The 63,410-nt window shown below is 43.2% G+C and overlaps 2 protein-coding genes and 2 long non-coding RNA genes across 14 annotated transcripts; 1 reads left to right on the top strand and 3 right to left on the bottom strand.

The window, feature by feature from the left end:
• Nucleotides 1–3,274: 3,274 nt before the first annotated feature.
• Nucleotides 3,275–8,027, bottom strand: LOC124033519 (deoxyuridine 5'-triphosphate nucleotidohydrolase, mitochondrial-like). 2 transcript variants are annotated; one of them, XM_046345538.1, is made up of 8 exons: nucleotides 7,578–8,027; nucleotides 6,335–6,520; nucleotides 5,704–5,854; nucleotides 5,205–5,296; nucleotides 4,506–4,549; nucleotides 4,230–4,305; nucleotides 3,841–3,910; nucleotides 3,275–3,424 (listed from the first exon to the last, which is right to left on the bottom strand). In XM_046345538.1, exons 1-7 carry the CDS (start codon nucleotides 7,636–7,638, stop codon nucleotides 3,843–3,845), a joined length of 678 nt encoding a protein of 225 aa, XP_046201494.1. In that variant the 5' UTR covers nucleotides 7,639–8,027; the 3' UTR covers nucleotides 3,275–3,424; nucleotides 3,841–3,842. The 2 variants fall into 2 exon arrangements, with proteins under 2 accessions (XP_046201494.1, XP_046201496.1); XM_046345540.1 differs by lacking the exon at nucleotides 6,335–6,520 and having other exon boundaries at nucleotides 7,578–8,019.
• On the top strand, nucleotides 5,639–11,033 carry LOC124033521. The gene is made up of 3 exons (XR_006838403.1): nucleotides 5,639–6,190; nucleotides 6,366–6,529; nucleotides 10,986–11,033. It is a non-coding gene; the product is annotated as an uncharacterized LOC124033521 (long non-coding RNA).
• A 5,357-nt stretch (nucleotides 11,034–16,390) lies between these two features.
• On the bottom strand, nucleotides 16,391–56,509 carry slc12a1 (solute carrier family 12 member 1). The gene is made up of 25 exons (XM_046345485.1): nucleotides 56,110–56,509; nucleotides 50,732–50,869; nucleotides 47,335–47,410; nucleotides 42,928–43,023; nucleotides 41,681–41,820; nucleotides 41,338–41,448; nucleotides 34,800–34,911; nucleotides 34,416–34,543; nucleotides 33,902–33,986; nucleotides 33,645–33,808; nucleotides 33,409–33,516; nucleotides 32,998–33,121; nucleotides 32,582–32,683; nucleotides 32,074–32,229; nucleotides 31,743–31,842; nucleotides 31,466–31,577; nucleotides 31,217–31,357; nucleotides 24,446–24,552; nucleotides 23,762–23,844; nucleotides 21,965–22,014; nucleotides 19,893–20,128; nucleotides 19,536–19,622; nucleotides 18,875–19,010; nucleotides 18,390–18,457; nucleotides 16,391–17,868 (listed from the first exon to the last, which is right to left on the bottom strand). Exons 1-25 carry the CDS (start codon nucleotides 56,368–56,370, stop codon nucleotides 17,733–17,735), a joined length of 3,057 nt encoding a protein of 1,018 aa, XP_046201441.1. The 5' UTR covers nucleotides 56,371–56,509; the 3' UTR covers nucleotides 16,391–17,732.
• LOC124033520 lies at nucleotides 43,030–46,500 on the bottom strand. 10 transcript variants are annotated; one of them, XR_006838397.1, is made up of 6 exons: nucleotides 45,633–46,500; nucleotides 45,461–45,558; nucleotides 45,302–45,399; nucleotides 45,097–45,242; nucleotides 43,552–44,836; nucleotides 43,030–43,508 (listed from the first exon to the last, which is right to left on the bottom strand). It is a non-coding gene; the product is annotated as an uncharacterized LOC124033520 (long non-coding RNA). The 10 variants fall into 10 exon arrangements; XR_006838398.1 differs by having other exon boundaries at nucleotides 43,030–43,813; nucleotides 44,011–44,836; XR_006838402.1 differs by having other exon boundaries at nucleotides 43,030–43,852; nucleotides 44,224–44,836.
• Nucleotides 56,510–63,410: the final 6,901 nt, after the last annotated feature.

Genomic DNA, 63,410 nt, shown 5'->3' with positions numbered 1-63,410 from the left:
CCTCAGCATCAGGAGACAGTGAGTCTGGACAGTGTTCCACATCATATGTCTGTATAATACTGTATATCTATATGTAACCTGTCCTGTGTCAGCATCAGGAGTGAGTCTGGACTCAACTGTATATCTGTGTACTGTCACATGTCCTCAGATCCCAGGGAGTCTGGACAGTGTTCCACATCATATGTCTGTATAATACTGTATATCTATATGTAACCTGTCCTGTGTCCTCAGCATCAGGAGACAGTGAGTCTGGAGAGTGTGGACATTGAGGACACCCTGCTGTTCAACCTAAACATGTCCGGCCTGTCCAGCCGAGACCACATCCTGGAGTTCACCCCGGCCCTGTCCACACTCAACAACCACGTGCGCTACTCCATCGACTACGGCAACGAACTGGGCTACTTCAAGATCAGCCAGAGGGAGGGCTTAGCTACCTGCACCTGTCCAAGAGAAGTCCCTCCCCCCTGGAGCCTACTTCCTGCAGATCAGTAGCGTGGCCGTGTACAGGAAGAAGGAGCTGGCAGCGCTGGAGGACAGCAACGATAAAGACTACCTCACAGGCCAGCTGGGAGACACACTCACCATGAGGGTGCAGATAGTCCTGCATTAACCTACACTACAGGACTGACTGGGGTGGCTGGTCTGGGCTGGGTGGGGAGTGTCTGCCTGTAAACACTGGTCTAGGAACAGATTCATTTACCCTTGATCCATATCTCAACCATTAGGATGGGGAGAGAAGATCTGACACTGGGTCAGTGGTTATGGGCAACTTCTACCTACTCTGAGAGAGAGCTTGGGACAATCTCAACGCCAAAGAGACTAATGGGTGGGTGGGGGGAGGGGGGATTGCGTTGTTTGATTCCCAAAGATGATTCTACATATCATAGATACAACCTTTAGTGCTACAGTGTAGGCCTAACCCACTGGCTACAGTATGGCTGTCTGAAGAAAGGCTTAGAGAATGAGAATGACATGGAGGGAAGACATGACAATGACACAACAATAACCACTCTAAACTGCTCTGTGCAGGAAGCTCTGGTTTGAATGTTTTTTTTGTTTTTTTTTAATGAAAAAGGTTTATATGAAATAGGTTTTGTATGATGATATGTGGAATCTGCCACTCTTTTTGTGGGACATGTAAGGCAAATGCCATATCCACCCATAGCCCCTACCCCAAGACCATGAGGGTAGCTAGGAGTATGGGGTAGGAGGTAGGGGCTAGCGGTGGATTTGGACTGAGTAGCAGAGTGCAGAAGTCACTGATGCTGAGTGTTCACAGCTTGGCAGAGGTGGAAGTGAAAGGCAGCGTTCAGATTCTCCACCCTTCTCCCTGAAGTGTGCACTTGCTCACTCCCTTCATGGTTCACAAAGCATTGGCTGCTAAGGAGAGTTTCCACCATATTAGGTAAACCAGTCCATTCCTTTCAAATCCCTGAGGGGAGAAGGGTAGGGAATCGAACCGTAGCTAAAGTCTTTAGCTAGAAGGACCCTCTTCCTCATAACTATGCTTCTTCATCTTCCCCATTGACTAGACTTCAGCATTACACATATTTACTGGTGCTAGTAACAAATCCACATAGACTTATAAATGCACTGTAATACTCAACACACAGTAGCTGTCTGTCTACTGTCCTTTTAATAAGATGTCAGACATCTTCTTTTCAACCAAAACCAAAGTAACAGCCTGTCTGCTCTCTATACCACATGTAAATGAAGTGTGTTTATACTGTAATCAATGCCATGTTTAGAATGTTAATCTATGAAGCATTTTGTAAACTAGAGAACGCCCCTGAGAGGAGGGGGTGTAATGGTGCTTATAATGACCTACTACTTCCTTTGATAAACTGTATACACACAACACAAATACATACACACGCCCTCAAACACACTCAAAACATACACCGTTCTGATGATGCCAAACCTGTGCCTTCATGATTATGCACTGAGGTCGTCACGGCCACACTTTTCGCTCGTACAATCAGTGCTCCGTAGCGAAGTCAATCAGACCAGCCCCAGACTCAACCGTCTGTCGCTCTGTCACATCAGTGCTCCGTAGCGAAGTCAATCAGACCAGCCGCAGACTCATCCGTCTGTCGCTCTGTCACATCAGTGAGGGTTTAGTTGTAAAGTCACAATAAAAACTTGTTTTTTTGTTTAAAAGGTTTCGTTGTTGTCCCTGTCTCCCAACTTCACTTCCTCTCGTTGCAGATTATGCTATTTATGGGATGTATTTTAACCACTAAGGGCCAAATTCCCAGACACAGATTAAGCCTAATCCTGGGCTAAAAAGCACTTAATGCACATTCATTAACCATGGTTTTTAGTGTATGCTTAAATTACATTTCTCATTTAGCAGAAGCAGATTTTTTTTCACCTAGTCCACTCAAGAGATTTGAACCGTTGATTAACCTTTCGTTTACTGGCCCAATGCTCTAAACCGCTAGGGCTACCTGCTGCCTAAATCTACCCTTCCTTGGTTCCTTGCTTTCATTACTGACAGCTGAAAGGACTGGTGACATCTCTCCACAATGCTTCCTGCTTCTACCTAGCATCTCGGCCTAATGAAAGGATGAGGGAAGGAAGCTATTGTAATTCCAGAGACTATATAAAAACGGAAGACTACTGAACCACAGCCACCATATCCAGTTCAATACAACCCAATGACTGCATCTAGAAGGCAAGGGTCACATTCCCCTTCTCAGACGTTGCATGCATCAACCAATGGTTGCGTGCCACGTCACCGAGTGCTATCGACAGATTGCTATAACGTGGTTAGCTGAGACATAAAATACCTAACCAGGCGTTGTAAGATCTGGCATGCATCTGCAAGTTAGTCAGCCTGGAACTCTGTACCTATTTCTCAGTGAACCTCCTCCCTGGTGTGGTTCACATTAGCCTTCTGATTCTACAGTTAACAGATCTAACATGTAACGGTACAGTGGAATGTTTTGGTTGCCAACATGCTGCCCAAATATGAGCCTGTGTGAAGGGTTTGTCCCTAAGACAGGGAAACTCCCTCGAACTATGAAAAGAAATGGTTTAACAGCACCACTTAGTGGTCATTCAGGGTACAGACTTACATAGAATTCTATCCAAAGCCGATATACATAAGTGGGCATAGCCGACATTTTCATATAGGTTTCCCCAATTGGAATTGAACCTGCAACACTGGCATCTCTAGAACCATGCTCTTGCAAACCGAGCCACACAGACAAGAAAATCAGTGATGTTTCATTGCCATTAATGGCCAAATCAGCAGGCATAGACAGTGAAGCAAAGGGATAATAACAATCTTTATTAAACAATGTAATTATTGTACAATGACATAACAGAACTAATAAGCTGGTTTATTTACAATGTTGATGTATCAGTTGCTGCCTGTGGAGCCAAATCCTCCAGCCCCACGCTCAGTCTCATCCAGAGTCTGAAACAGAGGGAAGACACAGTTAATACTACAACACTGGAGCGAAGGGTATTTTAGTGACTTTATGCGAACGAGCCCAGTTTTCCCAAACACAGATTTAGCCTAGTCCAGGACGAAAAGTATGTTCAATGGAAATTGTTAAAGTGAAGAGGTTAAGTCCAGGACGATGCTCGACCAGAGTCGAGAAAAACAGCCCTAAGGGCTCAAGGCTCATTCTCACAGAAATAAGATGCACTTTAAAAATCGACATTTCAGTCTCAAGTTTAAATGAAATGAGACAGCTTGACAAGGTGTGTCCATTTAAGGTTTGTGTGAATTGGATCGTAAAGCTGTGATCAGCAATTCACCACTAGGTCTGAGCATGTATGGTAACACTATAAATGGTCATATTCAGTCTATAGAGAAGTGTGAAGTACCTTTAGCTCCTGTAGGTCTGGGTAGCAGATCCTCTCGCACACCAGCTGAGCCACACGGTCCCTTTTTTCACTGGGACACAGAAAGAAACACCATCACTCTATAGGTCACCCAGTTTCCCCAACACCTTCACTACAATGTTTCACTGGAAAACAGATCTCAATGTGAAATGCATTTGGATTGAGAAATCAGTAAAACAAGTGTTCAGTTTCTGATGAGGCATTTAAGTTTTTTTTTTTTCAAAGAGCAAAGGTATATAATTAACGTAAAAGTAATAAAAAAATAAATGGATGTACCAACTGCAGATGGTCCCTTTTAATCATGGATACAAAGTGCTTTCAATGCTTTGAGTTTGGAAAGGTGTACGTGAATGATTATTTGTAAAGCTCACCTTCAAAGGTTACCTTGCTGAAGTTGAACAGCACCACCCCCACATTACCTCTATAGTCCTCATCCACTACTCCAGCTGGGGGGGGAGACAGGCACTCCAGTTAGCCTAGCTGTCATGTCAGTTCTATGTTCTAGACTCTGGTTAGAACAGCCAAAGAGTGACTTGGGTTCATGAAATCTCCATCAGAACTATGGTTACCACTTTCCTGCCATTTTTATAACCCATCTCTTAGGAAAAATGTTATATTAATATCTTAAGGTCAAAAAGTAAACTCACCCCAACATCGATGAAGTGTTTTGCAGCCAGGCCAGACCGTGGTGCTGTGAAAAAAAAAATACATCAAATGACTAAACTCCATAATGTTTTATGCTGGAGAAAAGTGAAGGAGATGAGAAAGAGGGGTTGAACGAGATGAGTGTGAAAGTAGTCTCCATTGACGTGTTGCATTGTGGGTAAATTGTGACTGACTGATCTACCAATAACAATGAGTAGTTATTTATGTTGCAAGGTGATTTGTCGGTAGGCAGTCAGTCATCTGCACTTTCAGTTGTAATGAGGGGGTTTGATTAATCTTCCCGGATGCCTGTGTAGGCATGTATTGCACCAGCTGAAAGTTGATTGCATTAGATTTGAAACTGGGCTTGCCTCCCAGGCATCCTGCTCTGGCTGACTGCAATGTTTGCTCAAAACAAAAGTGACATAATTAAGCATGTAGTAATTAGTAGGATTCTGTGTTGCCATGCAAAATTGATCGCTTTCTGCCTTCCCAATGAAAAGTAGTTAGAAAATTCAAACATTTATTTTATGTAAAAGAGATGTAGGTTTCTGGTTCAACCCAGGTCAAAGTAAAATAACTCCCTCACTGTCAAGTCAAACAATACCCAGAGAGACCCACCCCCACATACCCGTAGACCAGGGTGCAATTACATGTATTCTTTAAAAACATTTAAGTTTGTGTCCTGGTACCCTACTCACCCACTCTGCCATAGCAGCCTGACGGAACTGCTATCTGGAGGTCAGTCTTCACGATAGCCTTGTCCATAGGACCAATACTGTAGTCATAGGCACTGTTAGAAAAAACATCAACAGGTGGCTTACAGTCACTAATTTACAAAGGCAGTGACCTACATCTAACTCCCATCCCATCGTTAGTAGGAGGAGCAGGCTAGCACTACCGTTTGCCAACTTTTCTCCTGTTAAAGTTGGTCATATAAACATGAAGCAAGACTAGGCTACCTAGTTAGGTAACTTGAGATGAAGACATTATGCATAGTCGTTTGCTAACTACAGTTTTACTTTTGATTGATAGCTGAAAAATAAACAGACACGTGCAGTATACACCCACTGAAACGTATTGAATTCAAGTAACGTTATCTTGCTTATGTGAATAGCAAGCTAGCGAAGTAAATACAAGCCAGTAAAATGTACAGCGTTCAAATCACTTCCAGTGACCATGTCCCGGACTCTGACCCACCTGAACAGGTCGTAGCCTGCAGCTTTAGCAGAGCCCCGGGTAGGAGCAGTGGCATGTTCAGACAACTTGGAGAACTTCAGCACGGATATCACATTCTCTGCATGTGGCTTTGTCCTCTTCAGTGGAGAAACTTCTGCGGCGTCTATCACTTCTGAGCAAGGCATGTTCACAAAGTTTGTGGTAAGAAAGTTGAGTTAATTCCGAAATAATAAAATTGCTATGGTTAGTTTACTAACGTTAGCTAAATAGTTCAAATATGGCGAGTTGTTGCTCCTTCTCTGAATCTTATTCGGAAGCACACATTCCCGCCAATTTCAATTGAATCTGCCTCCCCGTAGTTGAAAAAAAGAAAATCTCGCGAGAGTTCTGACATCTTGACCAGCTGTGAGCTGAATGACAGGAAAGCTTTAGTTTACTAATCCTTGAATGATGCATCTTGATTTCGGTAAAACACTCGACTACAAATCTGACAACAGTACAATTACCGGTACCTACACATTTATTAACTACACATCATGTTAATACTAAAGTTGATAATACAACAACCAGTTAGCATAGCAAAGTAGCTAGCTGCTAGTGCTAGCAAACATGAGCTATTACTGAAAAGCAATGTAGCTAGCCAACGAGCTACCTTCATTCTCGCATCCTTTTCTCCTGGCCAGAGTGGGAGAATGCAGATAAAATGTTCTGTGTGAGAGTACTGAAGACTGGGCAGCGATAATCGAAGAACACCGCCAGTAGAGCCTCTGCTTTGCAAAGAAGTGGTCCATCTTGTTAAAGATACAGTCCTCCCCGGCTGCGGCATCCGCTACAGCGCCTTCAGAAAGTATTCATACCCCTTGACTTATTCCACATGTTGTGTTACAGACCGAATTCCAAATTGATTACATCTTTTTTTCCTCTCACCCATCTATACACAATATCCCATAACTACAAAGTGAAAATATGTTTATACATTTTTGCTAATGTATTGACAATTAAATACAGGCAGAGTGAGTATTGGTTAAGTGGGACATTTAAGCTTTGTAATGAATATCTTAAAATGTGTACAATAACATAACCAACAATCAATGGTTGTGTGTTAGTCATTTTAATTCGGAACTGGAATAAACTGATTGATCACATCACACAGGTGTATAACAGAACACACACACAGGCTCAGTTTGATAGTGCACCCCTAAGTAACAGTGCAAATGAAAAATGATCAGGCCTACTGTACAAAGTATTGTTGAAAAAAAGGTCTAGGTTGTAACTGTTGCTGTTAACATACAATACATATATTTTATTCTAAACTGGATTAAACATACAGTCCTAATGAGAGGTGTGTGGGTGGTTGAAGTTTTCAACATGCATGTCTCAGCATTGAGCCTGTTTTTGAACTCTGTTTTTTAGTTTTTAAGTATGCCAGGGTTGAGAACCCTGACTCGCATAGGTATGTTGTGCCAAACTAGCTTAGAACATTACTGCTTTTTCAGTCTAGACAGGAGACTGCTTCCTGCTGTAGATGAGCAACCCAGAACTGAGTGTTTGCCTCAAAAAGCATCTTGCTTCAATTAGTTTATTCAGAATAAAATATGTAGTATTTAGTATTTTACTAGCAACAGTTCCAACCTAAACTCATTTAACAATATTTCTAGAGTAATATGTACAGTATAGTAGGCCTGATAATGTTTAATCTTCACCTGTACTGTTTCTTAGGGTTGCACTATCAGTAGCTAGCTAGCTTGCTTTGGCTAATGTTAGCTAGCTATTAGCTGAGTACAAGGGGATTGTTTGAGAGAAACTCTACTACAATGACAGATAGCACTCCCTTATTTCTGCTTATCATCATCCCCTGTTATAAAATGACAACAATGCCGTGCTAATTGACTTACTTTCCCACTGTCGAAGCACGGTTTCCTGATGCATTCTGCCCTGTTCTGAGTTTACCGTCATGCTGTGGGTGTTTGGTCAAGACCTGTCGTTTTAATTTGTTCGTTTTGAACATTACTAAGCACTTCCCTGCACAAAACACATTTTGGGCGCTCCTCGTTATTTATCAAAGTTTGAATTAAACCAAGCTAGAGAAACGCATCACTGTATTTTCGTTTCATGACGATTGAGTTCGTCAGAATTTGTGGCTAGTTTGAGTCCATTTGATGATGGCGAGTGGGAATTACATGTTGACAGGCTTGTCAGGTTAGGTTGGCTAAGAGTTTCAAAACACTTGCAAGTGAAAATTTGTAATTACTTTTTTCAAGTGTCAAATGTCATTTTGTCCAGTGTGTGATTTGGTTTGATTTGATCGCCTGTTATGGGCATTTTTACACGCGTTCTTTACACCTGTCCAGAGGGCATTTACAGGTGATTAGGTTTGAATATTGTAATTTCAGACGCGTGAAATTGTGCCAAGGATTTGGAACGAACGAAGCCAGGCGGAAATGGAGTCCCTAGAGAAAGAACGAGATGGGTGTCAGGAGTGGGGCAGCAGTATTATCATAAGGAGACGTATACTTGTAAACTGGAGGAGGAATGGAGGGAAGAAGGATGTAAGCTTGAGTCGGATAAAAATGGTCGGAAAAAGGGAGATGGTTTGTTAAAGTAAAATGGTAGAAAGTGTAAGCAGATGGAGCTGGAGAAATTTAAGTGAATGAGGGTGAAGTTACCCAGAGACCGAGGTATGCTCCCAGAATCAGGAAAAACACAAGTCTGTGACACAGTATTGCCAACTCCTCAGTAAGGAAAGTAGCTATTGGCTGTCCTAATGTAGCTAGAAGTCGCAAAATGGCGTCATCACCAAATTTGCATAATTGGTCATGTAATTGTGATGGATGCTGTAGGAGAGAGGAATAATGTGTGGGGGAGACAAAAAGTGAGTAAAAAAAACTAAATATGTTTAGAACTACAAATGAACTTTCTTCTGTCGATTCTTGTTTTTTGTAATGTCCCAATTCCAACCCTCCTCCTTTATCCGGGCTTGGGACCGGCAAAAGCGACCTAAAAGAGACACTGGCAGAGTTACTTCGTTTTTTCTTAATTTGGTTTGGTTTTTAACCTTATGGTCCACTTAGGAGCCTACAACAAGTCACAGTAAAACATGAACATCTTTAACCATTACTTAAAAAATATTTAAAAAATGGTATACAATCAACATTAACAATCTAAATGGACAAAAAAGAGACAATAGAAAAAACTGTCAAAGGCAATGTGAGAAAATTATGGTAACTAGTCTGGCCCAAATTCAGGTTTTTAATTTTTAAAAAAATGTAACCCAGTGCGGGATCAGTCAGCGGCAGCTTCCAGCATGCGCGATTCATTTGCAGTCTGGATGCAGAGGGTGAACATCTCCTGCTCTGACTGTGGGTGCTTTGTGGGGGGGTGGGGCCACGGCATCACGCGCTCCTCGTTGAGAAGAGTAAGAACGATATGTGGCTTTCACGTCAGAGTCTCCAAAAGTCTCAAATAACACCAGAAAAAGTTGCTAGATTTGTTGCTAGTCGCTTTTTCAAAATGTGTCGCTAGAGGGGTCTGAATACTCGCTAAATATAGCTACAAAGTCGCTAAGTTGGCAACACTGCTGTGACAGTAGGAGTGAAGTTTATTGAGAAAGTGGACTCTTGCCCTTTGGCTGATCCATTTGTGGTTGCACGGTGTGTGAAAAAAAGAGTTGGGTCATGTGGAATCAGTGAGGGAAACCAGAAGTGGTCTAGTGATAAGTGTGTTTCTGTTGGGTAGAGGGAGAATGCGCTCGGAGTAAAACGAATGGTGGCAAGAAAAGTTCATTGTTTTGTTCTCAAAAGGGCACCAATGAAAGGAGTGATAACTGGGGTAGCAGTAAATATAACAGTTGACCAGCTGAGGGATAAGATTTCCAGTGTATCAGATGTTAGTCGTTTGATGCGGAAAGAGTGGGGAAACAGAGGATACATTGTGTCTGTTTTGAGTTTTGATGTTTAGTCTTTGCCCGACAAAGTGAAGTTAGGATATGTTATCCTGTATGTTCCGAATACATTACGATGTTACGGGTGTCAAGCTTATGGGCATGTGGCAGCAGTGTGTAGGAGGAAGGGTTCAAGGTGTGAGAAATGTTCAGAAGGGCATGAGACAAAGGAATGTGTACTATTGGGGAATGTGTTAATTGTAGGGGTGCCCATGGAGCTGGGGATCAGAAATGTCCCGAGCGAGAGAGGCAGGTTGAGGTTTCAGGTTAGAGTAGAGCCATACCAGTACAGAGTAAGATTGGATTTTTAGCATTTATAAAAATGGTTACCAATTGTATTGCAGGGATGGATCGGAAGTCACGTAAAATTGAGTTTGTGGTGGCAGCTGCAGAGAGGTATTTGGGTGTGCGACATTTGACATCAGAAGAGTTACAAGATGTGTTAGGTGGCGATGTCCCATTCTTTCAAGATAATGGCATGAGGTAGGAATAAATACATTTAATTAGTGGAGTAGGGTAGTGTTCATTTTTATTTTATATGATTTTGAAATTAGTGAGTAGTGTTAGATGGTAGGGTATTTATTTAGTACATATTTTTTTTCAAGCAAAGAATAAGGGTGTTGTACTACAGTCTAGTAGGTGGCGGTAATGCAACAAATTGGATGCAAACCGCCGTTAAACCTCAGAAGAAGAAGAAGAAATTGTGCCCTTTCACACGTTCTGAACGTCTGTGTAGTAACAGGTACATTTCATGTGTCGGAAAGTACCAGATTGTAGCACATTGACTTTGACTTCCGGCCTGTTGCGATGAATCGCTTTCCCAGGTAGGGAGGAGATGTTTCTAAATATGGATCAAATTGTTACAATTAGTAATTTACAGAATGCAAGGCGTTGGTGAGAAAAATTTAGGGAGAAATTAAAACGACTTTTTCCACATAGCGTTACAACTACAAAGCTGACGCTGGCTAGCTAGCTTATTTTCATTGAAATAGCATGGCTAGTTAGCTAGCAATAGTATTTAGTCTAGCCTGGTATATGGACAATATACCACGGATAAGGGCTGTTATGCTCAATGCGGGGTGCCTGGATACAGCCCTTAGCCGTGGTATATTGGCCATATACCACAAACCCCCAAGGTGCCTTATTGCTATATAACTGGTTACCAACGTAATTACAACAGTAAACAAGTAATATTGACTCACCCGTAGTATACGGTCTGATATACCATATCTTGCTATCTGTCTCATGTTGTACCGATCATCAACATGAACAAGATTGAATTCTGTTGAATTGGCAACTGATTAAATTCTTGTTAAGATGTTGCTGTTCAGAATGACATGTTTATGACTGTTGATGTTCACAGGAATCTCCAAATACTATGTTGAATGAGCACCGCGGATGAGAGGGGAGGAAAACAGACAGCTTCTTTCTACCACACCTTCACGAAGTCACATACAATGTTTGCTTCATGAACAATTGTTACATCAGAAATAAATACAAAATTATTTTAGTTTGTTCTGTTTCAGTTTTTTTTTTTATGCTGGATGTGAGTAATTTAGCAGGTCCATAGTATAATGTATTGTTTTGAAACTTTTATTTAAATATATATTCAGTCAAAACTCACTTTTTGCTAAAATAATGTGTTTTCTGTTACTTTTTACATACTGATACAGTCTCATTAGTTTTGAGATAGACTATGATTGGGTAATGTCTACTGTAAATGTCTACTACCCTTTTTTAAATGTTTATGATTGAAATTAGCACAGTTTTTAAATGGTTTGTTTCTACTGTCTGGTGTGGAAGTGGGCAGTATGGATACATTGGAGGAGGAAGGGAGAATGAATGAAAAATCAGAACTTGGACAATGTCAGGGAATAAATAGGTAAATGTCCAGCCTATCAATGACAAAATAAACGGGTTCAGAGGTAGCTGTCATGTCTTTGGCATCATTAAAGTTAACTGTTATTTTATCAAATAAATTATCTTATTAAACTAATCATGTAAATGTAATTAACTAGGAAGTCGGGGCACCAAGGAAAATCTTCAGTTTACAAAGTTATAATTTTCCTAATTTAACTCTTCAGATATTATTATATGTGATCAATTAGTCTTCTAATGAATTATTATTTGCCTCACGTTAGTCTCATTCCAAACGTCGTAAATTGTTGGTTATCTGCACAAACCCAGCTTTTACTATGAATCATCCATACACCAATTGTCTTAATCATTTATTTACTAACTAAATATTCACAGAAATACATAAACAAACAAGTAGATATGGATACCAGGAAATGATAGGGAGGTTCCCTTGTGGGCTAAGCTGATATGACTGCTTGGTGGACAAAGGGAAGTGGGTGTGGACTGAGAAGGGGGCGAAAGACAAAAGGGACACTACACAGTTGATAATTGAAATTCTAATTCTTTGCACATGAACTCTCACTCATTCGGGAATAATTGGGATCAATATATATTTACACCTAGTGTGTTGTCGTGATCTCTGTTGGAATCGTCAGTCCTTCTGTTGGAATGTTCATCAGAGCATCTCCGCTTCCCTGAAGTATTTTGTGGTTAGAATGGATACTTCAGAGTACCATTCAGAAATGTTCTTATAGAATAGATGTTTCGGCGGTTGTCGATCTTCGCATCTCAGGTTGACATAATTTCTAGCTGCAGACTAATAATTTGTATCAAAGATTTGCTCTTATTCTGTCGGGATCGATAGTCTCAGATTTTAATCATTTCCTGTTGTGTAGTCAATGCTCTACGTGGTATGGTTAGGAATTCAACAACCATTACAACCTTAGCTTAGACTGAGGTTTCTGTGGTCTCTACTCAAACCTTTGCCCCCTCTACTGACCGAGGTATGCATGGTCTGAAGAGGATTTCTTCAGGTGGGTTTTTTATTCGTAACAGTAGAAAAGGGCTGTTCCATGATGCCAGATCATGTCTGTGCTCACAGGGCCAATGACTTGGTTAAACTTTAAAGGGAATACAATTCTCTCACATTAAAAGGTTTAACATCACCTTGCATAATTTCACAAATAGTTTAATCTTTACTCATTAATTTGATACAATAATTAGATGCAAACCTCATAACGGAGGCACCTGTATAAACAGAGTTATGGTAATGTGGCTGTATTGTCTTTCATGAGGTCACAAACATGAAACAAAACTGACCGGGTCGTAGCTGGCTTCTCCACCGACCATTTTCACATTCTCCAAAACATGGATATTGTTCAGTTCTCAAGTTCTGTGATGTAGAAGAAGTTCCTTTGTTCTACTGTGAAACTCTATATACTGCATGGCCAGGAGGAGAGAGTCTCCTCCAGGAATTTACGACCTGAGATAACAGAACCTGGGTGTAGGAGAGAGGAGGATGCCACGATCTATACCCAGAAAGGGCCACGCCATGACATAGCCTTAACATGCAAATATCTAATGTTATCTTATGTACTGGACAGAGGCTAGCCAGCTAATCTCAAAACATTGGATTACCAACTTGAGCAGTGACGTATCAGTTTGCAGCACATTTTCACATGGACATATATACACTGAAGAAAAATATAAATGCATCATGTAAAGTGATGCCAGACAGTTTCCATATGCACAAAAAGCTTATTTCTCTCAAATGTTGCACCCTGGACCTTCCTCCACTGCCTCCATAACAGTTCATCAATTCCTTTTTAGAAAACATTTTAATCTGGTCTTTGTGGTTTGGAAAGCATAGTGACTATTATTGTTTTCATTTATTTATCAAACAAATGGAGTTTTGGAAAAGTAGGTACTTTTCACCAGACAATCCCATCTGGTGGATGGAAAGTGTTGTATATATTTTTTTCACATGGACATAGAGCTTGATAGATGATGAAAAATGATGGATAGCTAATTCAAATAAATACCTTTATGAATTATGAAGCCTTTATGTGTTTTTTTCAATGCATCAATACATCAAAAAAAAATTTTTTTTTTTAATCACAAAATGTGTCATTATCTACCAAATAAGTTGTTTTCTGAAATTATTAAAAAGCTGCTACTATTAAAAAGCTAACTACAAAAACACAATTCCTTACCCAATAGGCTAAACAGGTGTAATGAACACGTGTAAATATGTGCCCATAACAAGCATTCTAATCACCTGTAAATGCACACTGGACAGGCATAATGCACAATGACAGTAAAACAGTCATTGAAATTGTTGAGGGGTGATGTCTTTCTGGTTTCATTCTACAAAAGGTTCTTTAGGGTCTAGTTTGAAGTTGGTGTACAAACCCAAAAGTAAAAGATGCAAAAACAAAACTTAAGAACGGGAAGCATAGAAATAGCATACATAGAATAGATCTACCACTTCTTAGACTTGCTTTCAAGTCGAAGGATAGAAAATTGAGTTAAAGATCTATGTTAATTTGGTCAGGTTGCCCAAAAATTTACATAATGCCACTTTAATGTTCCACAAAAGTATCATAAAAATATTGAAATTATGCAAATACTCTCTAATTTATCCTTCTTTACAATAAAGTAGTAAGTGTTCCACTTTGCTAATCAAGGTGTCCCAATTTGCCATTATTGACTGAAAAAATGTGGTCTCAGGACAATGTGTTTGAAAAAGTCACCATCCTATATTTAATATTTATTTATTTTGTATAAGTTAATGGAGTTCTTAAGCTATTTAGAATGGTATCGTGTTGGGGGTTAAGACGTCTAGGGTGTCAGGTAGGGTGGAGGTGATTATGGTCCTTGACTAGTCTCTCAAAGCACTTCATGATGACGGAAGTGAGTGCTCCGGGGCTGTAGTCGTTTAGCTCAGTTACCTTAGCTTTCTTGGGAACAGGAACAATGGTGGCCCTCTTGAAGCATGTGGGAACAACAGACTGGGATAGGGATTGATTGAATATGTCCGTAAACACACCAGCCAGCTGGTCTGCACATGCTCTGAGGGCGCGGCTGGGGATGCCGTCTGGGCCTGCAGCCTTGCGAGGATTGACACGTTTAAATGTTTTCCTCATGACGGCTGCAGTGAAGGAGAGACCGCATGTTTTTGTTGCGGGCCGTGTCAGTGGCACTGTATTGTCCTCAAAGCGGGCAAAAAGTTATTTAGTCTGCCTGGGAGCAAGACATCCTGGTCCGTGACGGGGCTGGTTTTCTTTTTGTAATCCGTGATTGACTGTAGACCCTGTCACATGCCTCTTGTGTCTGAGCCGTTGAATTGAGATTCTACTTTGTCTCTATACTGACGCTTAGCTTGTTTGATTGCCTTGCGGAGGGAATAGCTACACCGTTTGTATTCTGTCATGTTTCCGGTCATCTTGCCCTGATTAAAGGCAGTGGTTCACGCTTTCAGTTTCACGCAAATGCTGCCATCAATCCACGGTTTCTGGTTAGGGAATGTTTTAATCGTTGCTATGGGAACGACATCTTCAACGCAGGTTCTAATGAACTCGCTCACCGAATCAGCGTATTCGTCAATGTTGTTGTCTGACGCAATATGTAAGGAAAATATTTGTATATATTTTTTAATGTTTGGCTCACATAATATAATTTAAAAGTATGCATTACGGTGTCTATAATATTCTAAATGTGGCAAAAATAAATGTAGACATTAATAAATCCCAAATATGTTTTACTATCGTGTTGGCGTGCCAAGATGGAGGTTCAGTGGCTTCAACACAGCGCCCCCTATCTGTCATCAAGTGTATATATAAATCATTGCCAATAACCAAGGACCCAACTATTGTATTATTCCGCATTATGTTCTATATTTCTACATTTGAGAATAATGTAACCAACCTATTGACTTCTAATGTAATGTGTCTGACCGTCTTGATGGACATAAATTATGAGGAAAAATAAGAGTAACTCAACATTTTATTCCTTCTTCATAATACATTAATTAAAATATGACAGTTAAATATGATAAGGACTGAGTCTTATAAAAGACAATGGTTAAAACACAGAAATAAATCAAGCATTTCTATATTGAAAATATACAGCACATAAGTTGATTTACATTTTCCTGTTCTGTTTGATAGATTTTCATCACAGTGTGTGTGTGTGTGTGCGTGCGTGTGTGTGCATTAAGGTAGTAAGAGATCCCTTCATTATTTCCCGAGACACTCAACTAGTAGCTACTTGTGTTGAATATACACATCTATACAAAGTAGTATACAGTATTTTTCAATGGATATCAAACAAATCTTTTTTTATTTTAAATCAAGTTATCAACGCCGCTAGTAGCATTTGAATATAATTTTAATTTTTAAAAATTATATGTTGATCACTTTTTGCATAGGTCATTTGTTTGCTATAATGTTCATTTCCTAGAACACCATCATATTTGTGCGTACTAGCCTACATACACAGTGTACAAAACATTAAGGACACCATCTTGAGTTGTCCGCGGAACAGCCTCAATTAGCATTCCACAGGAATGCTGGCCCATGTTGACTCCAATGCTTTCCACAGTTGTGTCAAGTTGGCTGGATGTTCTTAGGGTGGTGGACCTTTCTTGATACACACAGGAAACTGTTGAGTGGGAAAAACCCAACAGCGTTGCAGTTCTTGACCCAAACGACTGCGCCTGGCACTTACTACCATACCCCGTTCAAAGGGACTTACTACCATACCCCGTTCAAAGGGACTTACTACCAGACCCCGTTCAAAGGGACTTTTTGTCTTGGCCATTCACCCTCTGAATGGCACTCATACACAATCCATGTCTCAATTGTCTTAAGGCTTAAAAATCCTTCTTTAACCTGTCTCCTCCGGGTTCATCTACACTGATTGAAGTGGATTTAACAAGTGACATCAATAAGGGATCATAGCTTTCACCTGGATTCACCTGGTCAGTCTATGTCATGGAAAGAGCAGGTGTTCTTAATGTTTTGTGTACTCAGTGTGTATCATCTGTTGTTCCCCCAAAAGAAGAGTTATACATATAGGCTAGCTACAAGCAGCAATGACCTGGGACCAAGACTTTTGACTCTTCCTCAAATATTTTGCCCTTATTTAAGTCATCAAATTCAGCCACAAAGCCAACTCAGTGTCTAGGGATGTCTATCTGAAAGCAGCAATGGTGGGATTTGAACCTGGGCCGCCATGGGTTGGCATGTACAAGACGAAGGCACTAGCCCATGCAGGCCTCAGGGTTGAGAACTATGGAGGAGTCTGTATGTATGAACTACAGGTTCTGGTCTTGACTCAATCTTTTGCTCTTACACCAATCTCATAATATAGAATAATATCATTTATGCCATTTATCAGACACTTATATCTAAAGCAACTTACTGTCATGCGTGCCAAAAACGCTTTACATATGAATGGTCCCGGATATTGAACCCACTATCATGGCATTGCAAGCACCATGCTCTACCAACTGTGCTACAGAGGACCACTATGTGGGTAGTGGACAAGTGTATATTGAAGGAAAAAGTATACCATATTGAGATGCATAGCCAGCAGGGGGCTCCAACTAGCCTGGGACCAGTCTGTTATCTAACGTCCCAGTCCCACTCTGTGTCAAATACCAAAGATTTACCAGATGTATTGGGTCACAATTTACACCATCCCTCCAAGTTTGGTCTCTGTAGGTCGAACTATAGGTCGAACTCTTAAAATTGGAATAATAATAATAATATGTCAGAATAATAATATCCTTAACAAGAACACTAACTGTAAGTTGCTCTGGATAAGAGTATCTGTTACATGACTAATATATATAATAATAAGAGTTTTCCGGCCCGATTCAGGGTTTGGACCCCTAATTATGCACCACATGTACAATTCCAACGGGGGGCAGCATAGGCACTGGCAGTGTAATTGACCCATCCCAGGCAGTGTAATTGACCCATCCCAGGCAGTGTAATTGACCCATCCCAGGCAGTGTCCGGTCCTTGTGCCCATATATCCCTGAGTCCATATGTCTGTGTTGTGTCATCACTATTTGGGAATGCTAGACAAGACGGAAGAACCTCACTTTCTAACCTTTAACCTTTCCCATCACCTTATCTCTAACCATCACCTTTTCATTTAAACTGATAGCAAATAACTCCTGGATATTGATGAAAGTTTCTTGGTTGTCCCTTGTGGCCATCTCGTGACTGCTGAGAGGGTCGGTCTATGAGTAGAAGGTGAGGACGCTCTTGTGGTTGCCTCTGATCAACATGGTGGGAGGGAGGTTCTTGGTGAGGATGTCCAACCAGGCCATGTAGAGGTGGTCAGAGACTGAGCCTAGACGGGCGATGGGCATACTCCTGCAAAGAGGGAAGTACAGTATTAAACCTAAGTTATCTAAACAGTTGGCTATTAGCAGCAGGGTCACCACTATATGTCCGTGGGTGTCTCAGGGGGATTTCACACATGCGTCTAATACACAGTTGAAACAGGACAGATATAAGCACCAACCAGATGATTATTATTGTTGTTATTATTGTTATATACCTCAGTTAGCTTCATAGTTTTGTGACACATTGGACTATCATATTTCTGTCTTTTTTACAGAGAGATTGATAGATGATGATATGGCTCTTGTTGGTGTCTCTTATGGTCCTTCTGTAGCTCAGTTGGTAGCTCAGTTGGTAGAGCATGGCGCTTGTAATGCCAGGGTAGTGGGTTCGATTCCGGGACCACCCATACGTAGAATGTATGCACACATGACTGTAAGTCGCTTTGGCATATATTATTATATTATATATATTCTTATAATTAGGGCCTAGAGTTTTCCTGAATACTTGGTGACCTGACCAGGAAAAACCCTACAGTATATTGTACTTACACTATGATGAGGTTGGCAGCTCGGGAGTTCTCCTGCAGTAGTTCATTCAGCCTGACCTGGAGGTTGGTCTGGAGGAGAGAGGACACAAAGTGGTGGTGGGCCACATGGTTGGTATGACAACCATGTAATGCTTCAGTGAAAACACAGCTGTCTACTTCTGTTGCTACTGCATCATGGGACTGTTGGATTCTATTGTCCAGATGAATACATTACATTCTACTACAAGAAGATAGAGTTGAGCACAGTGCTTGATGTGGACTGAAAAAGGTTCCGGTACTCATTTTGGGTGCAGTTACTGTTTATATTTAGGTGCAGGAGCTCCACAATACTTGGGAGCTAATATTCTATAAGAGTAAAAGGAGCTCAAGCAATGGAACATTTGAGGTAGAAGTAGAAGTTATTGGTCTCTGTGGTGAGCATTGTGCAGTGGTCTGTCTCTACAAGTCTCTATGGTGAGCAGTCACTGGTCTGCCTCTAGACTCCACCTTTTCCTCGAAGGTGTCCAGCTCGGCGTCAGAGATCTTCCAGGGGTTGTCTTTCCTCAGAGCCTCGGCCAGAGTGGTGCTCTTTGACCCCTCGTGAAGACGGAACGGCTCAATCATGTCCTCAAACATCTTCCAGCTGGGGGACGAACACAGACAGGAGTTAGCTGGGTTAATCAGGTATTAGTCACTGATCCTATGACTTCAGATATCAGGAATATTCTGTTTTACCTGTTATCATTGTGCATGTTATCATTCATCTTGGCACAGAATGAAATCGACTACTCTGACACCAGAGATGGAGCAGTTTGAAGCTGAGTTGTCTTTTCTTGTGTAAATACTGAATGAGACAAAGTTCTGCATCTGTTTTATATAGTCATTAACTATCTCACTATAATAGATCCTTTATCCATTTCCTGACTGGTGTTGCTTTCGGCTGACTGCTGATCACATCCCTGACGTGTGGTTGGTCAGCTGAGAGTGACCTCACGGCTACAGTACAGAATGTCTGGAATCTCTCCCACCACAGCATGTGAGCGACAGTGTGTGTGTGTGTGTGAGCAGTCACATCTCCCCAAGTGTGTGTGTGTGTGTGTGTGTGTGTGTGTTGTGTGTGTGTGTGTGTGTGTGTGTGTGTGTGTGTGTGTGTGTGTGTTTATATTACCTGTTAGAGTTGGGGTTTTGGGTGATGTCGTCGATGACGTGGATGTCTGCATATTTGATCCTGAACTTCTCCAGCAGAGACTTCATCCTATAAACACAGACACACACAGAGGCACACACTGATCACCACTGCTATGAGCTGCGATATAACAGGTCTTATTTCCAAAGATGTGCTTGTTTAGCCAGTCTGTTTCTGCTCTCTTGCCAACTCCTTATGGAATTGTAAAGTGTGACATGACCATGGCAGAAAGGGATTAGTAACAAGTACAAACAGATCTGGGACCAGGCTAGTGGTTGTTGATGATTAGACTGTATTATCTTCCTCTATTCATAAATGATTGAAATTGATCATACGTACTCATGTCTGTCCTGCTCGACACGTCCCGGCTGGCCAGCGATGAAGATCCTCATCTTACAGTCCTTGAACTTCTTACGGGTTGTCAGGATGTAGGGCAGCAGTAGGGTTAGACCTGACCCACAGACAGAGAGAGAGAGACAGTGAGAGAGAGAGAGGCCATGAGCGAGAGAGAGACAGTGAGAGAGACAGAGTGTGTGTGTGTGAGAGAGACAGACAATGAGAGAGTGAGAGAGACAGTGAGTGAGAGAGCTAGAGACAGACAGAGAAAGTGAGAGAGACAGAGTGTGTGTGTGTGAGAGAGACAGACAGACAGAGATGAGAGACAGACAGACAGAGAAAGAGAGAGTGTGAGGGAGGAGGAAGGTAGGTAGCTATTTCAATCTATAAGCCTATTATGTGAAGATGTTGTGGTCTATAATGAAGAGTGATATAGACATGCTGTGGTCTATATAATGAAGAGTGATATAGACATGCTGTGGTCTATAATGAAGAGTGATGTAGACATGCTGTGGTCTACATAATGAAGAGGGATATAGACATGCTGTGGTCTATATAATGAAGAGTGATGTAGACATGCTGTGGTCTATAATGAAGAGTGATATAGACATGCTGTGGTCTATAATGAAGAGTGATATAGACATGCTGTGGTCTATAATGAAGAGTGATGTAGACATGCTGTGGTTTATAATGAAGAGTGATGTAGACATGCTGTGGTCTATAATGAAGAGTGATATAGACATGCTGTGGTCTATATAATGAAGAGTGATATAGACATGCTGTGGTCTATAATGAAGAGTGATGTAGACATGCTGTGGTCTACATAATGAAGAAGGTGATATAGACATGCTGTGGTCTATAATGAAGAGTGATGTAGACATGCTGTGGTCTATAATGAAGAGTGATATAGACATGCTGTGGTCTATAATGAAGAGTGATATAGACATGCTGTGGTCTATAATGAAATGATATAGACATGCTGTGGTCTATATAATGAAGAGTGATGTAGACATGCTGTGGTCTATAATGAAGAGTGATATAGACATGCTGTGGTCTATAATGAAGAGTGATGTAGACATGCTGTGGTCTATAATGAAGAGTGATATAGACATGCTGTGGTCTATAATGAAGAGAGTGATATAGACATGCTGTGGTCTATAATGAAGAGTGATATAGACATGCTGTGGTCTATAATAAAGAGTGATATAGACATGCTGTGGTCTATAATGAAGAGTGATAGACATGCTGTGGTCTATAATGAAGAGTGATATAGACATGCTGTGGTCTATAATGAAGAGTGATATAATAAAGAGTGATATAGACATGCTGTGGTCTATAATAAAGAGAGTGATATAGACATGCTGTGGTCTATAATGAAAGTGATATAGACATGCTGATATAGACATGCTGTGGTCTATAATGAAGAAGAGTGATATAGACATGCTGTGGTCATGCTGCTGTGGTCTATAATGAAGAGTGATATAGACATGCTGTGGTCTATAATGAAGAGTGATATAGACATGCTGTGGTCTATAATGTGTCACCGTTGATGTGATGTTTATAGAAGAGTGATATAGACATGCCTGGTCTATCAAACATCCACCAGACATGCTGTGGTTCCTTTGCCCTGTTTCCTCTGGAACTGAGTGCTGGTGGACACCAGCCTGTTCATACCACGACTACCTGGGAGACTGGGGGTGATACTGATGCTGGGGATAAGAAAAGGAAATAGAACACATTAGCAATGTGTTTAATAATACAGTAATAGTCATTTACAACCAAGTATGCTCAGTTCCTATGATAATTCTCTCTCTGTCTCTCTCTGAAGAGTGATATAGACATGCTGTGGTCTCTCTAAAGAGTGATATAGACATGCTCTGGTCTATAATCTGATATAGACATGCTGTGGTCTATATAATGAAGAGTGATGTAGACATGCTGTGGTCTATAATGAAGAGTGATATAGACAGTGAGTGAGTGATCTGGTCTATCTGGAGGTGAGGTCTTGTGTAGATAAGTTAGACATGCTGTGACTTCCTGAAGATGGATTTGCCCTATTATTCTCCTCAGCCAGCTGATTCTTTCTCCAGATCCTTCTGCTCCTGGGCTTCTCTCTCCATCTCCTCTGGGGGCGGTGAAGAGAGACACGTTAATGAACAGGGTTCTACTCATCATTACATCATTAGTGTACATCTGTGGTCTATAGCCATAGCAAAACGTTTTGCGATGGAAGACCTAAATGAAGTTTAGCATGCTGGGGTCCCTCCCTGTTCAGTCCATTTTCCCTGGGTTGTCCCTAGTGAATACAACCGATCACATTAGACCACTGTGTCTCAAACCTCTCCTGGGTTGTCCCTAGGAATACAATGTGATCACATTAGACCACTGTGTATGCTCAGTTCCTATCTCTCTCTCTCTCTCTCTCTCTCTCTCTCTCTCTCTGATCTCAAACCTCTCCTGGGTTGTCCCTAGTGAATACTGAAGAACCCATCACATTCCAGACCACTGTGCTTCTCTCTCCATCTCTCAAACCTCTCCTGGGTTGTCCATCATTAGTGAATACAACTGATCACGTTTTAGACCACTGTGTCTCAAGTCCATTTTCTCCTGGGTTGTCCCTAGTGAATACAACCGATCACATTAGACCACTGTGTCTCAAACCTCTCCTGGGTTGTCCCTAGTGAATACAACCGATCACATTAGACCACTGTGTCTCAAACCTCTCCTGGGTTGTCCCTAGTGAATATGACCAATCACATTAGACCACTGTGTCTCAAACCTCTCCTGGGGGTTGTCCCTAGTGAATACAACCAATCACATTAGACCACTGTGTCTCAAACCTCTCCTGGGGGACCACCACAGAGTTTTAAAAATATATATAATATAATTAGAATTCATTTAACCTTTATTTAACTAGGCAAGTCAGTTAAGAACAAATTCTTATTTATAATGATGGGCTACACCGGCAAAACCCAGGTAATGCTGGGCCAACTGTGCGCCGCCCTATGGGAATCCCAATCACGGCCGGTTGTGATACAGCCTGGATATGATCCCGGGTGTCTGTAATGACACCTCAAACACTGCGATGCAGTGCCTTAGACCGCTGCACCACTTGGTAGCCCACATGTTTGCTTTAACCCTGCACTAACACATCCATCAACTAATCTACTAATCATCGAGCCCTGGAGTGGTTGAATAAGGTGTGTTAGTGCTGGGCTGGAACTAAAGCCAGGAAACCCTGTATCTCTCCAGGGCAGGAGTAACTACTAGATTAGTGTATCTATGACTCCTGGGAGTGTCTCAAATTGCACTCTATTACCTATATAGTGCACTACTTCTGACTAGGGCCCATAGCCCTGCAGTGGCTCTGTTGGTAACAGTTTATTCAGTAGATGTTATTGTTAGGAGCTCATTAGATGTGACCTTCATCTACTGCCTCTGATCTATGGACCAAAGAGCTCTCCTTATCAACTCAATCAATGTTGTCAATGTTATCAATAGTCATTGTATGATTGGGGTTGTTATATGGAAACAGCCACACAACAAACCATGAGGATATGACTTGTGGTGTTTTTCTGACAAAGTGGGTGTACTTTAACCAGTACTATATCTATACAACAGCTCTATTTACATCACAGGCCCCGAGGCTGGAGTATTCTGACTGCTTCTGTTTTATACATTGGTGTGTGTGTGTGTGTGTGTGTGTGTGTGTGTGTGTGTGTGTGTGTGTGTGTGTGTGTGTGTGTGTGTGTGTGTGTGTGTGTGTGTGTGTGTGTGTGTGTGTGTGTGTGTGTGTGTGTGTGTGTGTGTGTGTGTGTGTGTGTGTGTGTGTGTGTGTGTGTGTGCGCGTGTGTGTGCTTGCGTGTACTCACCCTGAGCCTTTATGATGTGTGAGATGTCCAGTCCCTGGTTCATCCTTAGTACCACGGTTCCGTACTCAAAGTCAAATGCATCGCTAAAAACACACACCCGGCACAGGACATACACTTTAATAACACACAGTTAGCACTTATCTTGCTTATTTTGTGTGTTCTTCCTAACCTTCCTAACATTGAGTTGCACCCTCCTCCCCCCTTTGCCCTCAGAACAGCCTCAATTCATTGGGGCATGGACTCTACAAGATGTCAAAAGCGTTCCACTGGGATGGTGGCCCATGTCGACTCCAATGCTTCCCACAGTTGTGTCAAGTTGGCTGGATTTCCTTTGGTTGGTGGACCATTCTTGATACACATAGGAAATGGTTGAGTGTGAAAAGCCCAGCAGCGTTGCAGTTCTTGACACAAACCAGTTGGTCTGGCACCTACCACCATACTCTGTTTAAAGGTAAATGTTTTGTCTCGGCCATTCTACCTCTGAATGCCACACATATACAATCCATGTCTCAATTGTCGCAATGCTTAAAAATCCTTCTTTAACCCGTCTCCTCTTCATCGTCACTGATTGAAGTGGATTTAAAAGGTGACATCAATAAGAGATCATAGCTTTCACCTGGAATCAGCTGGTCAGTCTGTCATGGAAAGAGCAGGTGTTCCACTCAGTGTATGAGTGTGACTTACTGCAGTACTCCTACATAGCTCTGTACGCCAGCTGTGTCTGCTGTCCTCCAGTCCTTCTTGAAGCCCATCATCAGAATGTTGGGTTTCAGACGACCCAGACCTGATGCCTAGGACAGAGAATGACAACAGGTTATACCACACAGGCTGATCCTGAAAGACTTACACTACCTGCATTCAAGCAGACCTGGGACAAAAACATGGAAAACACTTATAGTTTTCCTGCCTGGTACAATAAAACCAATGGAATCATCTCCAAACTGCAAACTTCACCAACCCTGCATGCTGGTCAACTTAAATCAAGGTCGCGTTTGGAAGTATTTGACATGATATGTATTTGACTCCAAGACCGCATTCCACTCAGAAAGGTTTGAAATCTTCTTCCATAAAAATGAAGTGTTTCCACTTTCTAGCAAAAATAGTATTTTATTAATGAAAAGTACATTCCAAAACACAGAAGTTGAGAATAGCCTAGTAAACAATACTAAAAAGTTCTTAGTTTCACAGCATGATTAATTAACCTCCCTGATCTCTGAAGAGGTACACTGCCTTCGGAAATTATTCAGACCCCTCAACTTTTTCCACATTTTGTTACGTTACAGCCTTATTCTAAAATGGATTAAATAAATAAAAAATCCTCAGCAATCTACACAGAATTCCCCATAATGACAGAGCGAAAACAGGTTTTCAGAAACATTTGCGAATGTATTAAAATGTAAAAAACTGAAATACCTTATTTACATAAGTATTCAGACGCTTTGTTATGAGACTTGAAATTGAGCTCAGGTGGATCCTGTTTCCATTGATCATCCGTGAGATGCTTTTACAACTTGATTGGAGTCCACCTGTGGTAAATTCAATTGATTGGACATGATTTGGAAAGGTACACACCTGTTTATATAAGGTCCCACAGTTGACAGTGCATGTCAGAGCAAAAAACAAGCCATGAGGTCAAAGGAATTGTCCGTAGACCTCCGAGACAGGATTGTGGCACAGATCTGGGGAAGGTTACCAACATTTCTGCAGCATTGAAGGCCACCAAGAAAACAGTGGGCTCCATAATTTTTAAATGGAAGAAGTTTGGAACCACCAACACTCTTCCTAAAGCTGTCCACCCGGCCAAACTGATCAATCGGGGAGAAGGGCCTTGGTCAGGGAGGTGACCAAGAACCCGATGGTCACTCTGCCAGAGCTCTAGAGTTCCTCTGTGGAGATGAGAGAACCTTCCAGAGGGACAACCATCTCTGCAGCACTCCACCAATCAGGCCTTTATGGTAGAGTGGCCAGACGGAGATCACTCCTCAGTAAAAGGCTCATGACAGCCCACTTAGAGTTTGCCAAAAGGCACCTAAAAACTCTCAGAGAATGAGAAACAAGATTCTCTGATCTGATGAAACCAAGATTGAAGTCTTTGGCCTGAATGCCAAGCATCACGTCTGGAGTAAACCTGGCACTATCACTACGGTGAAGCATAGTGGTGGCAGCATCATGCTGTGGGGATGTTTTTCAGTGGCAGGGACTGGGAGACTAGTCAGGATCGAGGGAAAAATGAACGGAGCAATGTACAGAGAGATCCTTGATGAAAACCTGCTCCAGAGCCCTCAGGACCTCAGACTGTGGTGAAGATTCACCTTCCAATAGGAAAAAGACCCTAAGCACACAGCCAAGACAATGCAGGAATGGCTTCAAGACAAGTCTCTGAATGTCCTTGAGTGGTCCAGCCAGAGCCCGGACTTGAACCCAATTGAACATCTCTGGAGAGATGTGAAAATAGCTGTGCAGCAACGCTCCCCATCCAACCTGACAGAGTTTGAGAGGATCTGCAGAGAAGAGTGGGAGAAACTCCCCTAATACAGATGTGCCAAGCTTGTAGTGTCATACCCAAGAAGACTCGATGCTGTAATCGCTGCCAAAGGTGCTTCAACAAAGTACTGAGTAAATATTACATTTACTTATCTAAATGTAATATTTCAGTTTATTTTTAATAAATTAGCAAACATTTCTAAAAACCTGTTTTGCTTTGTCATTATTGGGTCTTGTGTCTAGATTGACGAGGGGAAAAAACAATTGAATCCATTTTAGAATAAAGCTGTAACGTAACAAAATATAGAAATAGTCAAGGGGTCTGAATACTTTCCGAAGGCACTGTATTTGTCTGCAGGATCTCATTCACCATTGTGTTAATCACTGATAGACTATAGTTCTGTTTAATCTGGCTTCTCTTTAAAGCTAGCACTCCGCTTGACCACCCACACCACGCTACACAGTCTTATCTCCGTTCCAATGTGATAAAGACAACCATAAATGGACCATAACTCTAACTTCTCCTCTTCCTACCTTCTTCTGGGCTGAGCTAGGCTGGACTGAAGGGAGGTAGAAATGCTGTGTAAAACTAGTCAAGGCTGCTGTTACGCTGCTGTTACGCTGCTGTTACGCTGCTGCTGCTGCTGCTGCTGTTACGCTGCTGTTACGCTGCTGTTACGCTGCTGTTACGCTGCTGCTGTTACGCTGCTGCTGTTGTTACGCTGCTGCTGTTACGCTGCTGCTGTTACGCTGCTGCTGTTACGCTGCTGCTGTTACGCTGCTGCTGCTACGCTGCTGTTACGCTGCTGTTACGCTGCTGTTACGCTGCTGCTGTTACGCTGCTGCTGTTACGCTGCTGCTGTTACGCTGCTGCTGTTACGCTGCTGCTGCTACGCTGCTGTTACGCTGCTGCTGTTACGCTGCTGCTGTTACGCTGCTGCTGCTGTTACGCTGCTGCTGTTACGCTGCTGCTGTTACGCTGCTGCTGTTACGCTGCTGCTGTTACGCTGCTGCTGTTACGCTGCTGCTGTTACGCTGCTGCTGTTACGCTGCTGCTGTTACGCTGCTGCTGCTACGCTGCTGCTGTTACGCTGCTGCTGTTACGCTGCTGCTGCTGTTACGCTGCTGCTGTTACGCTGCTGCTGTTACGCTGCTGCTGTTACGCTGCTGCTGTTACGCTGCTGCTGTTACGCTGCTGTTACGCTGCTGTTACGCTGCTGTTACGCTGCTGTTACGCTGCTGTTACGCTGCTGCTGTTACGCTGCTGCTGTTACGCTGCTGTTACGCTGCTGTTACGCTGCTACGCTGTTACGCTGCTGTTACGCTGCTGCTGTTACGCTGCTGCTGTTACGCTGCTGTTACGCTGCTGCTGTTACGCGCTGCTGTTACGCTGCTGCTGTTACGCTGCTGTTACGCTGCTGCTGTTACGCTGCTGCTGTTACGCTGCTGCTGTTACGCTGCTGCTGCTGCTGTTACGCTGCTGCTGTTACGCTGCTGTTACGCTGCTGTTACGCTGCTGCTGTTACGCTGCTGTTACGCTGCTGCTGTTACGCTGCTGCTGTTACGCTGCTGTTACGCTGCTGTTACGCTGCTGCTGTTACGCTGCTGTTACGCTGCTACTGTTACGCTGCTGCTGTTACGCTGCTGCTGTTACGCTGCTGCTGTTACGCTGCTGCTGTTACGCTGCTGTTACGCTGCTGCTGTTACGCTGCTGCTGTTACGCTGCTGCTGTTACGCTGCTGCTGTTACGCTGCTGCTGTTACGCTGCTGCTGCTACGCTGCTGTTACGCTGCTGTTACGCTGCTGTTACGCTGCTGCTGTTACGCTGCTGCTGCTACGCTGCTGCTGCTGCTGTTACGCTGCTGTTACGCTGCTGCTGTTACGCTGCTGTTACGCTGCTGCTGTTACGCTGCTGCTGTTACGCTGCTGCTGTTACGCTGCTGTTACGCTGCTGTTACGCTGCTGCTGTTACGCTGCTGCTGTTACGCTGCTGCTGTTACGCTGCTGCTGTTACGCTGCTGCTGTTACGCTGCTGCTGTTACGCTGCTACGCTGCTGCTGTTACGCTGCTGCTGTTACGCTGCTGTTACGCTGCTGCTGTTACGCTGCTGCTGTTACGCTGCTGCTGCTGCTGTTACGCTGCTGCTGTTACGCTGCTGCTGTTACGCTGCTGCTGTTACGCTGCTGTTACGCTGCTGCTGTTACGCTGCTGCTGTTACGCTGCTGCTGTTACGCTGCTGCTGTTACGCTGCTGCTGTTACGCTGCTGCTGTTACGCTGCTGCTGCTACGCTGCTGCTGTTACGCTGCTGCTGCTACGCTGCTGCTGTTACGCTGCTGCTGTTACGCTGCTGCTGCTGTTACGCTGCTGCTACTGCTGCTGTTACGCTGCTGCTGTTACGCTGCTGTTACGCTGCTGCTGTTACGCTGCTGCTGTTACGCTGCTGCTGTTGCTGTTACGCTGCTGCTGTTACGCTGCTGCTGTTACGCTGCTGCTGTTACGCTGCTGCTGTTACGCTGCGCTGTTACTGCTGCTGTTACGCTGCTGTTGCTGCTGTTACGCTGCTGTTACGCTGCTGTTACGCTGCTGTTACGCTGCTGCTGTTGCTACGCTGCTGCTGTTACGCTGCTGCTGTTACGCTGCTGCTGTTACGCTGCTGTTACGCTGCTGTTACGCTGCTGCTACGCTGCTGTTACGCTGCTGCTGTTACGCTGCTGCTGTTACGCTGCTGTTACGCTGCTGCTGCTTACGCTGCTGCTGTTACGCTGCTGTTACGCTGCTGCTGTTACGCTGCTGCTGTTACGCTGCTGTTACGCTGCTGCTGTTACGCTGCTGCTGTTACGCTGCTGCTGTTACGCTGCTGCTGTTACGCTGCTGCTGTTACGCTGCTGCTGTTACGCTGCTGCTGTTACGCTGCTGCTGTTACGCTGCTGCTGCTGCTGCTGTTACGCTGCTGTTACGCTGCTGCTGTTACGCTGCTGTTACGCTGCTGCTGTTACGCTGCTATGCTGCTGCTGCTGTTACGCTGCTGCTGTTACGCTGCTGCTGCTGTTACGCTGCTGCTGTTACGCTGCTGCTGTTACGCTGCTGCTGCTGCTGTTACGCTGCTGTTACGCTGCTGTTACGCTGCTACGCTGCTGCGCTGCTGCTGTTACGCTGCTGCTGTTACGCTGCTGCTGTTACGCTGCTGCTGTGCTGCTGCTGCTGTTACGCTGCTGCTGTTACGCTGCTGTTACGCTGCTGCTGCTGCGCTGCTGCTGTTACGCTGCTGCTGTTACGCTGCTGCGCTGCTGCTGTTACGCTGCTGCTGTTACGCTGCTGCTGTTACGCTGCTGCTGTTACGCTGCTGTTACGCTGCTGCTGTTACGCTGCTGCTGTTACGCTGCTGCTGTTACGCTGCTGTTACGCTGCTGCTGTTACGCTGCTGCTGTTACGCTGCTGCTGTTACGCTGCTGCGCTGCTGCTGTACGCTGCTTTCGCTGCTGCTGCTTACGCTGCTGCTGCTGCTGTTGCTGCTGCTGTTACGCTGCTGCTGTTACGCTGCTGCTGTTACGCTGTTACGCTGCTGCTGTTACGCTGCTGCTGTTACGAAGCTGCTGTTATCGCTGTTGACACGCTGCTGCTGTTACGCTGCTGCTGTTACGCTGCTGCTGTTACATGCTGCTGCTGGTAACGCTGCTGCTGTTACGCTGCTGCTTTTACGCTGCTGCTGTTACGCTGCTGCTGTTACGCTGCTGCTGTTACGCTGCTGCTGTTACGCTGAATGCTTTACGCTGCTGCTTTTAACGCTGCATAAGCTGAATAAGCTTTTGCTGTCTGTTACGCGCTGTTACGCTGCTGCTATTCTAAAAAGCTTTTGCTGTCTGCTGCTGCTATCTAGCTGCTATTGCTGCTGCTGTTACGCTGCTCTTGTTTCTTATGCTTTAGCACTCATCTCAGCTAGCATAGCCTGTTGAGGCTTACATGTGTGTTAATGAAGTATCTTTCATCCCAAAATGTTAGACAACCAACCTAACCTGTCCTATTGTTTAGTTAACTTTGAACCATGACATGTTGTTGTCATGGTAACAGCTGAATAGTCATATTATATAGAAAACAGTTTTAACCTCAAAGTAGAAGTTAAACATGATCAGATAAAATATTGAATTTGGCGTTTACTACTATAGCCCATAGAAACACATTGAATAACACATTTATAAATGGCAAAAAATACATTTTAAAAAATCATAAGGAATAAGGTTTTGAATTGTCTGTCCTATATCTAGGAGATATTAGACATATTCTAAAAAGGTTTTGAATTGTCTGTCCTATATCTAGGAGATATTAGACATATTCTATTTTTTTTGGACACATATTTAACTCCATGCTTCTATCCATTTTTATGGGTTACCTTCAGACGAGTCCCGTGACACATGTGGGAGTCGTAGAGCAAAACTGAGAATACCATCGTGTTTGTGAGAGTCTCCCTTTTCCATAGTTTGTTGGCTCTTCGGACCCTACAGACTTTTTCATGAGAAGAGCGATTTTGGGGATGTCTCATGGTCTGACAAACACCGCTGTTGCTCGGCCACCTTCCACCACAGATGCGGAAGGGTGACAGGCCTGCGGTGGAGTGAGATACAGCCCATGCAGAAACTCATATCTCTAGCTTAAACTGATGGATTTTGATAGGGATTTTTTTATAATGTTGCTTAGATTGATGGACATGTGTCAATAGACTCTTAAGGATGAACCATTAGGCTTGATATCTCCATGAATTGATTCATTGTACTCATGTAAGAGGCAATGATACAAGTAGTATAGAAAGCCTTCCTAACAAAGTGTGTGTGTGTGTATCTATTATAAATGATGAATCCATGTGTAGGTTCCTGCAGCTGTCATTAACTACCACAGAGTCGTACCCCAGGTGTACCCCATATATGTGTATCTATGAGAGGTGATTATATGTCCAGGTAGTAGACGTGGAGGTGTACCTGCATGAGGTTCTCAGTTCCCTGTCTGAAGGAGTCACAGGCCACTGCAGCATAGAAGGCTTTTCTCTTCTTCTTATTCAGCCACATCTGGTTCTTCTCCATTCCAGCGTTCACATCTGTCAATGTCTCTGTTCTGGGGCCCTGGGGAGAGATAGGAGGGGATATTATATTATCTCATAGCGCTGTGTGTGAAGGAGGAATTGAAGGATGAAGAACTTGGTGACTTTAATAAAATGTCTGTCCTCTTACCACAAAGACTTCACATGTGAGACAGAGTCCGTAGTTCTTAGTGAAACAATGAGCCAGGTCCAGGAGTGCCGGTCTGTTCTTAGGTGCTCCTGTCAGCACCATACACTGAGGTCTGAGGAGGGGGGATAACAGTCTTAACATTCTACACTTTCAGGTTAGAATGCAGAGCAGTATTGTACCTGTCCCCCTCTAACCATGAACAGAGTAGGTTTTCCTCCACTCGCCATCCAACAGCATAGTAAGAGGTGTAATACCAGTGGCTTCTGTTGGCTCTTACCGGAAGTTCTTAACATGGTCCTCTACTCCGGTCAGTGACAGAGCGTTGTTGACCGCGCTGACAAACGTCACGGCCTGAGTGGACGAGCCCCAGTTCACATCTGAGGACAACAGAACACACTGATGTTAACACTGAACTTAGAGATGCTACGTATGTCATATGTAGTAGCTATGTACATCTTATGTCATCCCTATGTACTCATTCCTTTATCATAGTATTACTTTTGGCCAGCCCAGGCTTCCCATGTGGTAATGTACACTGGTTCTTTGTGTGTGACTGGTTCATATGTATTCTAATGTCAGCTTGATGCAAATCAATGTCTGTGTCTCACTTGGCTTCTTGACAGTGACGTAGACATATAGGAAGATCTCGATTGCGTAGGTGAGGAGAGCAGCCCACCAGTTGATGACAAACATCACACCACAGCAGAGCACCGCTCCAAACAGAGACAACCACATGTTGTAGTACCTGTATGCTGGCCTCCAGCCTACACAGGGGGGAGAGATCACAGGAGACAACAGTTTGAGAGTTACAGAGAGAGTTAGAGAGCTAGAGAGAGAGAGTTAAGGAGAGAGAGTTAAAGAGAGAGAGAGCTAAAGAGAGAGAGAGCTAAAGAGAGAGAGAGTTAGAGAGAGAGAGAGAGAGAGAGAGAGAGAGAGAGAGAGAGAGAGAGAGAGAGAGAGAGAGAGAGAGAGAGAGAGAGAGAGAGAGAGAGAGAGAGAGAGAGAGAGAGAGAGAGAGAGAGAGAGAGAGAGAGAGAGAGAGAGAGAGAGAGAGAGAGAGAGAGAGAGAGAGAGAGAGAGAGAGAGAGAGAGAGAGAGAGAGAGAGACCTGTGTACCTGGGGACTTAGCGTATGAAGCGTGGAAGCAGGAGAAGTTGATGAGGGCGTACGATGCCAGGAAGAAGTTGGAGATGATGGGCGCGATGATGTTCAGATCGGCTACACACACACACACACACACACACACACACACACACACACACACACACACACACACACACACACACACACACACACACACACACACACACACACACACACACACACACACACACACACACACACACACACACACACACACACACACACACACACACACACACACAGGGAGAGAGAGACACACACATAAACACAGAGAGAGAGAGCGAGAGACACACACAACAGAGATTCATTTGAGTTGTTTGTGACATTACCAATATTAAACTAATTGGCGACTGTGGTTTATCTTAAATGTGTGTAGTGACCTCACTCACCAATGATTATGAAGGCGACAGCGATGATGAAAGTCAGAACGTAGCCTCTGATTGGCTCGTTGTTCTTGCCGTGTCCCTTGGCGAAGAACTTCAGTGCAGTGTAGATGTTGTCTTTACACAGAGCCTGAGAGGAGGGGGGCGAGAAGGTGAGGAGGTGAGGAGGAGCAGGAAGAGAAGGGTGGATGAAGAGGTGGGGGAGGAGGAAGAGAGAGAGGTAGAGGAGGGAGGAGTGGGAGTTAGCTGATTGTAACATAGTTTGACAATTGTTGTCATCTGGCTAGAAGAAACATGAAAAAGAGAGGGGCTCTGTTTCACTCATCATAGACCTTGTAGTAGTACCTGGAACCCTCAGAGCTGAGGAATGAGGATCAAGTGAGCAGACAGGTGATAGACCGTCGTAGTGGGACTGACCTGGAAGACTTTGGGTGCGCTGACGAGGGAGGCGAGGGCGGAGGAGAGGGTGGCAGAGAAGGTTCCTGCTGTGATGAGAGGACCGAACCCTGACACCATGGTCATCACCTGGGGAGAAGGAGACACAGGGGCTGTTTAGTTTCACTGGACTGTGTGTGTGTGTCTGGTTATTTTGTGTTGTTGTACTGAATGTGTAACTGTGTTGTTTGATTGCTGTTACATTGTTGTTGTTGTACCTGGAAGTTGTTCATGGAGCCAAACTTGCAGCTGCTGACATCACAGGAGGAGAAGTTCCATCCCTGCTCACAGGCAGCAGTGTTGGTACCGTTACAGAACATGTCCATCCCTATGGCAATGGTGTCGTTGATGTTTCCTGTTGCATCACGCACCACCGTGGCAGCTGATCAATCAGAAAACACAACAGACAAAACATTTAGGGAGGGTTTCGTGTGTGCGTTTGTGTGTGCGTTCTTGTGCGCGCGTGCATCCTTACAGACACAGAGGGCGACTCCCAGGTATGTGACTCCAGTGATGAGGATGGCCAGCAGGGTTCCTTTAGGGAGAGCATCCTGGGCATCCTGCAGTAGAACCAGAGATAAACAGCAGAAGTGATAGCTGGAGGAAACAGTGGTTTGGGTCTATGGGATCATCATTCTCTGCTGTTTAAAGTGAAGGTGCCTGTTCACAGACACAATAAAGAGTATCTATCTCTCTCTCTCTCTCTCTCTCTCTCTCTCTCTCTCTCTCTCTCTCTCTCTCTCTCTCTCTCTCTCTCTCTCTCTCTCTCTCTCTCTCTCTCTCTCTCTCTCTCTCTCTCTCTCTCTAAGCTACCAATGACTTCACACAGGAAGAGGTTGTGCTACAGTAAAGCTACCCTAAAGATACATATACAGTAGTTTATAAAGCTACTAATGTTAAGAAACATGACTACAAGAACACATCTCTCTGGAGTCGTATGTGAACTGAGATCTGTGTGGTCAGGCAGAGGATTATTTTGCCCTTCATACCTTCAGGTCTCCAGAGATGTTAGCTCCGGCCAGGATACCCGTGGCAGCAGGGAAGAAGATGGCGAACACAGAGAAGAACGTCTCTCCATCTCGGAAGTTCGGCGGTAAGTTCTCCATAAATATTTTGGCTGTGGGGGAGAAAGAGAAGAGAATAGATGTGGATGAGAAGGGTGTCTCTGTGTCAAACTGGTGATGCGTCTCTGTGTGTCATTTGACAGAGTATAGAAAAATACATGTTCTCCTCCTGACCATGTGACCTGAGCAGGACAAACTCAGGGCTCTCCTCATGAAACTCATATAGCTTGATTATAAATGTGAGCATTATAAAGGTTATGTATTTGATGAACTCCTCTATCTATGTGAAGGAAACCTCTGTTGCCTTACCGTCATAGTTAAAGAATCCTTTGGACTTCTTGTCGGTGGAGGCTGGGATGCCAGTTCCTACGAAGACGTTGACGATGGCTATCAGGAGGATGATCAGCAAACCTATCTGGGCCTGAAGAGACAGGATCAACAGGTTAGTCTGGGTTACAAAGGTATGAAACTAGGGGACAGTTACAAGGTCACACCATTCCTCTCCAACAGCTGAAGAGGAGAAACCGACTGTGATAAGGAACTGAACACATACTGATCTCAGTTACGGTCAATATCAGACATGCAATTGAAAGATGTCAAGTTGATATCAGTTGATTAATTTTCTACTGGAAACATGGGGATTTGAACCACACTGTATGTGGATCTGTCTCTAGCTGTACAGTGAAGTGCAGTGTAGCGTAGTGAGAGTAGCATAATGTAGTGTAGTGTATGTGTTGTGTATTATATCATGCTGTGTAGTATAATGTAGCGTTGGGTAGTGTATTATAATGTAGCGTATTATAATGTAGCGTAGTATAATGTATTGTAGTATAATGTAGTGTAGTATAATGCAGTATAGCATAGTATAATGTAGTGTAGTATATTATAATGTAGTGTAGTATAATGTAGTGTAGCTTAGTGTAGTATAATGTTGTATAATGTAGTGTAGTATAATGTAGAATAGTGTAGCGTAGTGTAGCATAGTATAATGTAGTGTAGCGTAGTCTTATGTAGTGGAATGTAGCACAGTATAGTGTAGTACAATGTAGTGAGGTATAATGTGGTATAATGTTGTGTAGCGTAATGTAGTATAATGTAGTGGAGCAATGTAGTATAATATAATGTAGAGTAGTATAATATAATGTAGAGTAGCATAATATAGTATAATGTAGCGTAGAATAGTATAATGTAATGTAGCGTAGAGTAGTATAATGTAATGTAGAGTAGTATAATGTAATGTAGAGTAGTATAATGTAATGTAGCGTAGAGTAGTGTAGAGTAGTGTAATGTAATGTAGCGTAGAGTAGTGTAGAGTAGTGTAATGTAATGTAGCGTAGAGTAGTATAATGTAATGTAGCGTAGAATAGTATAATGTAATGTAGCGCAGAGTAGTATAATGTAATGTAGAGTAGTATAATGTAATGTAGAGTAGTATAATGTAATGTAGAGTAGTATAATGTAATGTAGAGAAGTATAATGTAATGTAGCGTAGAGTAGTGTAATGTAGCGTAGAGTAGTATAATGTAATGTAGCGTAGAGTAGTGTAGAGTAGTGTAATGTAATGTAGCGTAGAGTAGTATAATGTAATGTAGCGTAGAGTAGTATAATGTAATGTAGCGTAGAGTAGTGTAATGTAGCGTAGAGTAGTATAATGTAATGTAGCGTAGAGTAGTGTAGAGTAGTGTAGAGTAGTATAATGTAATGTAACGTAGAGTAGTGTAATGTAGCGTAGAGTAGTATAATGTAATGTAGCGTAGAGTAGTGTAGAGTAGTGTAATGTAATGTAGCGTAGAGTAGTATAATGTAATGTAGCGTAGAGTAGTATAATGTAATGTAGCGCAGAGTAGTATAATGTAATGTAGAGTAGTATAATGTAATGTAGAGTAGTGTAATGTAGCGTAGAGTAGTATAATGTAATGTAGCGTAGAGTAGTGTAGAGTAGTGTAATGTAATGTAGCGTAGAGGAGTATAATGTAATATAGCGTAGTAGAATGTAATGTAGAGTAGAGTAGTATAATGTAATGTAGAGTAGTATAATGTAATGTAGATAATGTATCGTAGAGTAGCGTAGAGTAGAGTATAATGTAATGTAGCATAGAGTAGTATAATGTAATGTAGCGTAGAGTAGTATAATGTAATGTAGAGTAGTGTAATGTAATGTAGATAATGTATCGTAGAGTAGCGTAGCGTAGCGTAGAGTAGAGTATAATGTAATGTAGAGTAGTATAATGTAATGTAGAGTAGTATAATGTGATGTAGTATAATGTAATATAGCGTAGAGTAGTATAATGTAGTGTAGTGTAGAGTAGTATAATGTAATGTAGCGTAGAGTAGTATAATGTAATTCAATGTAATGTAGTGTAGTGTAGAGTAGTATAATGTAATGTAATGTAGCGTAGAGTAGTATAATGTAGTGTAGTGTAGAGTAGTATAATGTAATGTAATGTAGCGTAGAGTAGTATAATGTAATTCAATGTAATGTAGTGTAGTGTAGAGTAGTATAATGTAATGTAATGTAGCGTAGAGTAGTATAATGTAGTGTAGTGTAGAGTAGTATAATGTAATGTAATGTAGCGTAGAGTAGTATAATGTAATGTAGTGTAGTGTAGTATAATGTAATGTAGAGTATAATGTAATGTAGATAATGTAATGTATTGTAGAGTAGTATAATGTAATGTATCGTAGAGTAGTATAATGTAATGTAGAGTAGTATAATGTAATGTATTGTAGAGTAGCGTAGCGTAGCGTAGAGTAGAGTAGTATAATGTAATGTAGAGTAGTATAATGTAATGTAGAGTAGTATATTGTAATGTAGAGTAGTATATTGTAGATAATGTAATGTATTGTAGAGTAGCGTAGAGTAGAGTAGTATAATGTAATGTAGAGTAGAGTAGAGTAGTATAATGTAATGTAGCATAGAGTAGAGTAGTATAATGTAATGTAGTGTAGGGTAGTATAATGTAATGTAGCGTAGAGTAGAGTAGTGTAATGTAGAGTAGTGTAATATAGAGTAGAGTAGTATAATGTAATGTAGCATAGAGTAGAGTAGTATAATGTAATGTAGCATAGAGTAGAGTAGTATAATGTAATGTAGTGTAGAGTAGTATAATGTAATGTAGCATAGAGTAGAGTAGTATAATGTAATGTAGTGTAGAGTAGTATAATGTAATGTAGAGTAGTGTAATATAGAGTAGAGTAGTATAATGTAATGTAGCATAGAGTAGAGTAGTATAATGTAATGTAGTGTAGAGTAGAGTAGTATAATGTAATGTAGTGTAGAGTAGAGTAGTATAATGTAATGTAGTGTAGAGTAGAGTAGTATAATGTAATGTAGTGTAGAGTAGAGTAGTATAATGTAATGTAGTGTAGAGTAGAGTAGTATAATGTAATGTAGTGTAGAGTAGTATAATGTAATGTAGAGTAGAGTAGTATAATGTAATGTAGAGTAGAGTAGTATAATGTAATGTAGAGTAGAGTAGTATAATGTAATGTAGCGTAGAGTAGTATAATGTAATGTAGAGTAGAGTAGTATAATGTAATGTAGAGTAGAGTAGTGTAATGTAGAGTAGTGTAATGTAGAGTAGAGTAGAGTAGTATAATGTAATGTAGCATAGAGTAGAGTAGTATAATGTAATGTAGCATAGAGTAGAGTAGTATAATGTAATGTAGAGTAGAGTAGTATAATGTAATGTAGTGTAGAGTAGAGTAGTATAATGTAATGTAGAGTAGAGTAGTATAATGTAATGTAGAGTAGAGTAGTATAATGTAATGTAGAGTAGAGTAGTATAATGTAGTGTAGAGTAGAGTAGTATAATGTAATGTAGAGTAGAGTAGTATAATGTAATGTAGAGTAGAGTAGTATAATGTAATGTAGAGTAGAGTAGTGTAATGTAGAGTAGTGTAATGTAGAGTAGAGTAGAGTAGTATAATGTAATGTAGCATAGAGTAGAGTAGTATAATGTAATGTAGCATAGAGTAGAGTAGTATAATGTAATGTAGAGTAGAGTAGTGTAATGTAGAGTAGTGTAATGTAGAGTAGAGTAGAGTAGTATAATGTAATGTAGCATAGAGTAGAGTAGTATAATGTAATGTAGTGTAGAGTAGAGTAGTATAATGTAATGTAGTGTAGAGTAGTATAATGTAATGTAGAGTAGAGTAGTATAATGTAATGTAGAGTAGAGTAGTATAATGTAATGTAGAGTAGAGTAGTATAATGTAATGTAGCGTAGAGTAGTATAATGTAATGTAGAGTAGAGTAGTATAGAGTAGAGTAGTATAATGTAATGTAGCATAGAGTAGAGTAGTATAATGTAATGTAGTGTAGAGTAGAGTAGTATAATGTAATGTAGTGTAGAGTAGAGTAGTATAATGTAATGTAGTGTAGAGTAGAGTAGTATAATGTAATGTAGTGTAGAGTAGAGTAGTATAATGTAATGTAGCATAGAGTAGAGTAGTATAATGTAATGTAGTGTAGAGTAGTATAATGTAATGTAGAGTAGTGTAATATAGAGTAGAGTAGTATAATGTAATGTAGCATAGAGTAGAGTAGTATAATGTAATGTAGTGTAGAGTAGAGTAGTATAATGTAATGTAGTGTAGAGTAGAGTAGTATAATGTAATGTAGTGTAGAGTAGAGTAGAGTAGTATAATGTAATGTAGTGTAGAGTAGAGTAGTATAATGTAATGTAGTGTAGAGTAGAGTAGTATAATGTAATGTAGTGTAGAGTAGTATAATGTAATGTAGAGTAGAGTAGTATAATGTAATGTAGAGTAGAGTAGTATAATGTAATGTAGAGTAGAGTAGTATAATGTAATGTAGCGTAGAGTAGTATAATGTAATGTAGAGTAGAGTAGTATAATGTAATGTAGAGTAGAGTAGTGTAATGTAGAGTAGTGTAATGTAGAGTAGAGTAGAGTAGTATAATGTAATGTAGCATAGAGTAGAGTAGTATAATGTAATGTAGCATAGAGTAGAGTAGTATAATGTAATGTAGAGTAGAGTAGTGTAATGTAGAGTAGTGTAATGTAGAGTAGAGTAGAGTAGTATAATGTAATGTAGTGTAGAGTAGAGTAGTATAATGTAATGTAGAGTAGAGTAGTATAATGTAATGTAGAGTAGAGTAGTATAATGTAGTGTAGAGTAGAGTAGTATAATGTAATGTAGAGTAGAGTAGTATAATGTAATGTAGAGTAGAGTAGTATAATGTAATGTAGAGTAGAGTAGTATAATGTAAATGTAGAGTAGTAGTATAATGTAATGTAGAGTAGAGTAGTATAATGTAAATGTAGAGTAGAGTAGTATAATGTAATGTAGAGTAGAGTAGTATAATGTAATGTAGAGTAGTATAATGTAATGTAGAGTAGAGTAGTATAATGTAGTGTAGAGTAGAGTAGTATAATGTAATGTAGAGTAGAGTAGTATAATGTAATGTAGAGTAGAGTAGTATAATGTAATGTAGAGTAGAGTAGTGTAATGTAGAGTAGTGTAATGTAGAGTAGAGTAGAGTAGTATAATGTAATGTAGCATAGAGTAGAGTAGTATAATGTAATGTAGCATAGAGTAGAGTAGTATAATGTAATGTAGAGTAGAGTAGTGTAATGTAGAGTAGTGTAATGTAGAGTAGAGTAGAGTAGTATAATGTAATGTAGCATAGAGTAGAGTAGTATAATGTAATGTAGTGTAGAGTAGAGTAGTATAATGTAATGTAGAGTAGAGTAGTATAATGTAATGTAGTGTAGAGTAGTATAATGTAATGTAGAGTAGAGTAGTATAATGTAATGTAGAGTAGAGTAGTATAATGTAATGTAGAGTAGAGTAGTATAATGTAATGTAGCGTAGAGTAGTATAATGTAATGTAGAGTAGAGTAGTGTAATGTAGAGTAGTGTAATGTAGAGTAGAGTAGAGTAGTATAATGTAATGTAGCATAGAGTAGAGTAGTATAATGTAATGTAGCGTAGAGTAGTATAATGTAATGTAGCGTAGAGTAGTATAATGTAATGTAGCGTAGAGTAGTATAATGTAATGTAGCGTAGAGTAGTATAATGTAATGTAGCGTAGGTTAGTATAATGTAATGTAGTGTAGAGTAGTATAATGTAATGTAGAGTAGAGTAGTATAATGTAATGTAGAGTAGATTAGTATAATGTAATGTAGCGTAGAGTAGTATAATGTAATGTAGCGTAGAGTAGTATAATGTAATGTAGCGTAGGTTAGTATAATGTAATGTAGCGTAGAGTAGTGTAGAGTAGTATAATGTAATGTAGCGTAGAGTAGTATAATGTAATGTAGCGTAGGTTAGTATAATGTAATGTAGCGTAGAGTAGTGTAATGTAGAGTAGTGTAATGTAGAGTAGAGTAGTATAATGTAATGTAGCGTAGAGTAGTGTAATGTAGCGTAGAGTAGTGTAATGTAGCGTAGAGTAGAGTAGTGTAATGTAGAGTAGAGTAGTATAATGTAATGTAGCATAGAGTAGAGTAGTATAATGTAATGTAGCATAGAGTAGAGTAGTGTTGTATAATGTAGTGTAGAGTAGTATAATGTTGTATAATGTAGCGTAGTGTTGTATAATGTAGTGTAGTATAATGTAGCGTAGTGTTGTATAATGTAGTGTAGTATAATGTAGCGTAGTGTTGTATAATGTAGTGTTGTATAACGTAGAGTAGTGTTGTTTACATTTACATTTACATTTAAGTCATTTAGCAGACGCTCTTATCCAGAGCGACTTGTGTAGTGTAGTATAATGTGATGTAGCATAGTCTAGTATAATGTAGTATAATGTAGCGTAGTGTTGTATAATGTAGTGTACTGTGTAGTATAATGTAATGTAGCATAGTGTAGTATCTCACCTTGGCCTCCCACTCCATCCCGGCCACTGAGATCCCCAGCAGCAGTACCACCGAGATACAGCCGATGATCCTGATGTCATTCAGCTCATCTATCATAATGGCATCGTTTTCCTGTAGAGGAGAGGGAAGGAGGGGGAGAGGGAGAGAGGGACCACAGTCAGTGATCTGACACACACACACACACACACACACACACACACACACACACACACACACACACACACACACACACACACACACACACACACACACACACACACACACACACACACACACACACACACACACACACACACACACACACACACACACACACACACACACACACACAGATAGAACGTACCTTGAGTAGGTCTACCACAGTCTCTGCGAAGCCCACCACGTACATCGCCACGGCAACAGCGTTAGCGAAGGCGAAGATGAGACCAATGGAACCGCCAAACTCTGGTCCCAGACTGCGTGATATCAGGTAGTACGCCCCTCCTGGAAACCAATCAGTAATAACATTCCTCTACTTGTACATACAGTGGACACAGAGCAGGTAGGGAGCAGGGATAATAACATTCCTCTACTTGTACATACAGTGGACACAGAGCAGGTAGGGAGCAGGGATAATAACATTCCTCTACTTATACATACAGTGGACACAGAGCAGGTAGGGAGCAGGGATAATAACATTCCTCTACTTGTACATACAGTGGACACAGAGCAGGTAGGGAGCAGGGATAATAACATTCCTATACTTGTACATACAGTGGACACAGAGCAGGTAGCGAGTAGGGATAATAACATTCCTCTACTTGTACATACAGTGGACACAGAGCAGGTAGGGAGCAGGGATAATAACATTCCTCTACTTATACATACAGTGGACACAGAGCAGGTAGGGAGCAGGGATAATAACATTCCTATACTTGTACATACAGTGGACACAGAGCAGGTAGGGAGCAGGAATAATAACATTCCTCTACTTGTACATACAGTGGACACAGAGCAGGTAGGGAGCAGGGATAATAACATTCCTATACTTGTACATACAGTGGACACAGAGCAGGTAGGAGTACAGGGATAATAAGGGATAATAAGCATTCCTCTACTTGTACATACAGTGGACACAGAGCAGGTAGGGAGCAGGGATAATAACATTCCTCCACTTGTACATACAGTGGACACAGAGCAGGTATGGAGCAGGGATAATAACATTCCTCACTTGTACATACAGTGGACACAGAGCAGGTAGGGAGCAGGGATAATAACATTCCTCCACTTGTACATACAGTGGACAGTCATTGAGAACAACCTTAGAGCTCTCCTTGTTTTTTCAACATTGTCTCATGTTTATAATGTGTTGATTGCCTGTATAAAGCCTCGCTACTGTTATTTTACTGCTGCTCTTTAATTACTTGTTATTTTTCTATTTTTCTATTTTCCTTTTCTTTTTTCTTATATGTTTTTTTACTTAGCACTTGTTTTTCTCAAAACATTGTTGGTTAAGGACTTGTAAGTAAGCATTTCACTGTAAGGTCTACCGACACCTGTTGTATTCGGCGCATGTGACAAATAACATTTGATTTGATTTGGTTGACTCACCTCCTCGTACCACTCCATTGGTGCAGATAGCAGACATGGAGAGACCGGTGACGGTGGTCACCACACAGCTCAGAGCAATGACCACAATGCCCAGACCTAAAACACAAAATACCTGTTCATCCAACTCACCCCTGCTCAGGCCATTTACAGTCTGTCTACATGTGAAGACATACAATGTTTTGCAAAGTTTGAATTCCACACTGAAATGACTTTCTTTTCTTCTTAAAGATGGTCCTCCAGCAATTTTGGAACTGTTACTGTTGAAAGTGATATGAATACAGTAAAGGGTACAACACACAACTGCAAACGTCAAGGAGTTGGTCTGATGGGAGGTTGTGATGTCATCGGCCTCCTCCCTTGCTTGAGGAACAATAGAGGAGCATTAGAGAACAGAAGAGGAAAGGCCAACCCCCACTTGTGCCATATCATAAGGATACCTGGACCACCTATTGAGATGTGCCTTTTGTTAAGTAAATCAGCTGATAAACTTCTCTTTCTAACACCTGACCACACCTGCTGTCCCCTCCAGTCACCTCCAACACCTTGAGAAACACAGTGAAGCCTTCTGTCACCTCTAACACCTTGTCAGTGAAGCCTTCTGTCCCCTCCAGTCACCTCTAACACCTTGAGAAACACAGTGAAGCCTTCTGTCCCCTCCAGTCACCTCTAACACCTTGAGAAACACAGTGAAGCCTTCTGTCCCCTCCAGTCACCTCTAACACCTTGAGAAACTCAGTGAAGCCTTCTGTCACCTCTAACACCTTGTCAGTGAAGCCTTCTGTCCCCTCCAGTCACCTCTAACACCTTGAGAAACACAGTGAAGCATTCTGTCACCTCTAACACCTTGTCAGTGAAGCCTTCTGTCCCCTCCAGTCACCTCTAACACCTTGAGAAACACAGTGAAGCCTTCTGTCACCTCTAACACCTTGTCAGTGAAGCCTTCTGTCTTCTCTAACACCTTGTCAGTGAAGCCTTCTGTCCCCTCCAGTCACCTCTAACACCTTGAGAAACATAGTGAAGCATTCTGTCACCTCTAACACCTTGTCAGTGAAGCCTTCTGTCCCCTCCAGTCACCTCTAACACCTTGAGAAACATAGTGAAGCCTTCTGTCCCCTCCAGGTACCTATAAAACCTTGAGAAACTCAGTGAAGCCTTCTGTCACCTCTAACACCTTGTCAGTGAAGCCTTCTGTCCCCTCCAGTCACCTCTAACACCTTGAGAAACACAGTGAAGCATTCTGTCACCTTTAACACCTTGACAGTGAAGCATTCTGTCCCCTCCAGTCACCTCTAACACCTTGAGAAACACAGTGAAGCCTTCTGTCCCCTCCAGTCACCTCTAACACCCTGAGAAACACAGTGAAGCCTTCTGTCACCTCTAACACCTTGTCAGTGAAGCCTTCTGTCCTCTCCAGTCACCTCTAACACCTTGAGAAACACAGTGAAGCCTTCTGTCACCTCTAACACCTTGTCAGTGAAGCCTTCTGTCCCCTCCAGTCACCTCTAACACCTTGACAGTGAAGCCTTCTGTCCCCTCCAGTCACCTCTAACACCTTGAGAAACACAGTGAAGCCTTCTGTCACCTCTAACACCTTGTCAGTGAAGCCTTCTGTCCCCTCCAGTCACCTCTAACACCTTGAGAAACACAGTGAAGCCTTCTGTCCCCTCCAGTCACCTCTAACACCTTGAGAAACACAGTGAAGCCTTCTGTCCCCTCCAGTCACCTCTAACACCTTGAGAAACACAGTGAAGCCTTCTGTCCCCTCCAGTCACCTCTAACACCTTGAGAAACACAGTGAAGCCTTCTGTCCCCTCCAGTCACCTCTAACACCTTGAGAAACACAGTGAAGCCTTCTGTCCCCTCCAGTCACCTCTAACACCTTGAAAAACACAGTGAAGCCTTCTGTCACCTCCCCTCCAGTCACCTCTAACACCTTGAGAAACACAGTGAAGCCTTCTGTCCCCTCCAGTCACCTCTAACACCTTGAGAAACACAGTGAAGCCTTCTGTCCCCTCCAGTCACCTCTAACACCTTGAGAAACACAGTGAAGCCTTCTGTCCCCTCCAGTCACCTCTAACACCTTGAGAAACACAGTGAAGCCTTCTGTCCCCTCCAGTCACCTCTAACACCTTGAAAAACACAGTGAAGCCTTCTGTCCCCTCCAGTCACCTCTAACACCTTGAGAAACACAGTGAAGCCTTCTGTCACCTCTAACACCTTGAGAAACACAGTGAAGCCTTCTGTCCCCTCCAGTCACCTCTAACACCTTGAGAAACACAGTGAAGCCTTCTGTCCCCTCCAGTCACCTCTAACACCTTGAGAAACACAGTGAAGCCTTCTGTCCCCTCCAGTCACCTAACACCTGAGAAAACACCTTGAGAAACACAGTGAAGCCTTCTGTCCCCTCCAGTCACCTCTAACACCTTGAGAAACACAGTGAAGCCTTCTGTCCCCTCCAGTCACCTCTAACACCTTGAGAAACACAGTGAAGTCACCTCTAACACCTTCTGTCCCCTCCAGTCACCTCTAACACCTTGAGAAACACAGTGAAGCCTTCTGTCCCCTCCAGTCACCTCTAACACCTTGAGAAACACAGTGAAGCCTTCTGTCCCCTCCAGTCACCTCTAACACCTTGAGAAACACAGTGAAGCCTTCTGTCCCCTCCAGCCTTGAGAAACACTGTCCCCTCCAGTCACCTCTAACACCTTGAGAAACACAGTGAAGCCTTCTGTCCCCTCCAGTCACCTCTAACACCTTGAGAAACACAGTGAAGCCTTCTGCCCCCTCCAGTCACCTCTAACACCTTGAGAAACACAGTGAAGCCTTCTGTCCCCTCCAGTCACCTCTAACACCTTGAGAAACACAGTGAAGCCTTCTGTCCCCTCCAGTCACCTCGAACACATTGAGAAACACAGTGAAGCCTTCTGCCCCCTCCAGTCACCTCTAACACCTTGAGAAACACAGTGAAGCCTTCTGTCCCCTCCAGTCACCTCTAACACCTTGAGAAACACAGTGAAGCCTTCTGTCACCTCTAACACCTTGAGAAACACAGTGAAGCCTTCTGTCCCCTCCAGTCACCTCTAACACCTTGAGAAACACAGTGAAGCCTTCTGTCCCCTCCAGGTACCTCTAACACCTTGAGAAACACAGTGAAGCCTTCTGTCCCCTCCAGTCACCTCTAACACCTTGAGAAACACAGTGAAGCCTTCTGTCCCCTCCAGGTACCTCTAACACCTTGAGAAACACAGTGAAGCCTTCTGTCCCCTCCAGTCACCTCTAACACCTTGAGAAACACAGTGAAGCCTTCTGTGCGTCTGAAATGGTCCATTCTCAGGACTAATGGTGCTGTAGGCCTGTAGGCTGTTAGTTCCAGCAGGCGGTTTACTATGATATCTGTCATGGTCTCTATCTGCACTGCAGCCAGCCCTCTGAAATACATTAGTTATGCTCCATAAAGAGGTCCTCACCCCTGAGAAACACACACACACACACACACACACACACACACACACACACACACACACACACACACACACACACACACACACACACACACACACACACACACACACACACACACACACACACACACACACACACACACACACACACACACACACACACACACACACACACACACACACACACACACACACACACACACACACACACACACACACACACACACACACACACATTCACATTCAAGCTACTTCCTTTGCTTTGACCTCAGCGTGAAAGACACTGGGAGCTGACTGGTTGTCTTTTTGTGTTGTACATATTTTTGCATGTCTACACTCTCAGAAACAAAGAGTGCAACAAGGAATGTCCCAGTAGGTCAGTGGTATTCAAACGTTTTCAGTGGGAAGCCAATTTTTTCCACCAGAATTTCTGGGGACCCCATTTTCCCCCCTATAATTTATTGCAACCCCAACCCAAATCTAAAGACACAACCTTAAAATGTTCATTGCATATTAATTTCTTATCAACATGAAAAGAAACCAATAAATACATTTTCTCAATAAAATTGTAGCTTTCAAATGATCTTTCTCAAAACGTTTGTATATTGTATACAGTAATACAGTAATAATCTGTACTTCTCATTGTTTAAAATGTGATTTTTAAAAACATTTTGGCGACCCCACTGCAGTTACCCCATCGTGACCCCAACTTTAAATACCACTTCTGTAGGGGAGTATTGGGGAACCCTCTGAATTTAAGATAAGGTAGAACTCTTTCTGGAATCCAGATGATTTTTTTGTAACCTGGTTCTTTTTGGAATCCTAAAGGGTTCTATCTGACCTGAAAAGGAGCCTGTTGTCCTACAGGAACAAATGTGCTACATATCACTCTTTTTTTCTGATAGTTTATATGGTGCAATTATTTATTACTCTGTGTTGTACTTACCCCAGCCGGCCTGTCCAAACACCCAGGACAGACGGATGAACAGCATCACACCCCAGATGTTCAACATACATCTCACCTAGAGAGTAGGAAAGACAAGAGGAGAGAGAGGAGGAGAGACAGGAGGAGAGACAGGAGGAGAGAGAGGAGGAGAGAGGAGGAGAGACAGGAGGAGAGACAGGAGAAGAGAGGAGGAGAGACAGGAGGAGAGAGGTGGAGAGACAGGAGGAGAGACAGGAGGAGAGAGGAGGAGAGACAGGAGGAGAGACAGGAGGGGAGACAGGAGGAGAGCGAGGGGAGGAGAGAGAGAAGGAGAGAGATAGGAGAAGACGGAGAGGAGGAGAGAGAGGGGAGAGAGAGGAGAGAGGAGGAGAGAGAGGAGAGACAGGAGGGGAGAGAGAGGAGAGAGGAGAGACAGGTGGAGAGTGAGGGGAGGAGAGAGAGGAGGAGGAGAGAGACAGGAGAAGACAGAGAGGAGAGAGGAGGAGAGACAGGAGGAGAGTGAGGGGAGGAGAGAGAGGAGGAGACAGAGGAGAGAGAGGAGGAGAGCGAGGAGGAGAGAGACAGGAGGAGACAGAGGAGGAGAGAGAGGAGAGACAGGAGGAGAGAGAGGAGAGACAGGAGAAGAGCGAGGGGAGGAGAGAGAGAAGGAGAGAGACAGGAGGACACAGAGGAGGAGAGACAGGAGGAGAGAGAGGAGGGGAGAGGAGGAGAGAGAGGGGAGAGAGAGGAGAGAGGAGGAGAGAGAGGAGAGACAGGAGGGGAGAGAGAGGAGAGAGGAGAGACAGGTGGCGAGTGAGGGGAGGAGAGAGAGGAGTAGGAGAGAGACAGGAGAAGACAGAGAGAGGAGAGAGGAGGAGAGACAGGAGGAGAGCGAGGGGAGGGAGAGAGAGGAGACAGAGGAGAGAGAGGAGGAGAGACAGGAGGAGAGCGAGGAGGAGAGAGACAGGAGGAGAGAGAGGAGAGACAGGAGAAGAGCGAGGGGAGGAGAGAGAGAAGGAGAGAGACAGGAGGAGACAGAGGAGGAGAGACAGGAGGAGAGAGAGGAGATAGGAGGAAAGAGAGGAGGATAGAGACAGGAGGAGACAGACGACGAGAGAGAGGAGGAGAAAGATAGGAGGAGAGAGAGGAGGAAAGAGGGGAGGAGAGAGACAGAGAGTAGGAGAGAGACAGGGGGAGACAGAGGAGGAGAGACAGGAGGAGAGAGAGGAGGAGAGAGGAGGAGAGAGAGGGGAGAGAGATTAGAGAGGAGGAGAGAGAGGAGAGACAGGTGGAGAGTGAGGGGAGGAGAGAGAGGAGGAGGAGAGAGACAGGAGGAGACAGAGGAGAGAGAGGAGGAGAGACAGGAGGAGAGCGAGGAGGAGAGAGACAGGAGGAGACAGAGGAGGAGAGTGAGGAGAGACAGGGGAGACAGGAGAAGAGCGAGGGGAGGAGAGACAGGAGGAGAGCGAGGGGAGGAGAGAGACAGGAGAAGACAGAGGAGGAGAGAGAGGAGATAGGAGGAGAGAGAGGAGGAAAGAGACAGGAGGAGACAGACGACGAGAGAGAGGAGGAGAAAGATAGGAGGAGAGAGAGGAGGAAAGAGGGGAGGAGAGAGACAGAGAGTAGGAGAGAGACAGGGGGAGACAGAGGAGGAGAGACAGGAGGAGAGCGAGGGGAGGAGAGAGAGGAGGAGACAGAGGAGGCGAGAGAGGACGAGAGAGAGGAGGAGAGAGACAGAGAGTAGGAGAGAGGCTAGGTTAAGTAGAGACTGGGGTTAGCCCTGAGTTACTCACAGGACAGGATCACTTTGACCTTGTCTCTTCGCTTCCAGTCAGATCGTAGTTAGGTTAGATAGAGACCGGGTTATGACAGAATGACTATCTGAATCTCTTTATTGCTGTGTCAGTGTCTGTGTCTGAGGCTTCCAAACAGATCATGTGACCTGTCAGGGTATCACTGAAGTATGCAGGTTAACTCATTGATGCTGGGTTGTGATATACAGCTCAGGAGTGGCAGGGTGACCCCCAGTAGAAGAAGTTCCCAAAACCTGACCACACAGACCAGGACTCCCCATTCACCCTGCTCGATATCCAGCAACACTCTCTAAGACCAGTCCCCATAACCAACTGCCCTCACCAGGTTCCCATTAGGACAGTCCCCATAACCAACTGCCCTCACCAGGATCCCATTAGGACAGTCCCCATAACCAACTGCCCTCACCAGGTTCCCATTAGGACAAGCCAGTCCCCATAACCAACTGTCCTCACCAGGATCCCATTAAGACTAGCCAGTCCCCATAACCAACTGCCCTCACCAGGTTCCCATTAGGACAAGCCAGTCCCCATAACCAACTGTCCTCACCAGGATCCCATTAGGACTAGCCAGTCCCCATAAGCAACTGCCCTCACCAGGTTCCCATTAGGACAAGCCAGTCCCCATAACCAACTGTCCTCACCAGGATCCCATTAGGACTAGCCAGTCCCCATAACCAACTGCCCTCACCAGGATCCCATTAGACCAGTCCCCATAACAAACTGCCCTCACCAGGTTCCCATTAGGACAAGCCAGTCCCCATAACCAACTGTCCTCACCAGGATCCCATTAGGACTAGCCAGTCCCCATAACCAACTGCCCTCACCAGGTTCCCATTAGGACAAGCCAGTCCCCATAACCAACTGTCCTCACCAGGATCCCATTAGGACTAGCCAGTCCCCATAACCAACTGCCCTCACCAGGTTCCCATTAGGACAAGCCAGTCCCCATAACCAACTGTCCTCACCAGGATCCCATTAGGACAGTCCCCTTAACCAACTGCCCTCACCAGGATCCCATTAGGACAGTCCCCATAACCAACTGCCCTCACCAGGATCCCATTAGGACAGTCCCCATAACCAACTGCCCTCACCAGGATCCCATTAGGACAGTCCCCATAACAAACTGCCCTCACCAGGTTCCCATTAGGACAGGCCAGGAAGACACATAGACCTAGGAAGAAAGGAATGCATGTGTGTGTCGAAAGAGAACGAAGAGGGGCATTAACCTATGTTTGAACCAACCTGGCTGTAACTCTGGGGAGATAAGGTAGGACAGGGAGGGCCCCTCCAGAGCTCTTGTATCTGGGGGAGCCTGGAACTGTCAGCTGAGTGGTAATAAACTGTGGTGAGACTCATGAGAAAATCCCTATGTTGGTATGTATGTGTGTAGGGTAAGAGAAAGTTATAAAAGGAATGTCTTTGTATATGTACAGCAGCGTTCTCGTATATAAACCTTACTGACTATTGTAAACTGGCCTCTGTATATTTCATTTCAATAAGAACCTTACAAATTCTTAGTAATAGACAGAGTAATTTAAGTGCAGTTCAGTTTAAGTGACGTTCAGTTTACAAAGTTCTCATGACAGTAACCCATCTCTACTAACCAGGACTCCCTTTATCCAGCCGAACCTCACGGTTCCATCTTTGTTGTCCAGGGGAATGACAGACTCCACATCGTCCGACGGCGTCCCGTCGCTCCCCTCTCTGTCCTCCACCGTGGTCGTCACTGAGATCCTTCCATTCTAGAGAGAGAAAATAGGTGAGGAAAAGACTTGTCAGGGGTACGTATCACTCCAGTCTACCTGGAGGAGGATAAAGAATACGGCTGGTAGAGGAAGAAGGAATTTGTTGAAACTCTAGAGGACGTTTAGATTAGTTTTGTCTTTAGGAAATCAGAGAGAGTTAGCAGTGCAGTAACTTGATGTTAGAATTCTGGGCCTCCTGTTGGATAGGAACGTCTCTATGAGGTCAGAACCCTGTTGAAATGTTCTCTTTCTAAATCAATCAAACGAGAGTGAGTGTGTGTGTGAGAGAGAGAGTCGTGCAGTTTGATTCTGATGAACATGAATACGTGTTTGGAGAAGCATTATTATACTGTGTGCTTGTCCTTGAAGACTGCACTCTGAGAGAGAGAGAGAGAGAGAGAGAGAGAGAGAGAGAGACAGAGAGACAGAGAGACAGAGAGACAGAGAGACAGAGAGAGAGAGAGAGAGAGACAGACAGACAGACAGACAGACAGACAGACAGACAGACAGACAGACAGACAGACAGACAGACAGACAGACAGACAGACAGACAGACAGACAGACAGACAGACAGACAGACAGACAGACAGACAGACAGACAGACAGACAGACAGAGAGAGAGAGAGAGAGAGAGAGAGAGAGAGAGAGAGAGAGAGAGAGAGAGAGAGAGAGAGAGAGAGAGAGAGAGAATAGGGTGGACCCAATTTAAACTTTTTGTATGACGAATATGAAGTGTTTAAAGTGTTTAAAGGACACATGAGTACCAAGCTCTTTAATGAGATGCGTGTTTGGAGAAGCATTATTATACTGTGTGCTTGTCCTTGAAGACTGCACTCTGAGAGAGAGAGACAGAGAGACAGAGAGACAGAGAGACAGAGAGACAGAGAGACAGAGAGACAGAGAGACAGAGAGACAGAGAGACAGACAGACAGAGAGACAGAGACAGACAGACAGACAGACAGACAGACAGACAGACAGACAGACAGACAGACAGACAGACAGACAGACAGACAGACAGACAGACAGACAGACAGACAGACAGACAGACAGACAGAGAGAGAGAGAGAGAGAGAGAGAGAGAGAGAGAGAGAGAGAGAGAGAGAGAGAGAGAGAGAGAGAGAGAATAGGGTGGACCCAATTTAAACTTTTTGTATGACGAATATGAAGTGTTTAAAGGACACATGAGTACCAAGCTCTTTAATGAGATGCTCAGATCTCTGCCTGGTGTAGGACGTGGCGTGTCTGTCAGACAGAGATAACAGACTGGCTGTCACCCAAAGGTGTTGAAAATCTATATAACACTTTAGCCTGTCAGTATGTCAACCATTGTGTAGATCTATTCTTATCTCTGTCTTTGACGGCTGTTCAGTCCCAGTGTTGGCAGTAGGTTTATAGGGTGTGAAAGATGGTTGAACTGCGGTTAATGAAAGTGGCAGGAATGTTTCCAGTTAAATGAATGATTAAAGGACTATAAAATCCATTTATCTCTCTCTCTCCTCTCTCTTTTCTCTCTATCTTATCTTCCTCTCTGAGACTGTAAAACATATGTCCTTTCCTCCAGAGAGTTCATGTTGTTCTCTTTCAGGACACAGTAGGTCTATAAATGCTTTAAGAGGAATGAGTTGACCAATCCAAGGCCAACCCACTGCACACTCCACCTCATTTCAACGTGGATAATTGGGAAATATTTGGTTGAGACCTTGATCAATGAGATTACAACCTATATGCAACCACTCAAAAAGAGAGCCGAAAGTTAGTTGAATTTCCAATGTATATCACTGTGCTTTCAAACATCTACCAGCACAACCAAATTCAAATGAGAAAACAATGTCAGATATTTGGTTTAGTTATTTATGTGTTACTTATTACTGTCCTTTATCTAATAGCAGAACCAAATGACCTGGATTGCAGTTGAGATTACATTAAAAGCACATGGGGCAATGATCAATGCCATTTGAGATTCTGGGCAGATTATACCTGTGAATACCTCTGCATGCTATCTTCAACATGCACGCTTTATATGATGATGGAAGAAGGCATTTATAGTTACAGTAACCTCAAGCTGTGACCATGGATGGCGTTGCTATCCATTTTAAGGGTGAATGTTTCATTAGTTTGTCAAATAGCCTATTTACAGTATTACAATTGATTTGTGTTTGGTTGACAAGGCAACCAGATATGAACATTTAAAGGAGATGTATCTACTGCTTGGATAGTTCCATCTGTCAACTGGCTTAATCCCATTCTTTAACTTTGATTTTTGTCTGAGTTGGAGATGTGGATCCACCATATCACGTGTTAACTTGTCAACAAGTTAACAGGCTGTTTATTGGATTTCAAAAGTGATCTTGAATTGTGTTTGGTTGTAAACGCAACCAAATATCAACATTTGAAGGAGATTTATCTTCTGCTTGCATTCATCCATCTGTGCCACTGAATTAAAGGCAAATTCAACTTTAAATGCAGTTAAATCAAGTTGAATGTGATTTAGTCCTGTTGTTGAACTTAGATTTAGGTTTGAGATGGAGACGTGTAAGTCGCTCTGGATAAGAGCGTCTGCTAAATGACTTAAATGTAAATGTAATGTAAATGAATCCAACATTTATTTATCCAACAACGATTCATTTGAAAACAAACTGTAATTAAAGCCAGACTAAGTCAGTGGTACAGATGGAACTATCCAAGCAGAAGATACATTTCCTTCAAATGTTGATATTAGGTTGTGTTGACAACCAAACACAATTCAATATCACTCTCACTGGAAATCCTATTGTCTATTTTTAGTTCAATCCTGGGTTGAATTGAAACAATAGCTGTTGATGACTTTAAAAATGCTATATATGGCTAAAAATAGCGTAATTGATGACATATGAGTGATAAAGTAGGGTCACATTTAATTTGCTCTGTTAAACCTACCCTTTAGAATGGGTTTGATAGCAACAGCAAATCACATGGGTAAAAGTCAGTGACAAATATCTTTATTTTATAAAACATTTTTATTTAACCTTCATTTAACTAGGCAAGTCAGTTAAGAACAAGTTCTTATTTTACAATTATGGCCTACCCCGGCCAAACCCTCCCCTAAACCGGACGACGCTGCACTAGTTGTGTGCCGCCCTATGGGACTCCCGATCATGGTGATACAGTCCGGGATCGAACCAGGGTCTGTAGTGACGCCTCTAGCACTGAGATGCAGTGCCTTAGACCGCTGCGCCACTCGGGAACATCATAGCTCAACAGGGCTTGTTTAAACCCTGGATGTGAGGTCAAAGGGTAGCTGTAGATAAATCAGTTCTCCAGTAGGAGGTGCTGCCTAGCCTATTGTCTTTTCTTATTCTACTGATAGTGGATATAATGTTGAAGATCTGACGTTGTTATAAAGGTACAAATTCAACATATTTTATACAAGGTTTGTCTATGTGGACATTTGGTTACCATGATGACACAATATTGTGGTTGAAATGTTACCCTCAAAACAGAGGTTGATTACTTTTTCAAATCCAATGTATTTCCCACGTAGATTCCACATCACAATATGTTGAGAAATTAAGCTGAAACAACATTGATTCAACCAACTTGTGCCCAGTGGGAAGTGACTTTCCCTTCTTTAGAACAGACATGACTGTTACCCAATCACTGTTGGGACATGATAGTAATCTGTCACACAGTCAGAGAGAGAAAGAGAAAGTGAGATAAACAGATGAACAGAGAGAGAGATTTGTGACAAGTTGCCATGAAAACAACATTGTAAATAAACCAATATTTATCTGTTTACTTTCTTCCCCTTCTAGTCGTAGTACAACTATATGTACATTGTTAAAACACATAGCTGATAATATAACATTTGACACGTCTTAATATTTTCTTTTTTCTTCTTGGTTATTCTTCTTAGTTATTATACTTATTTATTTAACTTTCTTTGACAATGTAAACATACAGTATGTTTCCCTTAACAATAAAGCCCCTTTGAATTGAATTGAGAGACAAACAGGCCAATGTTGTTGTCAAAACATGTTCCACATAAAAATGTTATGTTTTTCATTTACTGAATCGGAATTTGAATGATCTTTCTGAATTGTCTGGATTAAAGGAGAGTTGATTCCAGGTAGAAGGCTGCTGACTTGGTGGAGACAGTTGTGATGTACTGATGTACAGAGACAGGTCTATATACTGATGTACAGAGACAGGTCTATACACTGATGTACAGAGGCAGGTCTATACACTGATGTACAGAGACAGGTCTATACACTGATGTACAGAGACAGGTCTATATACTGATGTACAGAGACAGGTCTATATACTGATGTACAGAGACAGGTCTATATACTGATGTACAGAGACAGGTCTATATACTGATGTACAGAGACAGGTCTATATACTGATGTACAGAGACAGGTCTATATACTGATGTACAGAGACAGGTCTATATACTGATGTACAGAGAGTTCTATATACTGATGTACAGAGACAGGTCTATATACTGATGTACAGAGACAGGTCTATATACTGATGTACAGAGACAGGTCTATATACTGATGTACAGAGACAGGTCTATATACTGATGTACAGAGACAGGTCTATATACTGATGTACAGAGACAGGTCTATATACTGATGTACAGAGACAGGTCTATATACTGATGTACAGAGACAGGTCTATATACGGATGTACAGAGAGACAGGTCTATAGACAGTTGTGTGATGTACAGAGACAGGTCTATATACAGTAGTGATATCCTGATGTACAGAGACAGGTCTATAGACAGTTGTGATATACTGATGTACAGAGACAGGTCTATAGACAGTTGTGATATACTGATGTACAGAGACAGGTCTATAGACAGTTGTGATATACTGATGTACAGAGACAGGTCTATAGACAGTTGTGATATACTGATGTACAGAGACAGGTCTATAGACAGTTGTGTGATGTACAGAGACAGGTCTATATACAGTTGTGATATACTGATGTACAGAGACAGGTCTATAGACAGTTGTGATATACTGATGTACAGAGACAGGTCTATAGACAGTTGTGATATACTGATGTACAGAGACAGGTCTATAGACAGTTGTGATATACTGATGTACAGAGACAGGTCTATAGACAGTTGTGATATACTGATGTACAGAGACAGGTCTATAGACAGTTGTGATATACTGATGTACAGAGACAGGTCTATATACAGATGTGTGTAGAGGGGGTTGTAGAGGTGAGGAGGACATACACACACTGACCTTCTGGAAGACATCGTGGAGCTCCTGCAGGGACGGTCGGACCGCACGGTTACCGCTCACACTCCCAGCATTCCGGTAGAAGTCGATGTTGGGCACGCGGTCCAGCGTGTCATGACCAAACGCACTGACCACGGACGGACGGACGGCCCGGTGCTCTCCGTTACCGGTCCCATTACCGTTAGAGGTGGTACCACCGGAGAAAGACGTCTCCTCGTAGTTAGGGGGTTCGTCCCCGATCCTGTCATAGGCATCATTCTCCATCAGACTGGCTGTAAATACAGGCTCCTCACACCTACTGGCTTCTACAGGTCAAACACTACAGAAAAGGAATACTGAGGTCCTGCAGTCCTCTGGTCAGGGCCTAGAGACTGTCTAAGTATCAGAAGCAATCGGCAACTATGGGTGTCCATAACGGATTATTCTATTGAGTTTCGCACTCTTGAGCCGGCGCCTGCTCGTTTTCTGGAGGGACTCCACGCAGTGGTTAAGGATGAGATTCTCTCCCGGGAGGTTCCTTCAGATGTGGACTCTTTGATTGCTCTCGCCATCCGCATAGAACGACGGGTAGATCTTCGTCACCGGGCTCGTTTGGAGCGCTGGTATGACAGACTAGTGTTGGTTCATCTGATTCTGTTTAGTTAAATCCTTGTGTAGGTCCAGAGCTGACCTATAGACCTGTCATATAGGCTGAGGCTGAGGTTGGCTCTGCCACCCTGGCTTTATATCCTCCTGGCCCCTATGCTGGGCTCTGCCTGGGACTCAGCCATTGGCTGAACCAGCGGTTCTACCAACCACTCTCAGAACCCTGTATGTCTCAGATGTCCTTGCTGCATCCTCGGGGCCACAAAGCCTCTGACTAAACATTAACCAAGTAATAAACACCTTGGAAGATAAAGACCTGGAGCTCGCAGTGTGAAATCAAAGCAAGCCTAAATATCTTATATTGAGTGATAATTCACTAGTTTTTTTGTAGCAAGCAGCATTATCTGACTACATTGGCAGACAATTTTGCTTATTTTAACCGCCGAAAAACCTAATACAAGTAATTTCTCTTATTTCAATATAATTTTATTGATATCTTACCTTAATACAACTATTAAGGTACAATATCTTGAACAGATTACTTATATTAAAGATGCACAATGCAGAAATCGCGACGCCATTTCCTGGTTGCTTTCAATGAGAATGACAGATCTATAACACACATTTCTATGTGAATTTGGTCCGGTCGCCCAAAAAGTTACATATTGCAGCTTTAAGTCTATAGATTAAAATACGCAAAATGATCTGCCAATGATAGGAATTATTTTAAAAAGTGAATTATCACTCAATATATTTTTTTTTAAATGTAGGCTTAAGGTCACAAGTTGACCAGGAAAATGTTTAAAGGTTATGCCACTAAACAATGAATAGGTTAGAGAGGAATGGCAATGTGACTCTAATTGTAGGGGCTTATGATTGACACATGGTGTGGAGAAATAACTTCTGCCTTATTCTCAAATTATGTAAATTGGCGTTGATACTCTGTCAGTGTATACATCTACAGTCTTTGTGTTTGTAAAGCCTATTGTCTGTCTCAATCCCAGTATCTATTTCTATGCTTAATAATGAATAAAATAACAAATTAAATTCTGTTGATAGAACGTAGATAGAAAGAGTGTTGTGGAGGTGGGAATTCTTACAGGAAGGTCACAATGACTGAAACTGTCAGCAAATAATACAATGCAGAATACAAAGGGGGACTGTACTGTGAAACACTTGCTTACGAGCCCTTCCCAACGATGCCTAGTTAAATCACAGTAATCATGTGTGCAGGGAGGAGAAACGCATCTCTGATGAACTGTAATGGAGGTTGTCATACTGGACAGGTTGAGTGGTGCATAAATAGGATGAGGTTGAGTTCTTCATGAACAGTCCCTGTTAGGCTTAGTTCTTCATGCGCAGTCCCTGTTAGGCTTAGTTCTTCATGAACAGTCCCTGTTAGGCTTAGTTCTTCATGCACAGTCCCTGTTAGGCTTAGTTCTTCATGAACAGTCCCTGTTAGGCTTAGTTCTTCATGCACAGTCCCTGTTAGGCTTAGTTCTTCATGCACAGTCCCTGTTAGGCTTAGTTCTTCATGCACAGTCCCTGTTAGGCTGAGTTCTTCATGAACAGTCCATGTTAGGCTTAGTTCTTCATGAACAGTCCATGTTAGGCTTAGTTCTTCATGAACAGTCCATGTTAGGCTTAGTTCTTCATGAACAGTCCATGTGTCACGACGCGCACGGCGCTCGGCGCTCGGCGCTCGGCGCTCGGCGTCGCCGGTTTACTAGTCGCTACCGATCCCTTTTTCTTTTTCTGGTTGTTTTGTCTGTGTTCCTTTTCACACCTGGTTTTCAATTGCTTTGATTTCTGTGGGTATATAGGGCACCTGTTACCTGCCGTAATTCTTGCAGGATTAGACTTGTGTGTATTGCGCTCGATTGTATTTGATGTTTGTTGTTTTTTCGCTATTACGCACGCACGTGTATGTAAAGTGTCTTCCTCCGTGTGTTGAGTTTCTGATAATTCGAGAGCGTAATTTGGGGATTTTTGTCTGTGCCGTTTTGTATTGGTGGACTATATTATTAAACACGCTTCACAGACATCCCTGCTCTCCTGCGCCTGACTCCTACACCTCTCACCAAGATGCATACTATCACAGAATCCTGCACCAATATAATTATGGAGTCAGCAGGAGCGGACGCACTCCCAGGGTCCATGGAGGAGCGAGTTCAACACCACACGGCAGTGTTACACCGACTGGGGACCGCCATGGATCAGGTGATGGCGACGATGGAGAGATGGGAGAGAGGTGGCCTTCCCACACCGTTATCAGCCACACCCCAACCAGTACCACTACCCTCTCCTTCATTGCCTGAGCACAGTGGGATTCGACTCGCCCTCCCGAGGGAATATGATGGGATGGCGGCCGGGTGCCAGGGCTTCTTACTCCAGATGGACCTATACTTGGCGACCGTTCGTCTGGCTCCTTCGGGGGGTGAGAGTGTGAACGCCCTCGTCTCCTGCCTCGCAGGTAAAGCCCTGGAGTGGGCCAACGCAGTATGGAACGATCCTGACTCTGCGAGGGACCACTACCCAGAGTTCACCCGCCGCTTTCGGGCCGTGTTCGATCATCCACCTGAGGGTCGAGCGGTGGGTGAACGGCTGTTCCATCTGAGGCAGGAGAGGAGGAGTGCTCAGGACTTTGCTCTAGAGTTCCGGACCTTGGCCGCTGGCGCGGGATGGAACGACAGGGCCTTGATCGATCACTATAGGTGTAGTTTGCGTGAGGACGTCCGTAGGGAGCTAGCCTGTAGAGACACCACCCTGTCCTTGGACCAATTGATCGACATGTCCATTCGGTTGAACAACTTGCTGGCGATCCGCGGACGTCCAGATCGGGCTCTGTCAGTTCCATCTCCCAGCACCACCACTCCAACACCCATGGAGCTAGGAGGTGCTTCAGCGAGGGCGACCGGAGGAGGGGGCCTTTCCTGTGCCAGCTGTGGTCGCAGAGGGCACACTGCTGACCGGTGCTGGGGGGGTCCCTCCGGGAGTCGAGACGCCAGGCCGAGCACTGCCCGGACACCTCAGGTGAGTCAGCACCAGGCTCACACAGAGCCCCCTGTTGGTCACATGTATGTATGGATTGTTTTTCCTGAATTTTCCCCTCTTTCCCGGCATAAGGCGCTAGTAGATTCAGGCGCGGCGGGGAATTTTATTGACCGCGGTTTAGCGAACAGGTTAGGGATTCCCCTTGTTCAGCTGGACAAACCCTTCCCAGTGCACGCCTTAGATAGCCGACCATTAGGGTCAGGGCTAGTCAGGGAGGCCACGGCTCCACTGGGTATGGTTACGCAGGAGGGTCATGAGGAGAGAATTAGTCTCTTCCTCATTGATTCTCCTGTGTTTCCAGTGGTGTTGGGGATCCCCTGGTTGGCCCGTCACAACCCCAGGATTTCGTGGCAACAGAGGGCTCTACAGGGGTGGTCGGAGGAGTGCTCAGGCAGGTGTGTAGGAGTTTCCATCGGTGCTACAACGGTGGAGAGTCCAGACCAAGTCTCCACCGTGCACATTCCCTCAGAATATGCCGATTTGGCTATCGCCTTCTGTAAAAAGAAGGCGACCCAATTACCACCTCATCGACGAGGGGATTGTGCGATAAATCTCCTGGTAGGCGCTGCACTTCCCAGGAGTCACATGTATCCCCTGTCACAGGAGGAGACAGTGGCTATGGAGACATACATATCGGAATCTCTGGGGCAGGGGTTCATTCAGCCCTCCATCTCACTTGCCTTCTCGAGTTTATTTTTTGTGAAGAAGAAGGAGGGTGGTCTGCGTCCGTGCATTGACTATAGAGGTCTAAATTCCATCATGGTGGGGTATAGTTACCCGCTACCTCTCATTGCCACGGTGATTGAGTCATTTCACAGAGCACGGTTTTTCACAAAACTGGATCTCAGGAGTGCATATAACTTGGTGCGTATCCGGAAGGGAGATGAGTGGAAGACGGCGTTTAGTACCACATCCGGCCATTATGAGTACCTTGTCATTAACGCATACTTTTACATTATGTTATGTGACCAAAACATTTCCTATATATATATATATATATATATATATATATATATATATATATATATATATATATATATATATATATATATATATATTAAACCATTTTCATTGAAGCATAATTCTTTTTAAGTACTAATGGTACTGTCCCCACCACTAAAAAAATGACTTAAATACATGTAATTTTGGCATTGAAACATTTAAATGAATTACTGTAGAATTCCATTCATTCCTATGGAGGACTGCTTTTCTGAGGAGTGCCAATATGGCGTGTGACTAGATGGAATACAGCTACAGATGAGATTTGTCTTCCAACAAGACAATGATCCAAAACATAAAGCAAAATCTACAATGGAATGGTTCAAAAATAAACATATCCAGGTGTTAGAATGGCCAAGTCAAAGTCCAGACCTGAATCCAATCGAGAATCTGTGGAAAGAACTGAAAACTGCTGTTCACAAATGCTCTCCATCCAACCTCGCTGAGCTCGAGCTATTTTGCAAGGAGGAATGGGAAAACATTTCAGTCTCTCGATGTGCAAAACTGATAGAGACATACCCCAAGCGACTTACAGCTGTAATCGCAGCAAAAGGTGGCGCTACAAAGTATTAACTTAAGGGGGCTGAATAATTTTTCACGCCCAATTTTTCAGTTTTTGATTTGTTAAAAAAGTTTGAAATATCCAATAAATGTCGTTCCACTTCATGATTGTATCCCACTTGTTGTTGATTCTTCACAAAAAAAATACAGTTTTATATCTTTATCATTGAAGCCTGAAATGTGGCAAAAGGTGGCAAAGTTCAAGGGGGCTGAATACTTTCGCAAGAAACTGTACTTCCAACACAGTGGAGGCTGCTGAGGGGAGGACAGCTCATAATAATGGCTGGAATGGGCAAATGGAATGGTATCAAACACATGGAAACCATGTTATTGATGTATTTGATACCCTTCCACCACACATTTGCGGGACTACAGTGCTTGACAAATGGGAACAACTACATTGTGTCCTGGTGTTGTTGCCATTCATGCTTGTATCAAGGTAACATCTATTCTATTTAAATAAAAATCACTGGAGGTAAAAACATTGGCCACGTTAGCTACCACTGGAGACACCGTGAATACAGCTGCCCAGTAGGAAGCACTTCACGACGGTATTCACCTCCATACAACACTGGAGACACCGTGAATACAGCTGCCCAGTAGGAAGCACTTCACGACGGTATTCACTCCATACAACACTGGAGACACCGTGAATACAGCTGCCCAGTAGGAAGCACTTCATGACGGTATTCACTCCATACAACACTGGAGACACCGTGAATACAGCTTCCCAGTAGGAAGCACTTCACGTCGGTATTCACCTCCATACAACACTGGAGACACCGTGAATACAGCTGCCCAGTAGGAAGCACTTCACGACGGTATTCACCTCCATACAACACTGGAGACACCGTGAATACAGCTGCCCAGTAGGAAGCACTTCACGTCGGTATTCACTCCATACAACACTGGAGACACCGTGAATACAGCTTCCCAGTAGGAAGCACTTCACGACGGTATTCACCTCCATACAACACTGGAGACACCGTGAATACAGCTGCCCGGTAGGAAGCACTTCACGACGGTATTCACCTCCATACATCACTGGAGACACCGTGAATACAGCTTCCCAGTAGGAAGCACTTCACGACGGTATTCACCTCCATACAACACTGGAGACACCGTGAATACAGCTGCCCAGTAGGAAGCACTTCACGACGGTATTCACTCCATACAACACTGGAGACACCGTGAATACAGCTGCCCAGTAGGAAGCACTTCACGACGGTATTCACTCCATACAACACTGGAGACACCGTGAATACAGCTTCCCAGTAGGAAGCACTTCACGTCGGTATTCACCTCCATACAACACTGGAGACACCGTGAATACAGCTGCCCAGTAGGAAGCACTTCACGACGGTATTCACCTCCATACAACACTGGAGACACCGTGAATACAGCTGCCCAGTAGGAAGCACTTCACGTCGGTATTCACTCCATACAACACTGGAGACACCGTGAATACAGCTTCCCAGTAGGAAGCACTTCACGACGGTATTCACCTCCATACAACACTGGAGACACCGTGAATACAGCTGCCCAGTAGGAAGCACTTCACGACGGTATTCACCTCCATACATCACTGGAGACACCGTGAATACAGCTGCCCAGTAGGAAGCACTTCACGACGGTATTCACTCCATACAACACTGGAGACACCGTGAATACAGCTTCCCAGTAGGAAGCACTTCACGTCGGTATTCACCTCCATACAACACTGGAGACACCGTGAATACAGCTGCCCAGTAGGAAGCACTTCACGACGGTATTCACCTCCATACAACACTGGAGACACCGTGAATACAGCTGCCCAGTAGGAAGCACTTCACGTCGGTATTCACTCCATACAACACTGGAGACACCGTGAATACAGCTTCCCAGTAGGAAGCACTCCACGACGGTATTCACCTCCATACATCACTGGAGACACCGTGAATACAGCTGCCCAGTAGGAAGCACTTCACGACGGTATTCACCTCCATACATCACTGGAGACACCGTGAATACAGCTGCCCAGTAGGAAGCACTTCACATCGGTATTCACTCCATACAACACTGGCGACACCGTGAATACAGCTGCCCAGTAGGAAGCACTTCACGAC

Source organism: Oncorhynchus gorbuscha, linkage group LG04 (genome assembly GCF_021184085.1).
Source record: "Oncorhynchus gorbuscha isolate QuinsamMale2020 ecotype Even-year linkage group LG04, OgorEven_v1.0, whole genome shotgun sequence".
Lineage (NCBI taxonomy): Eukaryota > Metazoa > Chordata > Actinopteri > Salmoniformes > Salmonidae > Oncorhynchus > Oncorhynchus gorbuscha.
This window is presented reverse-complemented; position numbering and strand designations above follow the sequence as displayed.

Bases quoted from the DNA above. Each gene is read 5' to 3' on its own strand.
- LOC124033519 (XM_046345538.1), bottom strand. From the start codon at position 7,638: ATGACGGTAAACTCAGAACAGGGCAGAATGCATCAGGAAACCGTGCTT. The intron at 5,855-6,334 runs GTAGCTCGTTGG...TGCCTTGCTCAG, and splicing joins AAAAGGATGCGAGAATGAAG to AAGTGATAGACGCCGCAGAA. The intron at 3,911-4,229 runs GTGAGCTTTACA...TCTGTGTCCCAG, and splicing joins CAGCAAGGTAACCTTTGAAG to TGAAAAAAGGGACCGTGTGG.
- slc12a1 (XM_046345485.1), bottom strand. From the start codon at position 56,370: ATGGAGAATGATGCCTATGACAGGATCGGGGACGAACCCCCTAACTAC. The intron at 47,411-50,731 runs GTTAGTAGAGAT...CCTACTCTCTAG, and splicing joins GCTGGATAAAGGGAGTCCTG to GTGAGATGTATGTTGAACAT. The intron at 32,684-32,997 runs GTGAGTGAGGTC...GTGTGTGTGTAG, and splicing joins TGTCGCCTTCATAATCATTG to CCGATCTGAACATCATCGCG.